This window comes from Chrysemys picta, chromosome 8 (genome assembly GCF_011386835.1).
Source record: "Chrysemys picta bellii isolate R12L10 chromosome 8, ASM1138683v2, whole genome shotgun sequence".
In the NCBI taxonomy this organism is placed as follows: domain Eukaryota; kingdom Metazoa; phylum Chordata; order Testudines; family Emydidae; genus Chrysemys; species Chrysemys picta.
In genome coordinates this window covers 5,039,608-5,100,555 of record NC_088798.1, presented here as the reverse complement: position 1 = coordinate 5,100,555, position 60,948 = coordinate 5,039,608, and the positions used below count along the sequence as shown (strand labels likewise).

Here is a 60,948-nt window from a genome sequence, read left to right as displayed (position 1 = left end):
TTGTACATGAAATGTATGTGTTCAGAACAAAGATAAGGGTGCACCATGACCTGGAATGCATGGATTTAGAACAAAAGATAAAGGGCTACACCATGATACCAGAAACAAACAAGGTAAGAAGCTGATCAGTTGAATCCAGTTGCAGGTGACATATACAGTACCTTTTGCTGGTAAACAAGTAAGGTATAAAAAGATGGCTTAAGGGATGCAACTTCGGGGAGCACACCTTCTACGTAAGGTGAATCTCATCGCAGGGGACTCCACTTCGCAGACTGGTAACGTATAGAACTGTTTTCCTGTACCCCCTGAATAAACCTGACTGACATTGGTTCCTTATGAAATATACACAAGACCAACTAACCACAGTGTAGTCAAGCAATTGACTATGCAATTGATCAACAACTGAGTTAGGGCTTGAGTCTCTTGTTTCTATATGGGGGGTTCTTATGGTGCAGAAGTTCTCTCAAGACTCCCTGCCCTCTCATTCATGGCACATCCTCTCCCATTCCTGACTGCTGACAATACCTGCAGCGGGGATTTTCAAAGGAGCCTAAGGGAGTTGCACCCCTAACTCCAATAGCATTTCAATAGCAGCAGAACCCCAATCTCCGTTAGGCCTTTTGAACACCCCACAACAACTGCTTCCATGGGGAAGTACAGGTAGAAGTTATTTCGTGCGGGTGTGGCTCTTGGCTACTCTTGTCTGCTAACAAAGGAGGGGACTGTAGGAGGTGATGTAATAGACAGCTGCTCACTGCAAATCAACTGAAACCACGATAGGACCTGGGACCTCCGCTCTGCTATTAGCTCATTGGCAGCTTGGCAGCTCTCCCACCCATCAGACCTCATTCTCCCTATCTAGAAAAGGGGATAGTGGTACTTACCTGCCTTTAAAAAACACTTGGTGATCTCCTGCTGGGAAAGCGCTACACAAGAGCTAATACATCACGTATATAGTCCTATCCGGATCTGACTGCAGGGGCGTATGTAATAGCATGCGTGTCTATAGAGCCTTTCGTCTGAGGACCTGAGGCTGCACTTCCAAACGCCAGCAGAGGTGAGGGAGGAAGATATCACTGCAATGTTACAGATGAGGAAATGTAACACAGGAAGTGACTTGCTTAAGGCCAAGTGGCTGCAGAACCAAAAGCAAACTCCAGAGTGCTCAACCTCTGCTCTGAGCACTAATTCCCTCTGTGGTTATTTTACAAATAAGCAGAGGAGGTTGGAGAAGAAAAACAATCAAGTTGCAAACCAATTTTAGCTAGATCCTGGGAAGTCCTGTTTCCAGAAACAGAGAAGACACATTACACTCGGATCATGTCTGCATCATTTATTCTCGGTGTTTGTGGCACAAAAGCAGACGTCCCTCCAGGTGTTTTCAAAGAATCACAAAGCAGTTCTCTCTCTGGAACCTCTGGGTATTTCATTACAGCCTGGAAAAGAGTGAGATCACTTCAGTTCAGAATGTCACAACAGAGATGCAGCTGGATGAAGACGAACTGCCCAGTCTCACCTCCACCAGAGATAGGGGGTCAAAAAGCAAACACCCCTACTGTTCCCGGCGTAATTTGCAGAAGTACATGGGTCCAAAGTTTGCCGTGAGGTGGGGAAGGACAAGCTCCCCCAGCCTGCAGTCTGCAAAGAAAGAAAATGTGTCCTGGAAGAGTCTCCTGAAGCAGCTTAAGTCTTCAACGTGGACATTGATGTTGTATTCGGTTTCTGCTACCTCAACAGCTCTCTCCACTACATACTCGTTCTGCAGCTGAGACAGGGAGCACGTGGAGTACACCACTTCCCCTCCCGGTCTGGCAGCGAGGAGTCCAGCGCTAGATGGGAGGGGAACAAAAGGATGATTATGGGATGTAAAGGAGTAAGGCCCTGCTGTGACTGTGTGTGTTATTAGCACAGATTGTCTGCTGAAAAGGGGAAGCCAACCTCCTGGCTAGTGAGAGATGGACAGGGCTTCTGGATGCCGCAGTCTAGCCGGCTCCACACTATCACTGCAGTTGCAGGAGAATTTAGCACTGCAATGATAATAAGCATTTGTCCCACAGAGAGGCAAATAGTAAACAGAAGCAGGATGGGTCATTCTGCTGGAAAGGAGACCATAAGCAGTAGACTTAAGAGTTCATTCAGCCACATGCTTCAGGGACACAGAACAGGCTGAGAAAGGATGCAGGGGAGGAATAGTCTTGTGGTTAAGGGACTAGGTTGGGATTTTAAAGATTGGCTTCAATATTTGTTTTTTTTGCCATAGAATCCCTGGGTGCCACCTCTGTGCCTCAGTTTCCCATCTGTAAAATGGTGATGCTAAAGTTTCCTGTCTCGCGGAGGTATTGTGAGGATACACGTTTATTAACGTCCGTGAGGCACTCAGATGCTGCAGTTAAAGGAAGCTACAGGTATCATTTGACTCCAATCTCTCCCACACGACATGCCCTGAGGGATGGTTTTCTATACTCAGCCCAGCAGCCAGTATGAGAACTTGGGTGGACAGACAGATCGCCTGCCTCAGATAGGGTTAAGCTCACTCACAGAAGCAGCTGCAACTGCAGCATTGGCAACGTCTGACGCTCCTTCAATCTCATTCGACTGAAAATGTTGTTGTTCTCGTCCATGACGGAATGTCTATCAGTCGTGCACGGCACATCCACAAGCACCTGCGTGATAGAGGACTGGGATCTCAGCTCAGTTCTTCACCTGATTAAAGCTTAGAAATTTGTTCAGAGTCCTTTTCCTTTGCCCAATTCCTCCACTATTCCTGCACACATTCTAATCTAGTCAGCTGTTTAGATAGTGCCCATCACCATGGTATCAGAGCCCAGGTACACACACTGGATTGTCATTGGTAGGTTGCTCATGAATCTGGGGGATAGGCAGATTGAGAGCTAGATTTTAAAAGGGCTGATAATTTCATGCTATCGCATTTGTAGCTATGTCAGCTAAGAGAAGGGAAATTAAACAGCAGGTTCTCTCTTGCAGATCAACAGTTAAGGGGAGAATTCCCCCCTTCTCCACCATTGCATAGTTGGATAAATAAATTATTGCCTTCCTCAGAAGCATCCAGCATTTTCCTCTACCAATGCCAGGAAACTCGGATAGACAGATCTGCCTTTTCCATATTTTCAGTCACTTACCCGATTGTAAGTGTCCCCCTCCAGTTTCCCCCAATTCCTTCCATCCCAGGATGTGATGCGCACATCAGTGCTGATGTCTTTGGGAATGTAGCTACAGAGAACTCTGCGCAGCCTGTTACTACGGGAAACAGAGGTATCGTTGGCGGCCAGGTGCCCTGTCATGAGAGAGACAACAGAACACACACTTAGAAAGAACGTGAAGAAAACCAACACACAGAGACAAACTGACATCCCAATTGCCCAGCATCTATAATCACAGGAGAGTGATCAGATGGGAAAATCCACCTGACATTAACAGATGGGCTTTTGCAGAACACTCCATGCCAATATAACTTGGGGAGAGGGAACAGAAAGTCAAATTGGGGTCCGTAAGGAATTTATCATTTCAACCCTGTCAAAGTGAGCAAAGATCACCTGCTAACCATCTAACCCCATCTATACCCTGAAGCACCTTTGTGGACAGGCGAAGGGTGGGATTGCCAACTTTACTTACGGCAACATCCTGTCTGCAGAAGAGCCAGTGTCTTGCCACCAGGTGCTGCACAGAGGTCAAGGACTAGGTCACCAGGCTGCACATTGAGAGCCAAGACAGGTAAGAGCGATGCTGCATCCAGCAGATAATAGCCAAGGATTCCTGAAGCGTCTGGTCTAGAAATCCCAAGAGATAATTGAAAACCAAGTGTGTTATGAAAATCTGAAGAAAAGTCAAGATCTAGAGCTTGAAAAGCTCAGGTTAAAACACATGAATGCCATGTTCCCAGAGATAGTTACCCATCCGGTATGTCTGATGAAGGAACAGAAAAACACAATCCCAGAAAAATACAATGTTCCAGAGGGAAGACACCAATTCGATGATGACCTAGGTCATCTCCAGGACACCAAAGAACAATTACTCAAAGCACATTGCTTAGTGCTTTGTCTGCTTTAAATATCCCTATATTGTGCGTATTTTACAAAACCCTAATACGCTGCTTCAGCTCACTCCAGCACAACGTTTTCACAAGCTCTGTTAAAGCTGTGTAGAGCCAGCAGCTGAGCCACAGAAGAAACATGTCGAAATTAAGTTCAATGCAGCTAAATACAATGCTGTAGGTGATGAACTGGGGAGGGGAGGGGGCGAATGGCTTTTATTTCTGTTACTCAACAAGTCCTAGCTTTGAAGACGATTCCTACAAGGTAGCCTCAAACCCAGAGACTGAACATCCGCTTTCGAGGAGGGGTTGGGGGAAAAGAATTCTAACAAGTACACACACAGCACAACCACCTCAAACTTTCGTCAGTGTTACAAAATAGTTGCTAATAATAATGCCTAGCTCTTATACAGCAGTTTTCATCAGTAGATCTCAAAGTGCTTTACAAAGGAACGCAGTATAATTATCTCTATTTTATAGACGGGGAAACTGAGGCACGGAGTGATTAAAGCGATTTCCCCAAGCCCACCCAGCAAGCCAGTGACAGATCCAGGAACAGAACCCAGATCTCCTGAGTTCCAGGCCACAATGCTTCCGAGCGCCATACCTTGCCGGAGGAAACCGACTGACATCTCCTTTGGAGAATGTGTAACACTTGATGTTGGGGCTGATGGACGCAGAAAGCGATGATGGCGTCTGTGTTTGTTCCACAGACAACTGTTCACTGTGGGCTTTTTGGGACGCTGTTTCCTCACCCCTCACTCGTTCTACAGGCGAATCCCACTGCACGTGCCGAGCTGCTTTCTGAGATTCAGAAACAAAATCCACAGCGTTTAGAAGTTCCAGCTCTCGGCTGACCCTGTCGGCATCAGAGAAGTTGTTGACGAGGGCGCTGTATTTCTGTTCCGAGAGGAGGCTGACACGGATCGAGGGCCACACGCTGCCAAACTGCACACTGTAGTTCATGTCGAAGTTCTGCAGAGCCAGCCGGATGCCCGAGATCTTGGGAGCAGTGACAGCCTTCAGAGGAATTAAAACGTTAGGCACGTGAAAGAACCAAACACTTTTATACTGTGACCTTTCACCACTTCCGTGATTGGAATGATCAAGAGCGAGGCTCTGCTTTACCACAGTTACACTTGGCACTTCTGCCACCGCCTGTCCCGGGAGGAGCGTTAACTGAGTCCCAAACAATCCAGCCACAAAACACAGAAAAGCTGGGTTAATTTGCACTCAGTCTGAAAATAGCAAGACTGGGTGTGCAGAGTGGAAAGGGAAGATGGCCTCACTTCAGCATGTTTTTACAGCTCCATTAAAGCCGTGTGGAACCAGTAGTTGCTTCTGTGGCTCAACACGTGGAAAGGAGGCCTTGGGACTGGTAGTGGTGGGGTGTTACTGGTAGGGAAGGGACAGAACCGCTGGGGCTGGAGAAAGGAGATATTAGACAAGGGGCTTTGGGAGCTGGGGATGTATGGATGGGAAGGAGAATGAGGGGGGTCAGCCATTAGCTGGGAGGATTCAGGTTTTGGGGGGTATCAGGGTTGGAAGGAACCCTCAGGAGGTCATCTAGTCTGACCCCCCTGCAGACTTTCACCCCAGATCCCTAAATGGCCCCCTCAAGGACTGAACTCACAACCCTGGGTTTAGCAGACCAATGCTCAAACCACTGAGCTAACCCTCCCTGGAGTGAAAGGGAAGGGATGAGGGGAGGGGAGAGAAGAGAATTTGGGGCTGGTGGAATTAGCAGAGGGGTGGAGACATGACTAAGGGGGGGATTTTGGGGGGATTAGTGGAGGATATGGGGGAAAGTGGACTGATTTTAGGGGTGTGACGGGAGGATTTTAGGGGATTAACAGGGGGCTTGTGGAGGGAAGAAAACGATTTTGAGGGCAGGAGAGGATTTGGGGGGATTAGTGAGAAGGATAGAGGGGGAGCGGAATGATTTTTAGATGCAGACTGGGTTAGTGGGGACGGGGGGGAAGGGAAACATTTCAGGGGGTTAGTAGGGAGTGCAGGGGACGGATTTTGGGAAGTCGGTGGGGCATGGGGGGCAGGAGGCTGGGTCAGTAGCGGGGCTCTGATACTGGGGGGCCCGAGTCGAAGGGTGTGTGGGGAGAATTTCGACGAGGCATTAGCGAGGGGCTGGAGCATCTTTTGGGGTATCAGTAGGGTGTGGGGGAGGGAGAGAATTTCAGGGAAATGGTGGGGGTGGGGGATGGGGAAGGGAAACATTTCAGGGGCAGGGGAGGATTTCGGGGTGTGAGTAGCGAATGCAGGAGGTGGCTCTGGGGGTGGGGGGGCTAGTGGGGCTGAGGGCAGGAGGCAGCCGTGGGGCTGGGCTCTGGCGGGCTGAGTCCCAGGGTGTGGGGCGAGAATTCCGTGGGGGGATGAGTGGGGGGGGGCAGTGGGGGAAGGAGGATTTCGGGGGGAGGGTTATGGGGGGAGGGGGATTATTTCGATGGGGCGGGGAGGATTGCGGGGAGTCCCTTGGGGGGGGGTAGGAGGGGAACAATGGGGGGAGGGCAGTTTTGGGGGGAAGGAGGATTTCGGGGGGAGGGTTAGTGGGCGGAGGGGGATTATTTCGATGGGGGCGGGGAGGATTGCGGGGAGTCCCTCGGGGAGGTGGGGGGGCAGCGCGGGGCTCTCACCCATTTCTCCTTGTACCGGTACCGGCGGGGGGGCAGCCCCAGGCCCGCCAGGCCCCCCGGCAGCAGCCGCCGCGCCGAGCCCCTGAGCGCCGCCATGGTGCGCGCCGCTAGGCCGGGGCCGGCCGGGAACCGGGGCCGCCGCTGCAGGTTCCGGCCTGTCCCCCCCCCCCCCCCCCGGGAGTCAATTCCCGCCAGCCGGGGGCGGGGCAGCCTGTGACCCCCACACACCCCTCCAGAGCCCCCCACAGCTTGGGGACCCCCCCGGCTGTGTGCTAGGGGACCCTCTACCCCCTCCAGAGCCCCCACAGCTTGGGGACCCCCCCGGCTCTGTGCTAGGGGACCCTCTACCCCCTCCAGAGCCCCCACAGCTTGGGGACCCCCCCGGCTGTGTGCTAGGGGACCCTCCAGAGCCCCCCACAGCTTGGGGGGGTCCCCAGCTCTGTGCTAGGGGACCCTCTAACCCCTCCAGAGCCCCCCACAGCTTGGGGACACCCCCCCCCGGCTCCGTGCTAGGGGACCCTCTAACCCCTCCAGAGCCCCCCCAGCTTGGGGACACCCCCCCCCGCTCCGTGCTAGGGGACCCTCTAACCCCTCCAGAGCCCCCACAGCTTGGGGACCTCTCACTCCTCTTAGAATCTTGATTTTTAATAAGCTTCTGATCGGTTTCACCATAAACATAACTCAGTACCGTGGTATTGTAAGAGGAGCTGATCCTGTGTTGAATTATTCAACTTGTTGTGTACACTGTTCCCTTGGGCACAGCATAAGAACATAAGAACGGCCATACCGGGTCAGACCAAAGGTCCATCTAGCCCAGTATCCTGTCTACCGACAAAAAGCAACAGAGGGTCCTGTGGCACCTTTGAGACTAACTAACCTTTGAGACTAAGGTGCCACAGGACCCTCTGTTGCTTTTTACAGATTCAGACTAACACAGCTACCCCTCTGATACTGTCTACCGACAGTGGCCAATGCCAGGTGCCCCAGAGGGAGTGAACCTAACAGGCAATGATCAAGTGATCTCTTTCCTGCCATCCATCTCCACCCTCTGACAGACAGAGGCTAGGGACACCATTCCTTACCCATCCTGGCTAATAGCCATTAATGGACTTAACCACCATGAATTTATCCAGTTCTCTTTTAAACCCTGTTATAGTTCTAGCCTTCACAACCTCCTCAGGTAAGGAGTTCCACAAGTTGACTGTGCACTGTGTTAAGAACAACTTCCTTGTATTTGTTTTAAACCTGCTGCCTATTATTTTCATTTAGTGACCCCTAGTTCTTGTATTAGCTGGTATTACTGGGAGTGTTCAGTGGGTAAGGGCTGAATGCAAAAGGTAGATCTTCACAGGGGCTCACGGTGCACCTGTTGTTAATCTGCAAAGCAAAGGTGTAGGCGAATGTTTGGGTGACTGACACCCACTTAAGCACAAGCAATCCTCCCTCTCACTGGAGGGGATGGAAAGAAGGTGACTCTCAGTCTTGGGCACCCTGAGAAATATCACAGCATCTCAAAGCAATTTACGGTATGCTTCCCAACAGACCCCAGGCATAATAAACCCAAAAGGAAGATCTTCCAGTTCAGCATTGAGGTAGATTGATAGGGAACCACCTCGGGCCAAATTACACTGTCACCACTAGTGCTATGCCTGCTGTGTGCATTCACCAGTGAATTTGGTCTCCATGGGTGACAAGCCAACACACCTTTCACAAGCATAACATTCACTATACCTGTAACCCTTGGTGCAGAGACAGCTGCTTAGAATACCTTGTGTGACAGGTTTCTAGTCAAAACCCAGCCATCCAGTTTCCAGTCTTGCAATTTTTCCAAAAGAATTTTTTTTTTTAAGGCATACGATGATCAGAGCAGTTCTTCAAAGAGTTTTTATGCACAGTATGTTTAATACTTCAAAGCACTTTATGAGCTAGAAATTATTCTCCCATAGTATTTTAAAATAGAGTAATTTTCAGTTTCTGTGGACCACAAAATATTTTCTTTAACGTAAAGCTCATATACCCATGCCAGGGTTGTGAGAAGGATGCTCCATTTAATCCATTACTGATCGATTTACAGAACATTATGGTAGCAAGAAAGACTGCTGCTTTTAAATCCAAGAACTGTTATTTTACATTTTGTGCTTTGAAGCTCCAGGCACGAGGGGAAAATATTCAAGTTACTTGTGAAGTGTCACAATGCACTTGTGGCAGCATCAGTATGAAGAATTATTAGATGCTAAAGATGCTCCCTTAAATCTTAATTCAGCACAAGTCCCATTTGTACTACAAAGAGCTACATTTTGAGTCAGTCCTGGAGCTGACCCCACAAAACATGGGCCCACACTTGCAGAAATGACTAGTGGTTTTGGGTGTCCCACTTGAAACCTTAAAGCAGCCTGATTTTCCAAGAGTGCTAAGCACCAAGCCTCAAGTCCAATCCCCATTAAGGTGTGTGAAGTGGGGCACCCAAAGTCACTAGGAGCATTTAACCATGATGGGTGTATAGTGTTTTAACCCTGTTCCCAAGCAGGGCTCTAGCACGATCGTTGAACTGTAACTCCATTTTGGCTCTTCGAGGGGGGGAGGACTTGCCTAACCACATCTGTGATTATACCACCTTGCCCTCTTAGGTCACGCTGTATGACAAGATTGTAAAGTATATTGCAGCATATAAAAGACACCCACAGCCCTGGCATTAGCAGCTGAGCCAGTAAGGGCTAGATACCAAGATTTTCCTCACTCTGCACTTGATGGGTGTGCATCAAGACAGCTTTGTAGAAGCCAATAAGGCCATGATAAGTTACAGTCACTATGGATTTGTCAAGAACAAATTGTGTCAAATCAACCTGATAGCTTTTTTTGACAGGGTAACAAGCCTTGTGGATGGTGGGGGAAGCAGTAGATGTGGTATGTCTTGACTTTAGTAAAGCTTTTGATACTTTCTTGCATGACATTCTCAAACCAACTAGAGAAATGCAACCTAGAGGGAGTTACTGTAAGGTGAGTGCATAACTGGTTGGAAAACTGTTCCTAGAGGGTAGTTATCAGTGGTTCAGTCATGCTGGAAGGGCATGAGCGGAGTCCCACATGGATCAGTTCTGGGTCCCGTTCTGTTCAATATCTTAATCAACAATTTAGATACTGGCATAGAGAGTACACTTATAAAGTTTTCAGACGATACCAACATGGAGGGGTTGCAAGTGCCTTGGAAGCTAGGATTAAAATTCAAAATGATCTGGACAAACTGGAGAATTGGTCTGAAGTAAATAGGATAAAATTCAATAAGGACAAATGGAAAGTACTCCACTTAGGAAGGAACAATCAGTTGCACACATACAGAATGGGAAATGACTGCCTAGGAAGGAGTACTGAGGAAAGGGATCTGGGGGTCATAGTGGATCACAAGCTAAATATGAGTCAACGGTGTAACGCTGTTGCAAAAAAAGCAAACGTCATTCTGGGATGTATTAGCAGGAGTATTGTAAGCAAGACCCAAGAAGTAATTCTTCCGCTCTACTCCGCGCTGATTAGGCCTCAACTGGAATATTGTGTTCAGTTTTGGGCGCCACATTTCATGAAAGATGTGGACAAATTGGAGAAAGTCCAGCGAAGAGCAACAAAAATGATTTAAGGTCTAGAAAACATGACCTATGAGGGAAGATTGAAAAAAATTGGGTTTGTTTAGTCTGGAAAAGAGAAATCTGAGAAGGGACATGATAACAGTTTTCAAGTACATAAAAGGTTGTTACAAGGAAGAGGGAGAAAAAATTGTTCTTCTTAACTGCTGAGGATAGGGACAAGAAGCAATGGGCTTAAATTGCAGCAAGGGCGGTTTAGGTTGGACATTAGGAAAAACTTCCTAGCTATCAGGGTGGTTGAGCACTGGAATAAATTGCCTGGGGAGGTTGTGGAGTCTCCATGACTGGAGATTTTTAAGAGTAGGTTGGACAAACCCCTGGCAGGGATGTTCTAGATAATACTTAGTCCTGCCATGAGTGCAGGGGAGTGGACTAGATGACCTCTTGAGGTCCCTTCCAGTCATGATTCTGGTGAAAAAGCTGCTGTATCAATGTATTGGATATGCCTGTCTGACATGATTGCTAACGTGGTTCGAGTCCGCATACACTGTAATTCTAGCTGTAGTGGAGATACCAGGGAGGGTGTCAAAGTCAGAGGGGTGTTTAAAACAATGGGGACCTTTTGTATTGCATAAACATGATTCTACTCCTTTTCTTAAGTATAGTCTGGAGGTAGCACATCCATCCCCTGTACAAGGGGCATAAATACCTTTGTGCCTTCCTGCTGATTGAGATACTGACAGATTTATGAGTAGCTCTATCGTCTCCACATACCATAAGAAAAGGGCCCAGAAATCATCTATTCACAGTTCCAACTTTGTGCTTGTTGGATCTGTGCTTGTCCTTGATCCTCATGCTGCCAGTAATGGTTGTGCACAAGGGAATTCCTACAACAGGGAGGAAACCTCCCCTCCCCACTGTCTAGTTATTAATATTAACAGTCTTCATTAAGCAGTCATAGAATGAAGCCATTTCCACAGGAACTTTGAATATGTTTAATATGGAAAACCACAGAAGATGGTTTTGTTACAGCTGCACGTTTTTCACGGAAGATAGATGCGATGACACGGTGGCACCTGGATCACCGCAGCACAGGCAGGAAGCTGCTCACTTATACTGTACATTCACAAGAACGGGCAGCAAGCAGCACTTGGAATCCAAAAAGAAACTGCACCGTGTTCCAGCTGAACGATGGAGGCAGATGGTGGGACTTGCTCCAACATTTACTTCAAATTCTTAAAGAGTTTGTGAGCCACCTAAAAAGGCATGATGAAGAAAGCTTTCAGTAACTGACAGGTTCTCTCAACACAGACATTGTATTCTCTCTCTCTCTCCTCTCTTCCCTATCTTTATGTCCCTATCTTCTGTAGCTCAGATTCATTAAAACTGCAGCAACATAATTAGAGGATTGATCACAGAGAAGATTGTCTCCATTGACCACCAATAATTTTCTAATTGTCTATATGGTCCCACCTTTGCCTTTCTTCAAACAAACTTACGAAGGCTACAAAAGTGTAGCTCAAACCAATTACTAGAGGTTGACAAACAAGCAATACTGAATTGTTTTTTAAAGCCAAGTATTCTTACAAACTCCAATATTTCAAATTAATCCATCTGCTTCAGAGATGAGCTGTATTTAGTAGTAGTACTACAGTGCATACTGATCAGCACAGGGCCCTCTAAAAAAAACCCCAAACCAAACCACTCCCCCGAGTGTTCTCTCTCATTATAACCATTACATTTACTGGACTCTATGGGATAAGAATTTCAATTCAAAAGCAGGAACCAATAAGTATTTAAGAGAAAAAAATCACCTCACAGGATCAAGGTTCAGAGTTCTTCAAAATTAAAAACCACATTGATTCAGTAGATGCTTGTTCTTATTTACCCTATATTGCAATCAAAGCTTTTTAGGGCATAGATGCAGTCTGGGCTGATGGTCAGGGCACTGGACTGGGAAGTAAGAGACCTGGTTCTATTCCTGCCTCTCACCCAGCAAGCCAGTGGTACTTTCACCTCTGAGCCTCAGTTTCCCAAATCTGTAGAATGGGGATAATGATACTGACCTCCTTTGTAAAGTACTTTGAGATCTACTGAGGAAGAGTGTGATGTAACAGCTAGGTATTACAGAAATAAGGTACTGATTCAGTCACGTCCTATTAGAGATCGCAAACCAACACAAATGACTAGGTATCAGCCTCCGTTGGACTTACACAGTGGTCCCTGGCATGCAGGAAGTCAAAAAGCTCTTCCGTACATTCCTCCTGTGTGTGGGACCTTGCGGACACTCGTGCATCACACAGCTCCAGCTTCTCCCGTGCCTTCACGCACTTCTCAGTCTGCTCACAGTGCTCCCTTATTGTGGTTAAAGGATCCTGAGGGTCAAGTTAAAAGATATCAGACTTTTCGTTCTCACAGTTGGTAGAGTTACTTATTCTACGTGGTCAGATGCAAATCATATGCAAAGAATAGGCTTTGAGAGTTCAGACAATAGTTCCAAACCAAATTTCCTTGTATGCTAACAGCTAACATTTACATAAAATGCTACACATGCACAGCCAAGCCCTAAGCTGGGGGGCATGTCCTCAGCTGGGTAAATTCCCCCGCTTTGTACCTCTTTTAAAAAGAGATGAGCAAAAATCACCACCACCACCACTTGTGGTGCTAGAAGCCTCTATGGCTCTCAAAATGAAAGCATTATCACCATATAAACTACACATCATATCTAGGGCCAGATAATCAGCAAGCCCATAGAAACACACAGATAAAAACCCCACACATTTGCACATGTACAAACAAGCACTTTATTTTGCATACACTACCAGATATGCCTGAGCACATGGTAACCATGATACAAAATTACACACACAAGTGTACACCTACAAGTTCACTGGACCAGGTCTTTAGACATTAGTTCATTCTATTCCCTGTATGCTGCAAAGTAAAATGTTCATTTCATCAGCCCCTTGTTTGGAGTAAGTTTGGTTAATAAAATAAAATACAAGCATAGTTCACATCCATTATAAAAGATTTATGCTTCTTGCACAGTTTTTCCTTGGTGGAAAAGGTTTCAAAGTTTCAGTAGTTCTTACCACTAGCTCTGCCTCCTCCTCCTCTTCCTCTTCCTGGGAGAAAGAGATACCAGATAAAAGTCAGTTATATTATGCCATAGAGAAAGCCTTTATGCCATTATACACACTTAAGAGTCTATTGAGTATAAAAGCTATTTCCACAAGTGACACGCGGATTGTAGGAATTTCTCTTTCAGCTCTCTCTATTTTATATGGCTTGATTAATTCCAGAAACTGAACAAATGGGAGGTTAAATGATTTATGTCTGATTTAAATACACTGTTTTCACCTCAAAAGCTTAATCTTCAAGCCGGTTCTTTCATGAAGAGATTAGACAGACGAATTTGCACAGATCCTTTACGTCTCCAGCATAATGGAGTCTGTACAGACTCTCCCCTGTGCGCCATTAGAGAGCAGTTTTGTTCTGTTTCCTACAAACGTTTCCACTCTTGCAGTTGAAACTGAATTGCCAAGTCCTGTCCCCCACGCTGATCAGTGCAGTCTCGTTACTTCCTTGTGCTCCCCCATCGTCTCCACCTGCTCTCTCCTGTCTTAGTGTGTCAGCGCTTTGGTCCGAGTCTGTACAGCGCCTAGCACCAGGGCTCCAGACCTGGGGGTGCTGCACCGGGGGTGAGGCCCCCCCCAAGAGTTGCGATGGCCCGGGAGGGGTGCATGGGAACAACTCGGTGCCGAGCGGCTCCCCACACTCCCCGGGCCTGCAGCGGGAGGCTCCGCAGCGCAAGCCCAGCCAGCCTCGCGGGGCTCCAAGCAGGCAATAGACGCTCCCCGCCCTAGATCCTGGGGCCCATCCCCCCAGGACGAGCGGGTTACGGGGGCCGGCAGGGGACACGGCTGGTCGGGGGGGGGGTAGAAGCTGTGCCGCGGGGAGGGATGAGCAGGGTACGGGGGCCGACAGGGGACACAGCTGAGGGGGTAGAAGCTGTGCCGCGGGGAGGGATGAGCAGGGTACGGGGGCCGACAGGGGACACAGCTGAGGGGGTAGAAGCTGTGCCGCGGGGAGGGATGAGCAGGGTACGGGGGCCGGCAGGGGACATGGCTGGGGGGGGGGGTAGAAGCTGTGCCGCGGGGAGGGATGAGCAGGGTACGGGGGCCGTCAGGGGACACAGCTGAGGGGGTAGAAGCTGTGCCGCGGGGAGGGATGAGCAGGGTACGGGGGCCGGCAGGGGACATGGCTGGGGGGGGGGGGGGGTAGAAGCTGTGCCGCGGGGAGGGATGAGCAGGGTACGGGGGCCGACAGGGGACACAGCTGAGGGGGTAGAAGCTGTGCCGCGGGGAGGGATGGGCAGGGTACGGGGGCCGACAGGGGACACAGCTGAGGGGGTAGAAGCTGTGCCGCGGGGAGGGATGGGCAGGGTACGGGGGCCGACAGGGGACATGGCTGGGGGGGGGGGGGTAGAAGCTGTGCCGCGGGGAGGGATGAGCAGGGTACGGGGGCCGACAGGGGACACAGCTGAGGGGGTAGAAGCTGTGCCGCGGGGAGGGATGGGCAGGGTACGGGGGCCGACAGGGGACACAGCTGAGGGGGTAGAAGCTGTGCCGCGGGGAGGGACGGGCAGGGTACGGGGGCCGGCAGGGGACACGGCTGGGGGGGGGTAGAAGCTATGCCGCGGAGCGGGTCCCGAAGGCGGGTAAGGGATGAGCGGGGCGGCCCCCGGCCTTGCAGCCCGCCGTGCTCGGGGCGGGCTACGTCTGCCTCACCTCGGGTTCCCCGCTGCGGCTCCCCAGCATCTCCTCGTCCCGCAGTCCCATCGCCGCTCAGCTCCAGGCTCTACCGCCGCGCAGAAGGACTCGCCAGGGTCACCCGCCGGAAACCCCGCCCCTCCGGTTCCCCCTCTCACCCGGAAGCGGAAGCTAGGCCCTCATGACCCTCCCAAGATGGCGGCGCCGCCCGGAGCTGTTTTTCTCTGTGCGGCGGGCCCGCCCCTAGGGTGCTCGTCGGAGTGAGGGCGGTGGGGGCTGCCATGGAGGCCCGGGCGGAGGGAGAGGCCGCTGCTGGGAGCCCCCCCAGCCTCTTCGAGCTGAGTGGGGTGGTGGTGAGCTCCGCCATGGGGACCCTGGAGAGAGAGGTTTGGGGTAAGGGGGGCGCGGGGGTCCCAGGCCTGTCCCCGGGGGGGGGGGGCGCTCAGGCCTGCGCCAGTGCGGAGGGGGAGGGGGGTCGGACTCCTAGGCCTGTCCCAGTGCAATGGGGGTGTTTCACGTCTGTCCTAATGCAGTTTCGGGAGTCTGAGTCCTGCGGGATGGGGGGGGGTCTTAGCCCTGTGTGTGTGTGTGTATATGTGTGTATGTTTGTATGTGTGTGTTTGGGGGCGGGTCCCAACTTAGGGGGATGACAAGTGTTTCGGGGAGAGGCGGGGGTCCCAGGCCTGTTCCAATGCAGCGTGTGTGGTGGGACCTGAGTTAGGTATGAGACATCTGTGATAGCAGCACATTGAGCGCTGAGTGCCCCAGAGTTACCAGGACAGCCCCATGCCCAGGGTCTTTGTGAGGAAGGTTTGATGCCTATAAGGCATCCCTGTGGAACCTGACTGGACCAACTTGTGCATGGGTGCAATGGTGATGGGTTCTTGTCTCTGCTTTAAGTGCAAGTGCCAAAATGCATATTTATGTGAACATAGTCCATGCACCAGAGTGTTACCCTATTGGGAACTTCAGTCTCCATTTTATTTTGTTGTCTTTGAAAACCTTTTCCACCTCTCAGACTTATAAAGCATTCTGCATCTGTTCTCTTCCCCCATCCCAAAGCACTCCCTGGACAGATACTCCAAGGCATCCTGCCTTTACTTAATATCTATTACCTGGAAAGGATTGAGGAAACTGCTGTGAAAAAAGGTCAGTTTTATTCATAGAAATTTCTTCTCTAAAGTTGAAGGGTTGTTTGGTCTCCACGGACAATTTGGTTCTTGGCCTCTCTGCTGAAACTATCAACAAGGAATAGCAATTACTATCTGCTACAAGAAGTGTTTTGGTGTGGACGCTTTCCCTAAATGGAACTGGATTTAGAATGTCAAATACATTTCTTATAGAGCACTGAACAGCATTAAAGATAATGATTTTCAGTGACTGCTGACCATGGCTGATGAATAACAATGAGATTAATAATAATATTAAAAGGGGCTGATGGTATCTGATACATCCAATCTGTTTAAATAGATGAGAATTCAGTGAAAATCCCTAATGTATAGTTTTTAAAAGACACCATCAAGTCAAATTTCATCCCAAACTTTGGCTTTCTAAAAAATGACATTTTCAGTTCCTAAGACAAGAAATACTTAGTATATTTGATTGTTTAAATTCCACTGGAAATAGTTTTGTAAATAATAACACTGCCTGCAATATTTGCAATCCAAACATTGCTGCTTTTTGCTTCTATGTAAGTATTCAACAGTGAAAATTATTATTTAGTGTCCAAAATGAGGAATACTAAAAGTACATAGGCAGGATTAGTACAGAAAAGTTGTAATTAATTTATAATAATTAATTAGATTACCAAAACTAAAAGAATAACAATCTGATATGTAATAGGTAACTGGGGAAAAGATGATTTTTGTACGAAATGTCTTTTAAAATATTATTTTAACCTCATAGTGCCTCTTTAGCAAACATAAAATGTGTCATTTCTTTTAAATCAGTATTGATCTAGTGCCCTAAATGTTTTCCAAAAATAGTATTTGATGACTCATGTTTCTAATCTTATTTGTTTTAAATTAACATCATTGTGAAACCCGAGAAGGGAAAATTGAGTAAACCTTTTCAGATAGAGGATTCGGTGTAAAATTGTTTGTTTTTCAGGACTCTCAACCCAGCCCATATGGCACAAACTCTGGAATGATGTGATGAAAATCAGACCACCCAAGTCAGAGGTGAGTTGGAAAGCTGCTGATGGACCAATTTAGAAAGGACACAAAGTTTACACCTCAATTTTGCAAACACTTATCTATATTTTTCACTTTGAACATGTGAATAATTCCATTGATTTGAGTGAGACTACTGAAATGTCTAAAGTTAAACATGTGTAAATATTTACAGGATCAGGGATTAGGATGTCACCCTGGTATTCAAAACTTTCCATAAAACACCTTATCTTGTACTTATAGAGAACTTTTCATCCAGAAGGATGCTATAGCACTTTGTGGGCTTAATATATCAGGATGAAGCCCACTACTGGAGTGTATGCATGTGTGCTGTACATTTTGGGCCTCTCAAAGAAGGTGCATGGAATTGGGATGAAAATAAATTTTATTTTATTCTGATTTTATTATACTCTAGGAAGGTCTTACATTTAAGAACCAAGAATGTAGGTCATACTTATAGGATGAGGGACTGTATTTTGGAAAGCATAATTCAGTAAGGGACTTGGGGGCCATGGTGGATAGCCAACTAAACATGTGCTCACAGTGTAACTGGGTGGCTAATGGAACAAATGTAATCCTTGGATATATAAGTAGGGGAATGTTGAGTAGAAATAGAGAGGTGTTGTATATGGTGTTACTGTGTCCAGTTGTGATATCCATACTTTAAAAAGGTTGTTGACAAATTGGAAAGTGATCAGAAAAGAACTACAAGAATGATGTGAGGTCTGGAAAACTTCCCTTTGAGCCTCTTTGTTAAACTAAACAGATAGATTGAGAGAATAAAGAGAGGATTAAGAGGTGATTTGATCCTGGTCTAGAAGTACCTGCTTGGGGAGAAGATTTCTGATAGTAGAGTGCTCTTTAATCCAGCAGACAAAGGCGTAGCAAGATCAAACAGCTGGACGCTGAACAAATTCAGAGTAGAAATAAGATGCAATTTTTTTTTTACCAGTGATTGTAACTCTCCATTGGAACCAGTTTACTAAGGGACAGGGTGAAGTCTCCATCATTTTGTCTGTAAATCAGTATTGGATGTCTGTCTAAAGAGATGTTCTAGCTCAACTAGAAATAATGGGCTTTTGATCCTGGAGCCACTTGGTGCAATTCTGTGTCTTGCGTTATATAGGTGGTCAGACTAGACGATCATAAAGGTCCCTTCTGGCCTTTAAATTCTTGCCCCTATTTCTGTTATTGCTGTGTGGGTGCTACCCTCAGTTGTAAAGCCTCTGCTATGCAGATGCTGGAGTAAAGACGCATGGGGAATAAGCTGTTGAATTAGAACCCTGAATGATTAGGGAGTACAGTATGTCGGTAAGCCTGATTCTGATACCCTGAGCCCTCCCACTGATTTTAATTAAGACCTTCAATGCTAGTTGACGGACTACAGTACTTTTCAGGATCAGAACCTTAGCTGGTGTCAAATGCTGCCTTGCAACATGGAATCCATGTGGCACAGGCTGTGGCAGTATAAGCTTGTTTACCACCAATATCCCCCCAAACTTTCTTGAAGGGACTGCCTGTTGGGATGAGAGGGTATTTCAGTCTCCATGGCACATCCTTGACCTCTAGAGACTGATGACCACTGGGAAACTAGTGGAAGTGGTGGTTTCTGTGATACTGACTGAAGCCACTAAACACTTGTCAGATGATAACAGCTTATGGTCACTGTTGACCTGGATAGAATCTGAATTAGCATCCTAGGGTGAAAGTCCACTCTCTCTTTCCCAAGTATCAGAGGGGTAGCCGTGTTAGTCTGAATCTGTAAAAAGCAACAGAGGGTCCTGTGGCACCTTTAAGACTAACAGAAGTATTGGGAGCATAAGCTTTCGTGGGTAAGAACCTCACTTGCATCTGAAGAAGTGAAGTTCTTACCCACGAAAGCTTATGCTCCCAATACTTCTGTTAGTCTTAAAGGTGCCACACGACCCTCTGTCTCTCTTTCCCAGTGTGTTCTTGTTTAAATGAGGATAAAATCCATTAATTCTGGGATTTTATTACAGAACATAACAAGTTGGAGGAAGAAGTTCCTTGAAACTTTCTTCTCAAATGTCCTGCATGGAGTTTTGGATGTTTCTTCAGATCAGCGCCTGAGTGACCATCGTTTTTCACCCCTACTCCACAGCTCACAGCATGTTACGCAGCTCACCATCTGTAACATGCTGCAGGGGGTAGCAGAGCTCACTGCTGAGCCCAACCAAAGAGTGCTAGAAAACCTAGCTGGCTCATTGAGAACCTTGAAGTTCCATCTGCTGACCTCTGATCTGTCCATTAGACATTCACTAAGTTTGCTGCTTCATCATCTGATCCACCATGGAGCTGTCAGCCAGGTGTCCATGTGTTCCTGGCCAGTTCCTGACAAAGTACTTTTAGTCCTCATTCTGAGTATGAGTGCTGGGTTTTGGCACCCAGGTAAGACACTTCTGCACCAGGGCAGCCCTTGCAGTCTTTGCAGAGAGGAGTCTGATGCCCAAAGCCTGCTAACTCAAGAGGATGGTGCCCTGCTAGGGTCAAATCAGCTGTGCTGCGGGTCTACTGAGCAATCAGAGACTGGCCAGTGGGGTGATAGTGAGTCAAGAAGCAAGAAGGTCCAAACTGCTTCAGCCAAAGTGCTTCAAGAAGCTGATGCAGATTCTCAAGCGTCTATAGAACTGTCCAGGAGCAGTAGTGGCACTGTTAAAACTCCAATGCTCTGTGGATTAAGGAGCCACCCTTTGCAAAACCTAGCATGTCAAGATGTAAGCTGCAAGGTGCCCCCTGAGTATTACAACATTAAAGGAGAGTCTTCTCCTTCTCTACCAAAAAGGTCTTCTGTTGGCCCCGCTTTCCGAAAGCCCTGTAGACGGTTTAAGACTGCAGTGGGGAGGAAGCGCCGCAGCCCCAGGAGAAACCGCAGAGCTCATGCAGACCCGGAAGATCTTTACGATTTTGTCTTCGCCGTTGCTAGGGAGGAGGAGGAGACGACAGAGTCGCTCTATGAAAGCAATGCCCAGGAGGGGGAAAGCGTTGATGGCTGGGCCTCTTCCCCAGCAGACACTCCTAGCTTTGAGGGTGTGGGCTGTACGGAAGGAGGCTCTGTCGGAATCCTTCCTCTGAAAGCGGCTTGCCGCTTCCGAAGTGTCTCCACGCTGGAATTGTTCTCCATCCCTCTGACTGGGGACACCTGCCGGGCTTTGGGGAACCTGCTGAGCTCTTGGGTATCTTTAGAGAAGCTGGTTCTGTCTTACAATGGTTAGTAGTAATAACAGAGCTTTTAATTTCAGGTGTATTTGACAATCTGGTTTCTGAGTGTAGCCAAATTCTAAAAACTGCTAAGATCTGCACTGAAATTTTGGTTGGGTGGAACAGACATTATTGGACACTCTTCAACTCACCCTGAAAATATAGGTAGCAAGGACGCTTCAAACCATGCCAGGCTTTCTTTAAGTAGGGAAAAAAGCAAGGGAAAGCTGGTCAGCAGCAACTGGGCTTAAAATCTGAGGGGTGTGTCTGTGTTAGAGGAAAAGGTGCCAAGATGCAAGTAGAGAATAATGAAGATGATACAAGCTGTGAGAGAAGGGAAAGGAAGAAATGGACAGAGACCTTCTACTGTGTACAGCACAATGGGGCCCTATTCTTGGCTGGCCCTTAGTATTAATGATGGATAATATAGTGGTCCCTAAGAGTTTAATATTTTAATGGGGTCCAGAGGGGATTCTTCACCGCAGAGTAAAAACATTTGTTTGTTCCTGTAACTTTACTTTGGAGAAGGAACTGGGATGTAAACCCATCAGATTAAAGGGACAAATGAATCTAACCAAGAGTAGTGGGGGTGAGACAGAGCAAAAGGATCACTTCCTAATGGTGAAGTTTGATAGACCCTGATCCTCCAGACTTTTGCATGCAGGCAGATTCCTGCACCCACGCTGAGCTCTACAGAAATCAGTGGAGTTCCGGGTGGGGGCAGGTTACTGGATAAGAGCCTTAGATTATAGAATAGTTCCCGAAAGGAATTGTCGGAACCCCATCACTCAGAACATTGCACTGGGCTGGATACAGCTCTGCTGCTAAGAGTTCTGCTCTGGCTAGTGGAAATGGACAAAGCGACCTAGTCAGTCTTTTATATCTAACATTGTCAATATGTATGAAAGACGCTGGAGTTCTTAAGATATTGCCTAGAGTTAATCACATATTTTACTAATCAGAGGCCATCTAATCCATCCCTGAAGTGCAGGATTGTTCCCTGTAATTTATTGTCTAGTGCATTGTCCAGTTTTAAATTACTAAAGTGATGGCTTCTACCTCTTCCCTGAGGAGACCGGTCCACAGTCCAACACTGGGATCTGTTAGAAAGGTGTAGATGATATAGGCTGTGTCTTTGTTCCAGCCTTGCTGAATTATTTGCTCTCTCTATGTGTGTAACACCCATCTTGCTTGCTATTGAAATGTTGGTTTCAGGCCTGGGCGCTAATATCTTCCGCATCCTGTCTGGGCTCCGGGCCCTCTCTCACCGTAGAGACTGCAGCCTCCACGTGGTGCGTGTGAGTGACGTGTTCGCACACATCCCCTCAGTGGAGCTTGTTCGGTCCATCCTGACTGCCTTCCCCCGCCTTCACACACTCTCGGTCAGCTTTGATCTCAAAAACCAGCTGGAGGGGAACAGGCCAGAAAGGCATTCGAGCTCGGAGGCAGAAATTCCAGGTAGATTGTAGATGTTGACTAGTAAATGAGATCTTACTGTTTGTTTAAAGCAATAAGTTCAACCTCCTTTGCACACAGGGTAAGAATTCAATCCTTGAGGGGGCCATTTAACTATCTGGGGCAAAAATCTTTCTGGGGATTGGTCCTGCTTTGAGCAGGGGGTTGGACTAGATGACCTCCTCAGGTCCCTTCCAACCCTGATATTTTATGATTCTATGCTTAAGTCCTGGTCCAGTTTGCACTTAGCTAGGTGATCTTGACCATTCCTTTGTGAGTCAGACCTTGCCACAATTTTCTACCGCCAGATTGATTGTGACCTCCAGTCTGTTGTATGCTCTGACATGGCACAACTTTTGAGGGCTCCCGGACACAACGCCTTTAATTGTCACATAAAATACCAAACACAATGTCAGCCCTAACAAGGCCAGGCAGAACCTGTAGTCAGTGCAGAAAGTGGCTGTTGGCTTGCTTACCTGTGTGGTCCAGATCTGCTGTGCTGGCTTCCTGTTCACTTGTGTGTGCAATTCATGCGATTGACTAGGATATATAAGGCCTTATAGAGAGAGGTTGGCTGATGTCAGTCAGAAAAAAAAAAAAACCTGTTCACCATCATGATAGCTGAGATCAAGTGCAAAGCTATTGCTAAGCCCCGGGATTTCCATGTCTGAGTGCCGTAGCAGGGCAGGGACCCACTGCCTCCCTTCTTTCAACAGATTTGTTGGTCTTCAGGGCATGGCACAAGGCCCGTTATGTCTACACGATACAGCCTCTGCTGCCATAGTCCCCTAGTGTAGACACAGCCTTTGCTGACAGAAGTTCTTGTTCTGTCAATGTAAGAATTTCACCTCCCTGAATGATGTTAGCTAAGCACTCTTCTGTCAACACAGCTGCCTCTATGCTGGGGGTTTGGTCAGTGTAGCTGTCAGTCAAGGGTGTGGTTTTTTCACACTCCTGTCAACACAGCTATGCTGGTATAACTTTGAAGTGTAGACCAAGCTGCAGGCTTTTGGCTTTGAATGAGATCTGTGAAGAACTGTGTCCTGGAATGAAAGTCTGATTCAGCTATTTGTGGATAAGGGGGTAAAATTTTCAAATGTGACTTAAGTGTTTAGGAGCATAAGTCCTACTGAAAATTAATAAGACTGAGGCGCCTAAGTCACATAGGAAAATTTTACCCAAAGTCTGTATATTCATTACTGATCCATGCACCCAGACACTGGTGATGGGTACATTCTACAAATCTAAAATGACAAGTAATTACGATGGATAACTTAGTTCCTCTGGGAACCAAATGCATTTATCAAACATTTTTGAGAGAAAGTGTTTGCAGACAAACCTCTTTTCCCTCCTCCCTTTAGAGAGCTGCCTGGAACAGTTAGAGATCCGATTCCCCAGAGAACCTCTGCAGACCAGTCTCCTTTTGCCTGTGTTGAAAGCCTCAAGGTCTCTCCAGCAATTATCCCTGGACAGTGCTACCATTTCCTGTCCCCTGGAGTTTGGGCTCCTTCTGCAGGCACTCAAAGGTAACACAATAAAACTGCGTAGTGAGCTTCTTGGACAAAACATATCTTGGTCTCCTGTGAGCAGCTTGTCTAGGGGCCTCCCTGTTCCTCTCCCACCTGTATTGTCTAGGGGGACAGGTGTACACTACAAAGTTTTGTGGGCATAGCTGTCTCACTCAGGTGTGTGGAAAAATTCTATACCCCTGACTGAAATAGCAACGCTGGTCAAAACCCCGTGTAGACACAGCTATGCCTGCAAAACTGTTCAGGCAGGTGTTTATCTATAGAGCTCCTTATGCCGGTATAAGTTGTATCTCCAGTAGGGGGCTCCACCAGCATAGCTGTCTCAGCAAAGCCTTTCTAGGGTGGAGCAGCCTCTAACCATTTGCTTTTCTGTTGCTTTGGACTAAGCGCTAGGTAACATTTTCAAAAGTGCCTAACATACTCAAGTGCCATTTTCAAAAGTGAATTAGGCACCTAAGGGCTTTTGAAAATGTTACTTTTTTGTCTCTATGATGCACACACCTGGCGCGATACACAGATACAGAAAAATGGAAAAGGCAGTAGGGATTTTCTTCCCATTTTTGTTTTAGTGAAAATTACCGTGGAGAGTTATTGTATCACATAAATCTGAAGGCAGAATTTGGCCCTAAATTTGTAAGTTTAAGTACTGTGAATGGTGAGCTGTTACTTATCCAGGACAACCAGCTGAGTTGTTGGGATTTCATTAGCAGGTAGCCCGTCTCTTTTGACACACAGGCACACGATACCTCACCAGTAAGGTTTTGTCCGTCTTGCAGAGTGTAATCCAGGCCTGAAGAGACTGAGCTTCCATGATGTGAACCTTGCTGACTACCAGAAGGAAGTTCTCCTCCTGCTGCAGGACCCTGTCCTTCAAGGTACAGCGAACACCCACCCACCCACAAGGGCTGCACCACAGACTGCTGGTGGGGCCGAGGTTGGAGTCAATGTGTGATCCCAGGGAGTACAGGATTTGTCCAACAGTTTCATTCTCTCAGGAGTGGGAAGGAGATGTGTGAATTGGGGGGAATGAGAACGCACCTGGGTTGTGGCTAAGGAGCGGTAGAGCTCTGAAGCCAGTCTGCAGTACAAAACAACCGAGTTACGGTCTTGGCTGTTAGACATAACATGCATGGTGCTATAACCTTATAATCAGGTCACATATGATCAGGGTTTTCCCCAGGTAACAGAACACCATTAAGGGTCCTGCCTACACTATTCATTTTAAGCATGTTGTAACTAGATACCTAGTAATAGTGGTTTCAGTTCTTGCACCTTAAACAGGCCCCCAAAGCGATCTGCAATATGTAATTAAATAATTTACTGACTGGTGAGAGAGACCAAAGATGCATCTATCACTGTGTGTATTTTTTTGGTAGAAATTACATTTTCCTTTTGTCGGCTGTTTGAAAGCTGCACCACTGAATTTCTATCCGACATAATCCAAATAGTGAAGAGAAATTCAACTCTGAAGAGCCTCAAATTGCCTGGAAACAGACTTGGTATGTACTGTCAATGCAACTATGTGGGCATCCCCTTACACTAGCTCCCTGACAGCTAACTATCAGGAGAGTAGTCAGAGCCATTGCGGACCAACTTCTACCACTGAGTTAAACACAGCAAGTATTAGTGGAATGAATATTTTTTCGTGGAGGTAGATAGGGCATTCCAGCCATGTGCTGCATTGTACAGTTATCCAGATTCCCCCCCCTTTCTCTGAAGCACTAGATTTTGGCCACTGCCAGAGATGGGATTCCAGATGTGGAAGATTAATGGCCTGATTCTAGAATAGCTAGAAATAAAGCGGATAGCACTCGCTCTAGCCAGGTGTACTATGCAGACACTCTGCCTCTGAAACCGACTGCATCGGCTTACTCAATGCAACTTCGATCTTTCTAAAGTTACAGGTTTCTTTAATGATTTCCTACACAACCTTGTTGCTTTAGTAATGTTCGGGTAACAGTTAAAGGTGTAAAAGCAGCAAAGAGTCCTGGGGCACCTTCTAAACTAACAGGTGTATTGGAGCATGAGCTTTCGTGGGTGAATACCCACTTCTTCGGATGCATGTAGTGGAAATTTCCGAAGAAGTGGGTATTCACCCACGAAAGCTCATGCTCCAATACGTCTATTAGTCTAGAAAGTGCCACAGGACTCTGCTGCTTTTACAGATCCAGACTAACACGGCTACCCCTTTTGATAGTTAAAGGTGTAGTGAGGATGAGGAATTGAACGGCTCAGTGGACTTGTAATGGACCCATCAAACCTCTCACTGCTAGGCCCCCCCCTAGTCTGAATGAGCCCAACATTCATAGTGACTTTCACGCTTTGCTGTTCGGTGGTAGTTGGTGGCAGCCCAGTTTCTAGTAGTAATGGGCCAGCACTGAAGCTGCTTGAGTCCCTTGGTGCTGCGCCTCCCTCCCTCCTTTGACACTTTGTGTGGTTGCAGCTTCACATGTCATTTGTGTTTTCCCATCATTAGGGAATCACAGGTTGGTTGCCTTGGCTGACATTTTCTCTGAAGATTCATCCTCTTCCATCTGCCAGTTGGACGTCAGGTATGCTGCTGCCTCCCCATAGTACTCTCCAGTCACGTCCCTTCTTAAACTTCAGTGCTCCAGGCAGCAGGGTAAATCCTGAGCAGAGTTCTGCTCACTAGCTGAGCGGATACCACTTCAACTAAGATTGTTTTAGGGAACACCTTGCTGCCACTACCCAGGATTTGAGCATTCTCAAAGGTAGGTATCCCTGCATACACCGTAAGGGAAGAAAAAGAAATACAAACTTCTTTCATTGTGGAGCATCTAAGCCCCAGTTTTAAAGGGCTAGGAATGAGTTTAATAACAAAAGCACCAATGCTTGTTCAGTTGCTTGCCAGCTGGTGGGAGAATGGATGGAACAGCTCAGCCCTTTATAGAGGCAGAATATAACCAGCTCTTACGCATGACCTGTCTCCATCTGATACAATCAAGCTGTTCGGTATCTACTGCCTACCATCATTACGGTGATGCTTGAGAATAAGCACACCCTTCCCCCTCAAATGGATCTTAACTGCATTTTACTCTGTTTTACCCCCTTAAAGCTCAAACTGCATCAAGCCGGACGGGCTCCTGGAGTTTGCGAAGAAGCTGGAGAGCCACATCCTGCAGAGAGGCGGGCAGATCAAGTTTACCCACCTCCGCCTCTTTCAGAACTGGTTGGACCAAGATGCTGCAACAGCTCAAGAGGCGCTTCGGCGGCTCAGAGCTGTGTGCAGCGTGGTCAGCAACACATGGGACTCTTCGCAGGCCTTTGCTGACTACATTAGCGTGATGTAAAGAGCGCCCAGGAACTGCTGTAACATCGATAGCGATAGCTTGAAATAAAGTTGTACAGAACAGTGCTCCCCCGGACTCTCTGCCATTGCTGTTCACACTGTGTGCGGGAACAGGCCCAGCTGGGATAAGAAACTAGTGTACAGTACTAACAAATCAGAGGCTCTTACACCCCTCGCCCCCAAGCAAGGTAGAATTGATCATGCCACTTTCATAGTGCAAATGGGTTAGGGAAACCAACTCAGCAACAGTGAGGTGATATACGAAAGGGATAAAGAAGGGGGAGGGAGGAGTATCTTACCTGATTCTAGCCCACTGAACAGGACACATTTAAAACATTCTTGTTCACCTTACAGACTCTGAGGACTTTAAGCTGCAGTTGAATGGTTATTAATGTCTGCTGGAATCTTGCAGTTACTGAGCATTCGAGGAGCAGCTCTGGGTCAATCTTTCGTTTTGTGCTTGGAACACAAACTACCCTGAACACACTCAACCTCTCACCCTGGTGACTAGAAAATAAAAAGCACTGGCCCGTCTTATTTATGGCAAATAGAGCTCCCCCTTGCAAGAGACACTTCAGTACAACAAAAAACTTTTGCTTGCAACCATTTTACCCTTGGGGAGAAGTCCTGCCTTAGGCCCTGCTTTCCTTAACTTGTATTTATTTCATACGTACACTTATTTTATAAAAATGTTTTAAACAGAACAGTTTGCTTCTCCTTCAGCAACTTTATTTTATAAAATGTAGTTGAGTAGAAATTTTGGTACATTAGGGACTATTCTTTTACTGCATTGGCGAAGGATGATCTTGCTAAAAATGATACAACACACATTAGAGAGTCGTTTCCGCCAAGATTTTCAAAGTGAAGAGTGATTTTAATAGGGCCTGACTGATGCACTTTCTGAAAATCAGGCCCTTTGGAGGTGTCTCAGATTGGGCCACCCAGAAGCACAAGTCATTTAGACCAAGATTTTCAAAAATGGCTTAAGTTGGATTGATCTGGAGATGAATGATTATATTTCCCAGAGCTGTCTACTAAAGGTCAACCCTGCCAGCCGATTCCAGATCTCATCAGTGCCTGTGCATTCAGTATCTAGCCTGTAAATTGTGACTCCGAGAAAAAATCTTGAGTGGGTGGTAGCTGCACATGGAAAACCAGATCTGCAGCCAGGAATTAACCTACACCTGAAGATGGAGCTAGCTTGTTTGTAATGGGACTTAGGTAAATAAAAAGACGATACAAATTGCGAACTGGATCTTGCATGTGCTCTCACAGATGCACAACTGGTTATGTCCTGATGCTATTACAACAGATCCTAGGTTAGACTGAAGCACATCACTACACAAACCAAACGGCTGTTTCTCCAGTACATATTATAGACACAAGAGTGGCACAGCTAATACCTTGTGCTTGCTGCTGTCCCAAGCACAGTTTAACAATTTTCAAGACCTACCAATTTCTTGGTGGAAGAAAACAGAACAACGTTGTCCTGCTGTTCTGGATCCAGATAACAGCACAGGCTGCATTGTTATCAGACCTCCGCTTTGAAAGTGATTGAAGTGGGCTCGACTGACCTCCATAGGAGCCTTCCCTCATCCTCACCATCAGAGACGCATTGTCAGGGAATCCCTCGCTGCTCCTCATGGGAATGGTGATGGAACGTGAAGGTGACAGCAGCATCCCACGTGGCCTTCAGCACAGAGTCCTGAAGCCCACGCTTGTCAGCACAGTGGTTCCACTGGGAGAGGTCAGAGGTGCAGTCAGAACCTTCAGGAGGCGGCTTTACCTGGTGGCCATTCACACAGCGGCGACACTTAATCCTATAACACAAAGATGTTCTACAAGTGAGGACCAGGGCACGTTCTACACCTGCTGGGCTAGGTACAGAATCCTAGCGTTTCAGATTTGGGTGAAAGGGTGTACAATTAATGGAGATTGCATCAACAAAGAATGCACTTCATCAACACTGGGGTTAGCCTGCTCCCATTCGTCTAACGATTGGTGCAACAAAAAGCCCATGCCAAATCAAGTGTCTAATCTGTGCGCACGTGTACTAGAACAGCGTGTGCAAATAACCGGAGACGTGTAACTGGTCATTTAGAATTTTTGGTTACTGTGATTCCATTTGGAAAATCCGGGTTTTTATTTCCAAAGCACCCTAGGCTCCACACGTGAACGTTTATACCTACAATGAAAGCGTTATAACAAAATCCATCCAAATTCAAAGTCGGGCAAATCGTGGGAAAAGAGGTGAACTACATGGAGCCAGCAGTGGCTCCAAAGGGAGTTGAGAAAGTGCTTCATTTAGAAGGTGAACAATATTCTCTTTACTCAGAGCAGTAAGACCTCAAACCTAATGACCCGTAAAATCCTAGTTCAGAAACAGAGCATGTGTGTAGACTTGAATTACAAGTCAGTTTAGAAAAGCCTCGTTTTCCCTTCCAGGACCTAAATACTTTGGTAATTCCCTTGCATCACCTAAGGACATCACTATCTCTCTCAGCCCAGCACAGCTGTTTTAAGTGGTTATGGTGCAGTGGGTTTTAAATAAGGAATCCTGAACTCAGGACTCGGCAGGACACAGGAAGGATCTAATTTTCATACATTTACATGGGGTTAATTGTCAGTTTGCATATAAAGCATCACTACCTATGGCAATGAACATCTACCGGCCTCCCAAGGGAAGTGGTGGAGGCCCCACTGTGCATTTAAAACCAGACAAGCCATTCGTTAAATGCACAGTGGGGAACAATCTTGCAGTGCTGGGGGGGGGGGAGGGAGAAGGAGCAGATGATCCAATAGGGATTGTCCATCGTTGGACTTTCTGTGCTTGAAAAGCTTTGGGAAATTAAAAATAACTTTCCCTTCCCTGCGATATCTTACAGCCTCTTGCCCTCCCGAGGATGTAGGTGGATGCATCAGCAGGGGTGGTTTGAGTACTTGTCTGAGAATAGAAACTTCCATAATGAAATGAGAGGGTGAGTAGGAAGTGTCAGTTTCCTTATGAATAATGAAGTGTTGGAAATAGAAGTCCACCCTAGACATTCACCTCTTCTACCTCCCCATCAACAGAGAGGAAGATAGTCACGTGCTTAGGGCACTAGCCTAGGATGTGAGTGCCCCAGGTTTAATTCCCTGCTCTGACACAGATTTCCCCTGGGACCTTCAGTTAGTCATTTAGCTTCTTTGTGCCTCAGTTTCCCCACTGTACAGCGAAGATAATAGCCCGGCCCTGCCTCACAGGGGTGTTGTGAGGATAAATCCATTCAAGATCATGAAGTGCTTGGAAATCTACTAATGAGCCACTCTGTGTAATATAATTATCTTCCTGCTGCACCAGCAACTTCTGAATCAGCAGATCAATAACTTCACGAGGCTGAATGATTCACAAAGTGGTTCTCAGCCAACCAGAGCGCTTGTGTCTCCACCTACAGCCTCTGTGTCAATCACAAAGTCAGCCACTGTTTATGCCATGGTCACTGGCTACCCTAACCCCTCACTGTGTTTCTAAACATACTTGTCATGGGTATCACTGGCTGTGGTCTCATTCAATGTGAACAGCTCCTTCAGCTCCCCTAGCGAGAAGTGCCTCTCCACATCCTGCTCCTCATCCACCACGCAGCTGCTGAGTGCCTTCTTGTGGGTCTGACGCTGGAAAATCTTCTCCTCGATCGTCCCTGTCTACGAGAGAGAACGGCCAATGGGATTAAGCCTTTATCTGTCTAAAAAGTACCATAGGGGTCTTTACTGGCCATAAGTGGTCAGAGCCTCAATTCCCCCTTCTTCCCGAAGGTAACTCCTCCAGCTGCCCAGAGCCACAGAATCCAAGGGACGCATCATCACCACTACTTCATGCAGTGCCCTCAATGCTCCAAGCACTGACCCAGCCCAATCCCGCTTATCTGGCAACATGTGACATGCTCACAGCATGAGCTGATGCAGCCACAGGCTGTAGTAAAGAGGCGACATGCAGGAAAACCAGAGTACACAACTGCTACACCATGACAACAGTGTTTGAATTCCTGCTAGAGAGATTCCCCTTCAGGGAACTTTCCCCAACAGCGGCATGGCCCCAAGGCCCCTGCTGGGGGAACACAGTGGCTGAGGAGGGCAACGCTGCGTCACGGGGCAGCCGACGGAGGGGAGGGAGTGGTTAAAGCCTCGTGGGCTGCGGCGTCAGAGCGGCACACATACCCCTGACGACAGGCACGTAGGAATTCCAACACCCTTTCAACGGGAGCGAGGGGGGCTCGCTCATAACCACCAATGGGAGCACCTCTACAGGAGCAGCTGTAGGGTTCTGCAACAATTATGGGAACATGGTGCCCTGCCGACAGCCACGTCTCTACCCCGCCACAACAGATTAATGTCCTATTTCTAAAGCTTCAGTCACTTCTATTTCCCCATAAGCCAGCCACCATTAAAGAGCCAGGGCCCAAAAGCAATCCCATTGAAATCAGTGGCTACGTTCTCATTGGCTGCACTGGCAGACGATTTGAAGCCTGATGGCATCGAGTGCGATCCACGCCACATGGCCACGGACACTAAAGGGTTCTAAGCCACAGCGTCTCTTTCCAGTTGCAAGGTCAATTATTCTGCAGCATAATCAACTGCAGACTGGGCTATCCCCCACGTCCCGACACGGTTAAAAGGAGGTAACGCCGGACTCACTGAGAGCAACCTGTAGATGTAGCAGGTCTTCTTCTGGCCGTCTCGCCACACGCGAGCCATGGCTTGTTCGTCATTGGCCGGATTCCAATCCGGGTCGAACATGATGAGTCTGTTTGCCCCAATCAAGTTCAAGCCGCAGCCACCTGCTTTGCTGCTCAACATGAAGACAAACTCAGGGCTCTGTGGGGCAAGACGTACTTAGATTAAATCCCTGCCAGCTATCACATGATCACACCTGCTACACCTGGCAGGACCAATGATGTGGGTCTGGGAAGCTCTACTTACTGAGAGGCTGTTAAACCGCTCTACGATCTTTGCTCTCTTTTTAATGGACATGGTGCCATCCAGTCGGACATATAAATACCTGGCACAAGACAACACAATGGTTAATGGGATCAGATCATCATAGCCTTTTAATAGCCCTGGTTTTACAATGATAAAACCCAAGATGAACAGAAACAGTTCTGCAAATGGCCTTGTGTTTGAGTGCCAGGCTGTAGGCCCCTATAGAAATGGACAGAGCTGTTCTGCTGACTCACCCTGGAAGCCAGACCAGATGGGTCACATTAGTTCCATTTCCAGGGCCTCCCTTTGAGGCTAGAATTCAGAACAGGAGGTCCTGCAGGGAGAAACCTCGAGAACAGCCACCTCAAGCTAAGGTTTATATTGCAAGTATAAAGAACAAGGAGTCTGGTGGCACCTTAAAGACTAACAGATTTATTTGGGCATAAGCTTTCATGGGTAAAAAACCTCACTTATCAGTTAAATCAACGACAAACCTCCTAGTCCTGCAGAGCTTCTCAAAGAGGTCCAGTGTTTGGGTGTAATTGGAGACCAGGACTACCTTGTCGCTGCTAGTGCTTCTAGTCACAGCCAGGATGTAGTCCAACACCAGCATCTTTCCTGGAAGGAAGAAAAGTTAACGTGTTAAAAACATCCCATTGCCAATATGTAGGGAGGCAGCACAGTCCAGTGGACAGGGCATTGGACTATGAGTCAGGAGACCTGGGCTCTATTCCTAGCTTTGCCTGTGTGTGACCTTGGGCAAGCTACTTAATCGCTCCGTGCCTCGGTTTCCCTATCTGAATAATGGAGATAATATTTACCGACCTCTCTAAAATGCTTTGAGCTCTACAGATGACGTGAGTATTAACAGGGTTGGAGAGGACACATGCAGAGATGTACACGAGATCAGCTTCTTCCTAAGAGGTCACCCCAAAGTATCCCTGGTCATTGCATAAGATTCCACATGCTCCCTGTCGCAGGGGGCCACCCTCTCTCAAGCAATCGATTCACATAGCAGAGTTACAGTGTGGTTACCTGACAGCTGGGACTCCAGGGACTTGGGACTGTAGCCAGCAGGGAACAATTCCAGTGCTCCTGCAAACCCTTCCTCCTCCTCCACACACTTCTCGTAGATCAGGGCAGGATCTGAAGAACAAACAAAACCTGGAAACCACTGTGGCTTTGTGAAGTTTGCAGGGCTCCCCCCTGAGGAGGGAAGCAGGACTGCGATGACACCAAGATGACTGCGTCCTCCATCGTACTGACTGTATAATTACATATAAATGCAGCGTAAGCGTCACCCACCCTGGCCTGTCTGTCTGGCTCCCAGATCTGCTGCTGCTGCAACTTCCTCCTTCCCCAATCTTACCTCATATCCTACTGCCAGGATCACTCCTTCAAACACCCAGCAGCCAGGGCATTGCATGCTGACCGTGCTCCCCAGGCTGGGGGAGTGACGACAACCCCAAGGCACAAGGAAGGAGAGTTTGGCATTGCTAAATGACCACCTCTCAGGTCAGCTGGGGAGCAGCACTGATGGGCTCTGTAAGGAGCACACGCATTCCAATCTGGCCACAAGGATGGAGGTTACAGCTGGGGGACATCAGGGGAAAACCCAAGAGCTCTAATAGAATCACGTATCACGTGCTGGAAAAAGTAACCAGCTTAAAGCATTGTCTGGGGGTGGGCCTCATGAAGACCCACAGCAGGTAGCTCCATTTACAAAGGACTTTCTGTTGCACCTTGCAGCAGTAGTAATGCATGGTTCTCTTGCCAGACCCTTGTATTACACTAACTGGTCACCATAACAGGTTGGTAAAATAACTATACGGCACCGATATTGCTTCGGTCACAGAATTTGGAGGTATCTCATATGGAGTCCATTACCCTTGAAGGCCAGAAGAGTCTCCAGATGCAGGAAGTTCAAGATACTGATCGAATACTACAACGGCTCTTAGCCAAGAGGCTGCGGAGCAGCAGTACACTGGTCTCCGTGCATTACGTCTTTCTCTAGAAGTCCAATCCAGTTATGGGAACAAAAATCACCTGCATGTCTCGGAGCAGCTTGCTGTCTCCATAAAAGCAAGCTGACAACCTCCTGGGTCTTCTCCACCCCAGGGAAAGGGTCAAGTGTGTGAAAGTGCAGCACCAGGGAAGGAAGAAGCTGCCTCCAGAGGGCGCCACAGAAGAGCATGGCAATGGTGATCAGGGCTCTAACCTTGCATCCACTGGAGTTTGCGCACAGATTTCAATGGAAGCAGGACTGGGCTCTGAATCACCCTGGTTGGCTTCCCCTCTTCCTCTGCATCAAGTTCAAGTTCCTCATCCTCACTTCAATGGCATCACAACTCTTCCCTGTCTACCGTTGTGTCCTTGTCTCGCCCAGCACCCCCTCTCACCTCTGCTCCACCTAGATGGCTCTGGCTTCCTTCTCCCACCTGTAGTTTTGCTCCTCTCTGGTATGCCACCCCTTCTGCTGAGAACTATCTCCCATTCGCCTGCCATCAAATCCTCTCCTTCCTGTCCCAACTCAGCACCTACTTCTGCAGGATCTCCTCCGACAGTGTCTGAGTACCTGGGGCTGATGTGCCTGCTGTGTAGGGCTGGGCGGGAAACGGTTTTTCTGTCTAGCAAATATTCTTGAGAGTTTAAAAATTCTTCCCACCCAAAAGGGGGAAGAAAAATCAAAATCTCAAAATTCTTTTGAGAACCAAAGAAGGTTTCGGTTCAACTCCATCGAAATGTTTCCTTTCGATTTTGACCTTTTCTAGTAACCTTTTTTCATTAATCAAAGTTTCAAAAGAAAAAGTCGTTTTGAACCAGAAAAACAGAATATTTGGTTTAGACAATTTCAAAAAAATTTTCCCCAAAACATTCCGGGTCAGGAGAGTCATCAGAACCGACCGTGCTTCACAAACAGTTTCTGTTTCAACGAATTGGCATTTTTCAACGATAAAATGTTTAGTCAAAAAATTCCCCACCACCTTACTGCTGGCGGTATTTGAGCGAAGTGATGTTGCCCAGAGTGGCTGGACCTTAGCACGCCTAGCCACAGGAAATCTCCTTTGGGTCAAGTGACAGCGGCCTGTGTGAGTCAGGAGGCTCCAGGGTCTAGTTCCAGCTCTCCAGATGTTAGGGTGATTTATACAGGGAGTGTATCACACAGAGTCATTACATTACACGCTCTTTGGAGCAGAGCGCTGGGCTTAAGTGTTTCGTGAAGCTCTGCATTCAATGCTCTGTAGATAATGCAGTAATAGCATTAAACCAACCCCTCACTTACGGTTACAGAGCTTCTTCAGGGACGTGATGGAGGAGAGAGACGACACGCTGATCTTCCCCTCCTTCAGCTCTTCGGCTGGCTTCGCTTGCTTCAGGAAGTGTTTGTACAGCTCAGTCTGCAAAGGTGTCAGCCTGCAACAGAACAGTGCAGCAGCGTTATACAGCTGGGGGCAGGTCCGCCAGCTGATCTCAATCTTCCTCCTCCATCTCTGCTATAATTTTTTTGGGCCACAGAAACACACCCCTAACTGGGAAGAGCCTTAGTTCTACACAGATTCCATCATGAGACACCACTAAAATCCAAGCCCCTAAAGTCAAGACTATTTTTTGTGAGTTTAACCCAGGGGTAGGCAACCTATGGCATGCGTGCCGAAGGCGGCACGCGAGCTGATTTTCAGTGGCACGCACACTGCCACCGGTCCGGGGGGCTCTGCATTTTAATTTAATTTTAAATGAAGCTTCTTAAACATTTTGAAACCTTATTTACTTTACATACAACAATAGTTTAGTTATGAAAAGGGACCTTCTAAAAAGGTTAAAATGTATGACTGGCACGTGAAACCTTAGAGTGAATAAATGAAGACTTGGCGCCCCACTTCTGAAAGGTTGCCGACCCCTGCTCTAACCTTTACTTTTGTTCTCTTTTCTGTCCTTGACTTGGGCAGATTGTCCCGTACCTGCAGCAAACCACCTGCTCGATTTTCACAGGTAGGTATTTGGACAGGATATCTGAAGTTCTCCTGATCAAACATCTGCAATGAAGGAAACAGGGATTAGAAACACAGATGACATGAAAATCAAAAAGCCAGTGGTGAACTGCAATATTGTCCGATTAATATGACTGTACAGGTTTCATAGAATCTAGGCCCGAAGTGCCTGAGAAAATGCCTCACCCCATGTTGGCAGGTGTGATGAGCCAGGATGGGTGTATTCTTGGTTCCTACCTGCAGGCATGAGGCAGGTGTTTCTAGGCTGAGGGTTCTCTGCTGTGGAAGTGCTACACAGTGTATTTCTACCAGTCTCTCTCATGTGCTGCCTTGACTACAGGCACCACTGATTTCAATTGACCAACCTTTGACCTTCTCTGTGTGCCTGGCTTTTGTAGGATTCCCGGATGAGCGAGTTACTGAAACCTGGGCGTGCGCACTGCATGGGGGATAGTCGGGAACTCCCCAAGCAGGAGAGACTGAACAGAGGCCAGAGCAGCAGCTTCAAATCCGCTTCTCCATGAACAAAAGCAGCGGCCCAGCAGGATCAGAAGGAGTACGTTCTACCCTCCCGGCCACATGTTTCACTGAGCCTTTTTACTGCCAGGCTGTGTCAAGGTCATGGCCAATTTTGCAGAGCGGCCGTACGGTGTGAAATTAAATTTACCGTGAAAATAAACTGCTCTAGGGCATTTGCAGTGGTTGCAAAAGCTTATCTAGAACCAAGACTCCAGCAACATTGTGAATGCAAAGGAGACTCTAGTGAGGGCTCTTGTGCTGTCAGTCAGTTACCTGTCAAAGATTTCGTTAGCGTGGTTACTTACGATTCGTAATCAGAAAAGTAACTGTGTAAAAAAATGAAACCATCTTACAGTGTGACCTAGTGGACAGAACACTGACTGGGACTTAGGAGTCCTGAGTTCTATTCCTAGCGCTGCTACTGGCCTGCTGGGTGACCGGGGAGAAGACAGTTTCCTTCTCCATGCCTCAGTTTCCCCATCAGTAAAATGGGGATAATGATACTGACCTCCTTTGTAAAACGCGTTGAGATCAGCTGACAAAACATGCTAGATAAGAGCTAAGTATTAATAATACTCAACAGATTTGCTCCTAGTACCACCACTTCTTAGCTAACTGGCACGAATATGGTTTATTCTTGTTATCCCCACAGAGCCAACACAGCTATGGGAGCGTGAGCTGGGTTCTATTCTGCCTTATGTATCATCATGAAAGTTGACAGCTGTCTTCGTTGTCGAATCTTTATCATAAAGGTTGACGCAACAAGGAGAAGGAAAACAGTGGGATGCTAAGGCACCAGATGGAGTTTGAAACATGCGACAACTAGAAAAATCTTCATTTGACCTGTAATCTGAATACACGTGATGAACTGGGGATTAGTGGGAGCCGTGAGTGTCATTCTGACAGTCCCTTTGCAGAGTATAACTGCACATTAAGTATATTCCTTATGTCTTAGTGTTAACAGGGCTTTATTGACTCATCAGCTAGTCAATGTGCAAAACTCACAACAGAACTTGTTCCGACACCAGACTGTAATCTTCAAAAATGGCTGTATGTGGGAGAGGGTTTATGCTTAGCTTTCCGGGGAGAGGATGTTAGAACTCACCTGTTCACAATGCTGATCAGCTCTTTGAGTCGCTCCTCCCCTTTATGTCTCTCCACTTCACTTGCATCTGCATCCCTGCCTTTTAGGATTGGGATTTCAAAATGCTTTTTAAACTCCTGCGCTGTCCCTGTCCAAAACAGAGGGGAAAGGACAAATGTTACAACAGCATCTCATCTGCAGGCATGTGGGCCTTTGATAGAAAAGTGGATTTACCCTCCACCCCTGGCACTGCCACAGGGTATGGGCCCTGGATGGAAACACTTAAACACTAGCTTGTCGCATCAGAAATGATTCAGGCAATGCCGGTGAATGTGAGCAACAGAATAACACTTAACGTTTATACAGCATTTCCATCCCCAAAGGACTTTACAAGTATAATTAACCGTAACCCCCAGAAGCTATTAGCTTCCCAATCTATAATATGGTGCTGAGGCACAAATAGGTTCCATGAGTTGCTGAAGACATGGGACAATCGATCACGTTGCCTCCCTATACTAAGTCCCCAAGCCAAATCAAAACTCATGGAGAAAAAGAGGAGGAAATAAAAACATCTTCTATCCCCATCCTCATCCCATCCTCCCTCTGATGAAATTCTGGGGGCAGAATCAGACACAGCCCACATATTACTCTTGGACTGGGGAGAGAGTTCTGTGTGCGAGGAAGGGCTAGATTTAATGCGGTTAAACCATTACGGTTCACCACAAAAAGACCAGGGCCTTCAGAGGAGCAACGAAACATAAAAGACTGATTTATGGATTGCTGTATTTATTCTTGCCCTTAAATAGAACGTGGCCCTTCTGGGACAAGCCTTCGCCCTCCCCGCCAGACAGCATCAGAGCCAATCTGAACCTGTTGATGCAGAGGAGAACATAAAGCACCAACAGGTTACCAAGGGCAATGGACACAAGATGGAGCCCAGAGACGGAATATTTTAATCTGCATTAGATCTGCCAGCAAGGAGGAAATAGAAACAAATCAAACCATGCCTCTGTTCAAACACATTTCTCCTTTCCCCTGTAAATGGGGTGACGAGGTGAACCCCAGATTCACAAGCTTCCTCATCTTTGGAGGAAACAGTCCCAAATCAAAACCCTGGATGTGACCATCACTGGACGAAGAAATCAAAAGGAAGGGTGGTCTTGTGGTTAAGGCAGTAGGCTGGGACTCCAGATCAGTGTTCAGTTCCCAGCTCGGACACACAATCCCCGTGTGACCCAGGGGCAAGTCCCTTCATCTCTCTGTGCCTCAATTCCCCATCTGTGAAATGGGCATAATTAATCCTTCCTTTGTCTGCCTACTCTATTTAGCTTGTAAGTTCTTTGGGGGCGAGGACTGTTTCTTACTATGAATGTGTATAGCACCTAGCACACTGGGGCCCAATCTGGTTGGTGACTAGACACTACTGGAATACACGTACTATAAACGAGGATAATGCTCAGATTTGCATTTGAACTTTGCAATTCAGGCCCATCACGAAGACCAGTGCTGCTGACTCCTCCAGCACTGGTGGCTGGGGGAGGTCCCTGCCAGCTAGGCCACCTGCCTCTTGATTCGCAGTTTAATCATGAGAAAAGAAGACTGAGGGGGGTCTTGATAACAGTCTTCAAACATGTTAAGAACTATTATAATGAGGACGATGATGATCACTTGTTCTCCATGTTCACTGAAGGCAGGACAAGAAGTAATGGGCTTAATTTGCAACAAGGGAGATTTAGGTGAGATATTAGGAAAAATGTTCTAACTTGAAGGGTAATTAAGCTCTGGAACAGGCTTCCAAGGAAAGTTGTGGAATCTCCCTCTTCGAAGGTTTTTAAGAGCAGGGTGGATAAACACCTGCCAAGGATGGTCTAGGTTTACTTGGTCCTACCTCAGCGTAGAGGCCTGGACTTGATGATCTCTCCAGGTCCCTTCAAGCCCTACATTTTTATGGTTCTAGACGCTGCACAGGGGTTAACAACTTCACGCTCCTTACCGAGGATGCCCGAGTTAACGAAGTGCACCAAGCTGAAGTATTCGAGCAAGTCATTCTGAATGGGGGTCCCTGAGATGAGAACTCGCCGTGGGGTGTTTAAGCCGTCCAGAGCCTGGTATGTTTGGTTTTCAGAGTTCTTCAGTCTATGGCCCTAAAAAGAAAAAAAAGCAAACAGGAAATCCCATGGCACTTGATGAGAGGAAACAGGTCTGAGAGATCTCTGTCAACACTGATTTATTTGAACTGTAAGGACTACGATTGTCTTTGTTCTGGGTATATACAGGACCTGGCACTGTGAGGTCCTGCTCTATGACTAGTGCTACTCCCAGGTGCTCCCCTAATAATTATTATATGGCCCAAATTAAGAAAACATTTCGTTTCTTAAAATGGGGACAACATCCCCTAGCTCCCAGCGATAGCCGGGATGGGTCATATATCGCTATTTGTAAAGTGCTGCAAGATCCTTGGATGAAAGTTGCTACTCATGGGCAAAACATTAAGGTGCCCAGATACCACGGGGAGGGGCCCAGTATAAACACAGAGAGAGAAAAGAATGTGCTCCATTTTCAGGATCATCTCAGTCTGCATTATAGCGGATACAGAAGCAAGCCACTGAGTGTCACTAGCATTCAATGAAACTCCTCTAGGGGAGGCAGAGGAAGTATTAAGTGCGTGGGCAGAGTGCTGTACAGCTCTTCATTGGTCTGGGGCTGGGCACGGCTTGCTTTCCCTTTAGGGAAATGAAGCTCTAGCACAGATGTGAACCTGGATACCGATACGCAGCATCGGAGAACAAAAAGGGGAAAAGGTCTGAATGGAACTACATTTTACTCATGTGAAGGCAGCTCCCGAAAATCCAGCCCTGGCAGAGTAGAATCCAGCGCCGGGAGAGTACGAACTCGTTAGCCTAAGCAAGGATCACTCACCTTGCCCGTTCACACGTTCTCCCCCTGTATCGCCAGCCCACCCCCAGCAGTGCCAGGAGACCACTCAGGGGCTCCCCTTCAGGCACGCATTCGCACTTACAGCTCCACAGATAGGGCTCCTCCTGCTAGCCCAGCGCTCAGGAAAGCGATCCTTTCTCACGCACAAGAGTCCAATGCTCCTGTAGGTCCTGATCCAACTTCCATGGATGTCAATGGACACTGGAGCTGGCCCTTTGTTCCCTAAACTGTACTGTGTTGTCTTCAGCATAGTCAACACTTGACCTTCTACTGTTGGGGGGACACAGATCCAGCCTGACAACACACGCCATGTATACAACATATGGGAGGCAGCGTGATCTAGTGGTCAGAGCAAAGGATTGGGGGTCATGAGACCTGACTTGCAGCATGAACCCAGGCAAGTCATTTAGCCAATCTTTAACTCAGCTTCCCCATCTGTGAAGTGAGGGCAGTGCTACTGACCGCCATTCGTACAGCGCCCGGGGAGCTCTGGCTGAAAGGGGCTGGATATTATCACACATTCCATTTGTGGGCTAGCCACCAAGAGCACTTCCAACACAGGGATGCAAATGCTGCCAGGCCTTTCTGATGATTTCTCCATATGAAAGCAGAAAAAACTCAGCACGGGACTAGGGAAACACCAGCTGCCTTCTCTGTACCTCGTCACATATGACCAGCCCGACGCTCCCCTTCTGGAGAACTTCAGCGTGAAGGCGGAACGTCTCGTAGGAGATGATCAGGATGGGGGAAGGCACTCGCAGGCCACGCTGGTTCATAAAGCCAGCTACGGGAAGGAAGAGGAAGACGTGAGTGGCACAGAGAAGGGAAAAATATTTGACAGCCAGGCAGAAGATAGCAACTGAGCCTGATTCCTCGCCCTCTGAAGTCCAGGGGAGTCTTTCCATTTATTCCAACTGCTTTTGAGCAGGCTTTAAACCAGGGGCTGGCAAACTTTTTGGCCTGAGGGCCACATCTTGGTATGAAAATTGTATGGCGGGCCATGAATGCTCATGAAATTTGGGTTGGGGTGCAGGAGTCGGTGAGGGCTCTGGCTGGGGTGCGGGCTCTGGGGTGGAGCCAGAAATGAGGAGTTCAGGGTGTGGGAGGGGGCTCCAGGCTGGGGACAGAGGGTTGGGGCATAGGGGAGGGGGTCAGGGTGCAGGCTCTGGGCGGCGCTTACCTCAAGCAGCTCCTGGAAGCAGCGGCATGTCCCCCCTCCGGCTCCTATGTGGAGGTGTGGCCAGGCGGCTCTGCCCCGTACACAGGCACCGCCCCTGCAGTTGCCATTAGCCACAGTTCCCGCCCAATGGGAGCTGCGGGGGTGGTGCTTGGGGCGGGGGCAGCGTACAGAGCCCCATGGCTGCCCCTAAGCGTAGGAGCCGGAGCGGGGACATGCTGCTGGGAGCCTCGGCTTACGCACGCAGAGCGGCCTCCAACCCCGCTGCCTGGCTGGAGCATGGGAGCAGGGCAAGCCCCAAACCCCGCTCCCCAGCAGGAGCTCGAGGACCAGTTTAAACCGGCTGTAGCTTGCCCACCCCTGCCCTAAACAAACCCATCTGAGACACTTTCCCTTTAGCATTCTGAGACACTTCTCTCCATTGGCTCCCTTCCCTGCGGGTCTTCTGCTTCCTCCCCTCACATCTTCCTCCTTTTCCGCTAACCTCCGCGTCCCGTCCCTTCCCTTTACCTCCCACTCAATGCCCTTTGGTCCCTCCCTCAGCCTCCCATCCCCTGCCCTTTCCTGTGCTGGCTGCTCTCCAGCAGAGGAAGGCTCAGAAACTGCCCTAACCATACACACCCATGTGAATCCCATTGGGGGTTCACACAGGAGATCATCCATTGAATGAACACAGAGGTGTAGGGGCCTGAGCCAAAGGCCACTGAAGTCAATGAAAAGACCCCCAGGGAATTCAGTAGGCTTTGGCTCTGGCCCTAAATCTTTACATCAGCTGTTGAAGTGTCTTTTCCTTCTGCTAGAAGACACCCCTCCAGACCGAGGGGCAGACAAGCCACCTGCATGCAGTTGCCTCCATACCTAGTTTTCGGTCTATCTCGTCTTTGGAGCCTCCATCGATGGCCAGCGGCTGAATCCTTCCTCCGAGCCATTTGCCGACTTCATTGTACCAGTTTTTAACCAGGCTGGAAGGAGAGACCACCATTGCCTTGTCGATTTCAGGCTTGCCGTCGGGGCTCTGACGCAGCAGCGTCCACATCAGAGTGATGCACTGGAGGGTCTTGCCCAGACCCATCTCGTCAGCCATTATGCAGCCGTGGCTCCCAGGGATCCTCCGGCTCGTGACACATTCCCAAAGAAACTTCACCCCCTGCATGAAAAGCGGTGCTTGTTGATTAGAATGGACTTGTGGATGCAGAACGAAAGCCGTGTGCAGTAACACAGTCTTCCTACATTGTGGGACTGAGCTTATCATACACAGTATCTCAGACTTACACAGCACATCTCAAAGGGACTCGAAGCGCTATACTAACTATATAGAGGAATCCCCAGAGATGCTGCTGAAATGCAGCTACCTCTGGGGCAGAACAAGCAATACAACTGGTTAACAACGCATAGCGATGCTACACACCAGTTTGAGACAGGAAGTGAAGAAGTGTCCAACTGAAATTACAAGAGAGATATTAAGGCAGGGAGAATCTGATTGCTCAGACTAGCACCTACATACTGCACTGACAGGTAAATGAGGAACACCTAAGATGGCAATGGTATGCAGCTGTAGACAAGCACAACTGACCGGTCCAGTATCGACTCAGAAAGGAAAACACAAGCTACTGAGCTGCCTAAACCAACCCCAGCAGGTCTCCCATCTGGGCACAAAGCTAACTTGACCCTGCTTAGCTTGGAAGGTCATGAGAACTCACAGGTTGCACCCAGACAGCCTCTGGTTATAAGTCTACCGCTGACAATGTCCTGTATCCATTATGATCCTCAACAGCTTAGTAGGCACCTAGCCTGTTGTGTGGCGGTTTTTTGTTTTATTTTAACACATGAGCCTTGGGTTTTGCTGTTTCTGGTATTTAGGACTGGAGATGTTTTTCACTGAAAGGCATACATGCAGCTACACTGGCTGACCCAGGATCCAAATATATTACTGCCAGGTGACATTTAGGAACAGAGATTTCGGAGCAAAGCTTTTCAGATAATTTATGGTTAGAGAGTCAAACAAGTTAACATGCAATGATAAAAGGTCTTGAGATGTGGTTCTATCCTGAACAATGACTGTTGCACTGGGCACAGGGGGATTTGTAAGCCAAGGTGGGCTCTTCCTGACTAGTACACCACACTATTAACACAAACCCTACCGAGGTGTGTTGCAGGTGAACACCTCTGTATAAATACTGTATAAATAGGCCCCAAGCCTCAAGGAGCTCTGTGTAGTGCTCTACGCTGAGTTCCTTGCAGGATCTGTCTGTTCCTTAAAGTTCTACTGATGATGCACAAGCCAGTGCAGAATCCACCTCATTTGGCTCTGCGGGGCTAGACCAAAGTAATGAAAACATCGGTCACTAAAGTGAGCAGATCGGACACCAGAAGCAGATCTGTGGAGCGAGATGGTGTCATTTTTAGACAGTAACTTTTCTGATGTAACAGATAATTTGGGGGACTATTACCATCAGGAAGCAGGTAGAGTCACAGATTTTTAAGGCCAGAAGTATGATCGTCTAGTCTGACCTCCTGCATAACACAGGCCAGAGATTCAACCAAGTGATTCCTGCATCAAGCCCGTAACTCGTGGTTGAGCGAGAACGTATCTTGACTTAAAGACAGATAGATACTGTGTAAGTCTACTGTAAACATATACGCATCAGATGTGTGTATAGCAGGCCAGAATAACAGATAATATTAATTATTACTTGGAAATTACAATAATAAATTGATCTCCTATAGTGATTTTTGGCTAAGGTCTAGAGTAGTATCAGTTTAACATCCAACTGACCCTGAACCTCTCTGAATGTTTCTTACAGGGCCCCACACCACAATATCTCAGCACTTTTATATGGGGAATGGAATGTGCCACAGCAGAGGAACGATCTCTGTGGTGTAATAGGTCTTTGGCATATTTAAGGATGATCTTAAATCCATTCAGCTGCAGTTACCATTACTGTAGTTAGAAACAGATCTTCCTAGTGAAGGTAGCGGTGTGCCTTTGTACATCCTCCCTCCACCCATCTGCCCAGAATTCTCTAAAGTTTAAGCACTTGAGGTGGAGATTAAGGAACTCCTGATGGACAAGTTCAAAGTAGTTTCCCACAAAACTCACTTCTCTCTGATGAGGCCGTAAAACGCGACTGAGAACGGGGTCCACCACAACATGGATTGGCACTTTGTCCCTGCAGGAGGCAAACAAGAAAGGAGACAGAGAAGAATTAATGCACTGATCCAGGCTTTTTTTTTTGCTCACCACTGTTCTGAGGACTCCTGGTAAGTGGCACAAGGAAGGAAACTGCCAGCAATCCTATCTGCTCTGCAAAAATCAACCACGTTAGGACTTGGTACATGGTTGCCCTGACAGTTAAATACCACAGTTCCATTTTGCAGTGTAGGTGGAACCATGTTGTAACAGTGTCCCTGAATGCAAAGCTGGAACACAATTCAGATACAGAGCCCGCACCCACCACATTACAGGAATGGGTGGTGACCATGTCACGGGGCAGCCACATTATGACTAGATGCTGTGACTTGAGTACTTTTGTAACACAGATAATTAGTGCTAACCTGAAATATCCTGCAACTCCTAGATGAAGGTTACAGGATATATCTAGCCTAGGTACTTATTACCATAGGATCTGAGCACCTCACAATCTTTAATGTAGTTATCCTCACAACACTCCTGTGAGACAGGTAATGCTGTTATTCCCATTGTACAGAGGGGGAATAAGTGACTTGTCCAAGATCACAAATGCAGTCTGTGGCAGAGCAGGGACTTGAATCCAGGTCTCCCCAATGTTAGGCTAGTGCTCTAACCATTGGACCATCCTACCTCTCTGACATACTGTTATTGGAAGTGAAGCAATGGTTAACAAAGATAGCCTCGCCCCTGCAATGGGAGCATCAGTGACCACTATAGGTAAGGTTGCCTGACTGTTCCCATTCTAATGCCCAGTTTTCAGTTCCTCATTTTGGTTGGCTTGTACCTTAATGTTGACATATCCTGACAGAGCACTGAAATGTTCAACTGACAGGGAATAAAGCCCTCTTAGGAATGGACTGAATTGTACAAAGGGCCTTGGGCTTACCCAGGAGTCAACCCTGTGGGTAGAACACCACAAATGATTTAAGATGGATATGCGCCTTCCTTTGGTTACTATTGCTACAAGCTAGAGACATTCCAGAGCCACAAGGCTAGGAACCAAATTTAACTCCAAAGTTCTGATCCAAATTTGGTTCAGAGCCTTTTGGGAATAGAAGACTAGCCAATGAGGCTGGAGGTGCAATACCTGCTTTGTGGGTAACTCACTTGTCTATTTTCAGCTGGTCGTGTGCACTCAGCGGCGGGGGCTCATAAAGAACCAGAGCCCCTTCTTCAAAAGGGTCATGGAGAGCGCTCCTTACCCCTGTCCGTTTGATGCCCAGGGCCCTCAAGCCCAGCGACCCTGAAAACAATCACAGGCACGACTCAAAGGATTGCCAGTTGCTTCCTCCCAGAAAAAACTGAGCCGTGCAAAATTCAGATACAATCCACTGCCCTGAAGGAGGAAGCTCCACATGCTGTTTAGAGTGTGGGTGTGCTGCCGGCAGAATACAGATTCAAGAAGAAGCCAACGCTGCATGCACCAGCAGCTTCGATGTGCTCTACGAGCCAGCTGACGGATGGCTCTCTATGGGTGCGTTGAGAGGGAGGGCAGGGAGCCCTGTCCCCCACTGCACTCACACAGAGGCAGCAATAATCTGTGTGCCAAGTGTGGGGGAGCACTGGTGGGGCAGGTACACAGTCACAACCCAACCCCCTCTGCACACTGGGTAACACTGATTGAGCTGGCTATGGGGGTGCTGACTACATTCTCCTGCCAGTCCTGCAGATGCATTACGTCTAATACAGGCACTTCCACAGCAGTTGAGTGCTGAAGATGTCCCTAGGCTCTTCAAGGCCGTAATTTAGCCTTGTATAATGACAAACAGGGCCAAAGGCTGTATGTTCTAGGAGTACAGTAAATATACAACTAGGCATCTCACAAACCACTGGCCCAAATCCTCCTCTCAGATACCAATTCAGAGCTCAGTGGGAGTTGCATGCATTTATCCCAGGGCAGGATGTGACCATTAGCAGCTACCTTTACAGCACTACATTTAACAGTGGGCTGCCATATCTTGTAATGATATCACATAATCTACTGTACTGTCACCCTCCTCTGCCGTGCGGTAGCAGATGTTGTGGCCTTGCAGGTGAGCTTCCCTTTAAGAATAGAAATTAGTGACTTGGAACCTGGGCATTTTCGTAGTGTAATTTATTTATACAGATACACCAGTGATTGAACAGAAGTGGGCATAAACAGCACACGGGGAAACCTCTCCCTCAGAAATCTTTGCCCAAACATCAATGCCTGGTTCCCAGGAAGCAATTCTGCTCCAAGGATTGACTCTAGTTTGTTAGATTAAAATGAAGCATAATCTCCTGCTGCTTGCAACACCTTCCCCAAAAGAGCATTGAGCACAAAACAACAATCCAGCTTCTCTTAAAAGACTGCACATTGCTCACCTGCAAAGAAAAGATGACTCTGTGTAACAGTGCCATCTAGTGATTCCCACCATAAATATATGCTGTGCAGGCATGCACTACGTCCTCTACAAATAAGGCTTAATTCCAACATGCTTTGAAACCTGCTTTTTCAGCTGCTCAGCATTGTACCAAATAAATTCCTTTTGGGTTGATAATTACCATTCTTGGTCTCAGTCCAAATGTGGGTTTTTTATTAAATAATGTTTGAGTGAAACTGGTTGACCTGTTATTGAATCAAGGGGGGAAAAAATGGTCCCATTTGTTCCAGTCAGAAATTTGTGCTCCAAATATTTAAGAACAGCTGAAGCTATCATACACAGCTTATTAAAAAGATCACCTTGAGACTTAATGTATCAAGCCAAGTATAAAGAAAACTGGTGCAAGTTTATTGGTTTCACATACATTGTTCCTCCAGTTAGTGATATTGGGGGTATTATTTAGACTGTAAACTCTTTGGGCCAGAAACCTGTCTCACAGTTTTGTTCAGTAACATGGCATATAAGCCTATGGTACTTTGTAAAATATGTAACCGTCGTAATACAGAATCCATGAAATGTAGGATTATCCAAACTAAATACTAATAAGAAATAAGACTGCTTCACTAATGGGGCTATATTTTTCTGTTCAAACTAACAAACACATACAAAAGGAGGAAAATATCACTGTCTGACAAACCAAAATGCCAACTTTTTCATGGGAGGCAGATTTGATACAGATCTGTTAAACCCCCTTCATTTTACCTTGATAATTTGGAATGGGTACTTTGAAGGGTTTTGACAAAATGCTGCGGATAAATGCCTCCTAGGAATGGAGAAAGAAAAATATACATTTTATCAGAGATGGCTACATAACAGACAAAGAAGCCATTTGCTAAGGCCCCAATCCTACAAAATGCTGAGCGCTCCCAATTCCCACTGATGTTTCAATCCAAGATATTTTAAAGTCATATTTAATAGGTTTTCTCTTTGGACTCTCCAAAACATGAAACTGACTAATACTGCTTCATCTGATTAAACATCTTAGCATCATACACTTCTTGCTTAAATACGTGACTACTACTTGACTGCATCCCGGAATATTTCCATAGGTAAGTTGTATGAACTTCATTATGAATAAAGTGCCTGGCCTAGTGGGACCCTGAATTCAGGTGAGGCCTCTAGGTGCTACTTTAACATAAATAACGGTGCAAGCCCTCATTACGTGGAATTCCCATTGACTCAATGCAAGTTTTCATAAATGCAACGTGTACAGATCATGCCCAAGGTGTATAACCTAATAGAAGTGTGTGAGCCCTTCTGATTACAGATGTACAGTGCACAACTACTCATTGGCATGTGCTAATAATATGCCCTCGAGTGATCCACTTACATGTTTGCTGCTATCAAGGCAGTGAGGTCGATTGGTCAACTGGGCCAAGGGTTTCCGGAAAGGTGACAAGTAACATTCCCAGCTCTGGCTCTCACTGCCAGGTTTCCGCTTCTTCGGAGTCTAAGAAAGAAAATCAGGACAGGCTGAGGATGATTCGAAGAGACCAACACAGGATAAATGTATCATCGTCATTCCCTATAAGCATCTAACCACCCAGACAATGAAGCCAGCCAGCTGAGTACATTTGAAAACAGAACATAATTACTCACTGCCATCGTAAGGGCACTGCCAAGGTCGATGGGCCCAAAATTTTACCTACTGAGAATTGCAAGTGTTTAAAACACTCCTCTAATTCTGAATATATCCATCAGCCCTTCCCAAACTAGTGCTGTCACGTTGCTAAGCCATGCAGTATTTGGGTGCACTTAGCAGAAATATGGGTCAGCAAAAATGCATTTGTTTTGTTTTCAGTTAGCAAACTTCCTTCATGAAAAAAGTTAGCACCCCATGCTGGCTAGCACACTGATTATAGTGTTTTTAGCATCCCCATTGGCTCCTGATGAGAGTTCTTATTGGGGAAGCGAAAGGGGTGCAAATTTCAACTGAATGTTAGACACTCAGGAAAGTGACAAGACAAATACATACATACATAGAGGGGTCAATGATTTATAATGATCCCATTCAAACCATCTCTCCCTCCAGAGAGGGTATCTTTCTAAACAATATGCTCTGTAGCTCAAATAGAAGTTATGGGTTTGATGCAGAAATCACGGGGTGAGGTTCTCTGACCTATGGTATACAGGGGGTCAGATTAGATGATCACAATGACCCCTTCTGACTTTAAAATCTATGAATCTTTATTTCTGGTAATTTAGCCTCCCCCAGCACATCCAGTGGTTCTCCTGGAGGGCGAGGGTTTGTTTCTATCCGAGAAGAGAGACCAACTCTACTGAGATACACATACTTTGACTTTTAAATTATGGTCCACACCCAAACATCCCCAAACTCTAGTGAAGTCTGGGATCTAAACTTTGGACCGGACCCTAGAGAGCCACTGAATTCCATGGGACTTTATAACTGCTTTCTTAAAATGATGACCAGGTGCCAACGGCTAAATGCCCAGAGTCAGTGTGTTTGGGGTCTCCCTGGTTGTCTAGAGAAACACCTGCCTAAACAACTGGGACTTGTACCTTGGTCTAACAGTGGAGCGCCTTAGGCTCAGCCCGATTTCCAATGGACGTGAATTCCATAATCCCAGCCCTCCAGAGTGGGAATGCCCTGCCCTGCCCATCACGCATTGGGACCTGTGCTCTGTCGGCCAAAGTGTCACCGCTGAGCGTCCCGAGAGGTGGTGGCTACTGAGAAAACTGGGCCTGCTCATGGGAGAGGGCAGACATGCCGGTCCTATGCACTTCTCAGCCCAGCCAAAGGAGGGCGCTACCCTGACAGCCCAGCCCAGGAGCAGGATGGGCAGCAGCACTGGAAACAGATCTCCACCCAGCCAGATGAGAGAGGGGAAGGGGGGGCTGGGTGCGGAGCTCACCGCCTCGGGGTGCCAGTCCTCCTCATCCTCTGAGCCATCGCCCCCCGGCTTCCTCTTGGCCAGCTGGCTGGGGGCCAGGCTTCTCCTCTGCAGGAAGGAAGGAGAGAGAGATGGCGATGAAGGAGTGCGGCAACCCCATGGGAGTGGGGGGGGGGGGGGTTGCCAGTGATTGCATGGGGGTACTGCCCCCCCCTTACCATCGTAGGGGGCTACAGCACCATCCAGCCCCACGCAGGGTGCAGCTCGAGGGGAGGGGGCGCTCAGGCCAGGGGAGGGAGTCGGCCAGCTGGGGGCTGGAGGCTGTAGGGGGGAGGGGAGCACCCCGGGAGTCTGTATGGGGGAGGGGTCTGGCAGGGGGGGGCTGTGTGGGGGGCAGGCAGGTGTATGGGGGGGTCACCCCTGGTTCGGGAGTTCGGGCGCCGGGAGGCTGGCGGGGGGAGGGGCTGTAGGGGGGGTCACCCCTGGTTCGCGCGCCGGGGGGCTGGCGGGGGGAGGGGCTGTAGGGGGGTCACCCCTGGTTCAGGGGTTCGCGCGCCGGGGGGGCTGGCGGGGGGAGGGGCTGTAGGGGGGTCACCCCTGGTTCGGGCGCCGGGAGGCTGGCGGGGGGAGGGGCTGTAGGGGGGGTTACCCCTGGTTCGCGCGCCGGGGGGAGGGGCTGGCGGGGGGGTCGCCCCTGGTTCGCGCGCCGGGAGGGGGCTGGCGAGGTGGGGGGCTGTAGGGGGGGGTCACCCTGGTTCGGGGGGGGGTGCTGGCGGGGGGGTCACCCCTGGTTCGCGCGCCGGAGGGGCGGGCTGGCGGGGGGGGGCTGGCTGGGTCGGGTCCGGCCCGTCCCCGGCTGCTCTCGGCGGTGCGGGGGGGGAGGGGCGGGGCCCTGGTTCCCGGGCTCCTCGCTCTATCCCGAGCGGCCCCGCTCGCCGCCAGGCACGGCCAATCGAGCGCCGATACCTGCCCGGCTTCGCCCCATCGATCCGCTCCGGGCTCCTGCACAGCCTGCCAGGGCGGCGGAGGGTGAACAGACAGACAGACAATGGGGAGGGGGACGGACAGGTGGAGAGGAGGGGGACAGACAGACAGAGGGGAGGGGGACGGACAGGTGGAGAGGAGGGGGACAGACAGACAGAGGGGAGGGGGACGGACAGGTAGAGATGGGTGGGGGACGGACAGGTGGAGAGGAGGGGGACAGACAGACAGAGGGGAGGGGGACGGACAGGTAGAGATGGGTGGGGGACGGACAGGTGGAGAGGAGGGGGACAGACAGACAGAGGGGAGGGGGACGGACAGGTAGAGATGGGTGGGGGACGGACAGGTGGAGAGGAGGGGGACAGACAGACAGAGGGGAGGGGGACGGACAGGTAGAGATGGGTGGGGGACAGACAGACAGAGGGGAGGGGGACGGACAGGTAGAGAGGAGTGGGACAGACAGACATGGGTGGGGGACAGACAGACAGAGGGGAGGGGGACGGACAGGTGGAGAGGAGGGGGACAGACAGACATGGGTGGGGGACAGACAGACAGAGGGGTGAGGGATGGACAGGTAGAGAGGTGGGGGACAGACAGACATGGGTGGGGGGCAGACAGACAGAGGGTTGGGGGATGGACAGGTAGATAGGAGGGGGACAGACAGACATGGGTGGGGGACAGACAGACAGAGGGGAGGGGGACGGACAGGTAGAGAGGAGGGGGACAGACAGACAAATAAAGCAGGCAAAGCAAGCCGACAGGGCGGATAAAAATGAGCGAAGTGCCCAGGCAGCGAGAGCCCACTGGAGCGATGGAAAATCAGAGAGGACCAGAGAGAAACACTCAGCAAAGGGACTAAACTAGAGGGCGAGGGGCAAGTGAGGATGGGTGGAGAACAAATACTACGGGATGGGGAGAGCAAAGGGGCGCTGACATTCCCCAAGCCCTTCCTAGGGGCAGATTAGAGAATGAACCCTGCGTCCAATTCAAACCGGCGGCAAGACCCCTCCCTTGGCTTCCATGGCTGCATGATGGAGCCTGTTATTCCAAGGCCTCTAAAAGTCTGTACCTGTTAGCAGCAGATTGACACACCCACGTGCCCCGGCCACGTGCTGTTCTGAGTTGTGCCCATTTCCCTGGTCACTCGCAGTGCAGAGACGTGGCCTGTCGGAGAAGCAGAGCTGTTAAAGTTGCTCTGAAAGCTCTGTTCCAACAAGGGACTCACTGCAGTACGGCAAAGGCACTCCTGTAGCACTGACAACAGAGCAGCCTGCAGGAAGGATGGCCTGTGGTTAAGGCACTGGTCTGAGACTCCCTGATCTGTCTCCATATTACCTGGCTATGTTACTTCAGGGCCTAGCAGTCTTGCCAGGGGTCTGTACTAGAGTGAAGCCTGGTATTTTACACTGTCAGGGATTCTGGGTCAGTGATCAGTGCCTGCCCGGCTGCCTCAACCTTCCTCAGGAGCTTCACCCCATCTAGCCTGTTATTTTCATACACCCCAAATCAGTTCACCCTGGTGTTTGCAAGCAGTTGACAGGGACACTCACTCAGCCAGGGCTCCAGGCAGATTTACTGCACACACACTAAGAAACCCCTCTGCAGAGATGTCTGCGGAAGAGCCTCTTCCATCTAAACAGCAACCATAATGTGCCGTGTCATATATAATTACACACGGCTAAGGAAGCGCCAGTGAATCTCTGTCAATACCGAGAATCAGGTGCTAGCAGGAAAAGAAACGTGACACGTCCAACGCTCCAGCCTTGAACGCAAGCTCCTCAAAACTGCTGCCTGCTGGAACTCGGGACGAGTTAAATTAGTTTGGAGGGGCTGTGGCTCTTGTCCTGTTCACTGCATCTGTGTCTCAGGCACTCAGGCAGGGTACACCACAGCCTGGTATCCCTTTGACTTTGATGGAGCTACTAAGAAATGTACAACGGGTAAGTGGGGAGCGTAGGGGGCTCCGGGAGAATTTCTGATGCGTCCCCAGAATGATGCCACGGCAGGATGAGGATGGGGATTATAGTTTCAAAATCAGAGCAGCGGACGTTCCTGCTGAATCCAGATCCCCTCCTCTGTCCTGGCTCTGCAGTGTTAACAGGAGTTGAAATACTGGCTTTTGTCATGAAAGCAAGCAGATCTGACTCTAAATACATAGGGAGGCCATATGTGGAGTGAAGAGAGGCCCTTTCAGAGCACAAAACACTGCGCACTAAAGACAAAGAGATACTGTTTATTTATTTGTATTGTGGTAGCACCTAGGAGCCCGCCCCTCCCTCCCCCAGTCATGGACCATGACCCATTGTGCTAGGCACTGTACAAATACAGAACAAAAAGCCAGCCCCTCTGGTACGTTGTCAAGGGCATTTCTGGTCTCTTGGGTGAAAAACAAACCAATAGCGCTAATGATTTGGGAGCAGATACATTACACTTGTAAGTGGAGGCCAGGCTACTTTTCAGAACAGAATGAGGGCGTGTTACTTGTTCCACGGATCACAGGTGGCAAATGATAAATTATGACTCTTTAATGCTACACTGAGCATTTGTAGGACAGGCTTTCTGTAAACTGCAAAATCTCTCCGTTTCTGAGATATTGGGCCAAATTCTGCTCTCAGTAACTGCCCAGTGACTCCACTGATGTCACTAGAGTTATTGTCTTTATTTATTTTTTTACCAGCATAACAGCAGAATTTGGCTGGTGCACGAATGGGTCGAGAAGTGCAGGCTTTTAGCTACAATTCTACAAGGCACTGGACAACTTTTGTCCAGTCGTTGCCTTGGAAGCTGAAGCCTTCCATCTCTTGTCAAGTCCTTATGGCTGTCATAATGTGTTTTTCTCTCTGATGTTTCACCATTAGTGGCACGTTGAAGTTTCTCATATTCTCATGTTCTGGTGCCACACAGTGCTCATTGGGAAGCATCGTTACAGTCCTTGCGAGCGCTGCACTGACACTTGTGATAAAGCCATGCAGCTTAGAATGCAGCCATCAACTGTGCAGCGGAAGGGGTGAAATGTTCATAGACACTCCAATGAGGCACCCTAGCAGGGGCGGCTCTATGTATTTTGCCGCCCCAAGCACGGCAGTCAGGCAGCCTTCGGCGGCACGCCTGCGGGCGATCCGCCGGTAACGCAGATTCGGCGGCACGCCTGCGGGAGGTCTGCCGGTGCCGCGCCTTCGGCATCCCCACCGCTGAATTGCCACCAAAACCGCGGGACCGACAGACCTCCCACAGGCATGCCGTCGAAGGCTGCCTGACTGCCGCCCTCGTGGCAACCGGCAGGCCGCCCCCTGTGGCTTGCCGCCCCAGGCATGCGCTTGGCGCGCTGGTGCCTGGAGCCGCCCCTGCTTACAGGAAAGTCATTTGTGCCTTTAAGAGGCAATATGCCTTCCTTTCTGAGAGTGTGAAGGAACAGAATATTTAGGTGTTTTTAAACCTATGAAATTAAGTAAAAAAAAATGTAGTTCAGGCCCCACCGAGGTTGCACGGTTGATATTTTGTAAATAGGAAACACAAAAAAGGAAGGGCCCTTCCGTAAAATTAACTTGGCCACCTTGCCTGTATGTTCTATCTTCCACTCATCTGTTTCTTCTTAAATATATGCATGAATATATGACTTTGTTCTTAAATATATCCCATCAAATATACAGGCTATACGATAACGCCAGGTCAGTTCCTAGAGTAGGAACTTTGTGGGTCTAGTGGAGCTAGGTTCACCAGCCGAGGGCCTAGCCCCTTGACTTTTACCTTTCCTTGACTTTTTATTTCATCTTCAACCTTTTTCAGTATTTAACTTTAGAAGTGCTTCCCATGCTCAGTGACTAATGTTGGACATGGCGATTACTGGCTCATGGGCAGAAAGTGGTTATGTATAAAGATAATTGGCCATTTTTCCTGGCTTGATAACATTGGTACTAAATTTTCCTCTCCCCAACATGGAGGGTAATTCTGTTTTTTGCTGCTTGGTTCTTCTTGGAATATACAAATTTTGTGGTCTAGCAAGAATAAGGGAAAGATCATGGAGGTAAAATGTGCTTCCTCTCATTGTATAACCCCGACTAGCACAGCAATACAGGGGCTGTCAGCCTCCAGACACCCCACAGTCACCCCATTCCCATTACATGCTGGTTTTCTGGGTGATTCAGAAGGGGCGTCATGGAAATCAGAACAGTGTGGTTTGTGAAAATCCATGAGTCACACGGCTCTGATCATAAGCCCCCAAGGCTCCACTGGCCCTTTACCAGACACAGCCATGGTCCACGCAGGAAGAGCTTGTGGAGCACAAAGAGCCGTAGGAGATCATGCCAGCTCCCACTGCTCTCCTTTGGAGCTGTGTAGTGCGTGTTTCCTCCGTCCATCCTGCAGCCTGCACTGGAGAGGGAGGAGTCATGACACAGCCCCGCCTCCTTCGAGGAGTCCAACATGACTGCTGCTGCTCATGCTTCCTTAGTCTGTGCGAAGAGGCTGCAAATGAAAGCTGGTTGGTCCTGTTCAGAGGGGAAAGAGGCCGCAGCCGTCCTCTGAAAAGTCACTCAATCCCGGCCGCACGCTCTTACCCACTGCTTGCAAAAAGTGTGCACTCAATGAATTCTACAATTAAGGGAACATGTTTTTTAGAAGAGCCCTGTGTAAAGAGGAAGGGTGGTCTCATGGTTAACACTCTGGTTTCAATTCCCTGCCCTGCCCTGAACTTCCTGGGTGAGCTCAGGCAAGTCTCTCTGTGCCTCGGTTCCCCATCTGTAAAGTGGGGATCTGAATCCTTCCTTTGCCCTGACTTCAGTCTCAGGCCTCCCGCTGCTATGGTAATACAAATGGCAATAATTCAAGATGACTATTTAAAGGGCGTTGCTCAGTCATTCGGTGGCGCCCTCTACAAAGGTTTTTTATTATTAAACCATAAAGACAACAGCCCCGGGTGTAGGGCCCCGCCATCAGCATGCACAATCTCACCCTGCTCGCAGGCACGCAAAAGGCATTTAATTAAACCCACATCAGAAACCTGTTTGTGATATCTCTCCAATTCTATGTGACGGGGTCACCAGGACAAAAGTTGGAGAACCACTGGATGAGGGAAAGTGTGGGCTTGGGAACTGAGGCAGACATCAAAGGAATTTGCCGCATGCTCCCGTTTGAGTGTCAGAGTAATTGCTACTCGTCTTCCAAGGTACAGGACAGCAGTGGGCACAGAGCGGTCTCCGTTTTACAGTGCGATTCCATCCCCTTACCTCTTTCCTAGTTTCTCCTTTTTTAATGCAATATCAATTGCCTAAGATAACCTGAACCCTGGTGGGCTCTTGCCCTTTAACATCAGCAAAACAATAACCCTGGGACATCCTTTGAGTCTTTCCCACCATCTTCCTCTCTCTTTGGTTTTTACAGAGCAGCAAACAATGCTGTGGCTGCAACGTGCCTTCAGCTGGAGTTGCAGCTCCTCGGCTGCTTCCTGGATCAGGCTAGGTTGCGGGCCAGATCTTCGGCTGGTGTAAATCAGTGCCGCGCCATTGATTTCACTGGCGTGTGGAGCGCTTTATACCAGCTGAGGATCTGCCAGTCTGGCCTTTCAGGATGCCAGACGGATCAGAAGTGAGCAGATGTGTCTCTCCAGCAGCCCTGGGGATTAGAGCATGACACATCCTTTGAACCAACTTATTATTATCGATGTAGCGATGGCTAAAGGTGTTGAATTGACAGCTCCAGGGATTGGAGTCTTTTATTGATCCACCAACGGGCTACAGCAAGGAAGACGTCCTTGAGGTGAACATTTAGAACAGGGGCTTTGCAGAAGTGGGTTCAGGTACCTGTTCAACCCCAGTCTCCCTGGGTGACCTTGGCCAAGCCGTTAAGGACAGATAACCTATATGGCGACACGCAGGAAGGTAAAGGCAAATCAACTCCAGGGGTGAAGCTAAAATGCATAAATCCCCTGTGTGGCTGCTTAAATTCAAGAGTAAAGAGGCCTGAGTTTGGTGTAAGTGTCCTGGAAAAAAAAAAGTGTGTTTTAAAACTTGGTTAAAGTAGCTGTGATGACCTGGTGAATCGAGTCAGCAGCTGGAGTTTAAGCCTATAGGGGGACCTGGGCTTGAACTTGAACTGCTAAGCAGAGTGGTCGTGTCTTCACGGCTAGTTTAATCTGAATTAAGAACACACTTTTTTTTCTGCCTGGCACTTAGGCCTTCCACTGCAATCAAAGTGAATAATGGACGGGAAGACGCATGGATCGTTTCCAATTTGGCTTCTGCCTGCTACCAAGATTGGAAGTTAGGGCTTGATCCAATGCCCACTACAGCTAATGGGAGTCTTTTCGTTGATGTCAGTTGGGAGGTAGACGGGGCCTTCTTGCTAGTTGTGGTGCTATGTTTTGGGATGTGTCTCAGATCGCCGGGGAGCTCCCTAATGGAAAGTGCTGCGGCTCAGTGTGATGCATGACTATGAGCTTTATGGATCATAGATCGTATCCTCAGCTGGCGCATGCTGGTGGACCATGACCTGGGTAGCCACACAGCACTGACAAACAGGGCTGCCGAGAGTGGGTACGGGCCCCGGTGGAAAAAAAATTTTTGGGCCCCCCAGCAAGGGCGGACTGGCTAAACAGGGCCGGCGAGAGGGGCGGGGAATCTGGGCTCCCTTCCAGACCGCCGGGCTCCGGTAATTTGTACCGGCTTCCCCCCCACTCTCGTCAGCCCTGCTGACAAAGGATCTGATCCTGCACTATTTAAATCAATGGGAGTTTTGACATTGACTTTAATGGGCACAGGAGCAAGCCCCAAAGTCCTGTCCCAGGATACACCAGGATCAGTGTAAAATCTGGGATGAATACCTGTCTTTGGATGTTCCCAAATCTGTGTAGGGTGTCCTCAGGATCTGAAAGCCACCCATATTTTTAACTTCCTTTTAAGCAGGAGTATATTTCTACTGGCACAGCGAATCCTCTGGGGGCAGGGCGGGGAGATAAGGATTTGGTTATTTGCAAATGATAAGCAGTAAAGTAGAAAATGGCACCACTTATTTGTAAGAGCGAGGGACGGGGACAAGCTGCTATGACAACAAGGCCCGAATGAATCCCTAAGGCACCCAAAGCACAATAGTGGTGCAATCACCTGTTCCGGTTTGTTCAAAGGAAAGTTTATGAGCATCGCTGGAAGTACGTTACAGAACAAAGCATACACCAGCCGCACGTTAATCAGAGCCCAGCTAATCAATGAGGGCATCCACCAGCCCCACTGATCTGTAGCTCGGGGGTTTACAGATGGTGGGACAGTTCTCAACAGCTAATGTTTGCACTTGAAAGGCCCAGACAATCGTTAGTCAGCCAGAGAGGATTTTTCACAGGAGACATCCAGCTGAGATGGCCTTGAATGCCTAAATCCCATCATCAGACACAGCAAGGCAGTCTGACTTCAAAGCAAGGATGGTTCTGTGATCAAGGCACTAGGCTAGAATTCAGAAGATCTCAGTTCCATTCCTGGTTCTTCCACAAACTCCCTGAGTGAATCTGGACAAGAGGGTCCTAAGTGGCTAGTGATTTGTATAGCCCCTAGCTAGGAATCATGAACCCCAAGCATTAAATTCTGTCCAGCTGGGCTCCTCTCCAGAACAGGGCTGTCTTCACCCACCCACCCACCCACCACCCTTATAGGGGCACACCAAACTGTTACAGTCCTGCTGCAGTTCCAATTGGATACAGCATTTCTCAGTTCTAGCGGGAAATCCCGGCCCTGGGAAAGTCAACGGCAAAACTCTCATTGCCAGATTTAAAGGCCAGAAGGGATCACTGGTCATCATCTAGTCTGATCTGCTTAACACAGGCTGTAGAGAGAAAGCTTGACAATGTGACCACTAAAGTCTCAAGTGCCGTAATGCAAATACAAAGCAGCCCAGTTGGTTTATTTTATATTTCATTATTTTTTTCAGCCAAGCTCACATTTTTTTGAGGGTGCCCAACTCATGATCTTTGAACAGCTGCGGTTGACAATTCGGGGCAGTATCTAATCCATTCTTCGCTTACTAGCCAGTGGTCTCTGCGTTTTGATCCCCTGGGCAACGGGATATGAAAGGCAGCCGGGCCGGCATTCCGTGGTGGCCTGTAATGAAATGCTGCTGGCTAATTAGCTCTGTTTGTGTCTGTCATCGTGCAATAATAATCTACCTTTGTGGGAAACCAGAAACCCAAAGTTTGCTCCCGAGCGTAGATCTGCCGTGCCACAGCAGGGTTGGCAAGATGTAAAATCCCGGCTATGAAAGCACAGGGATCCTTAGCAGCGATCTGCAGTCGTGTTTCTTTTTATTGGGTTAAACTAACCAAGTCTCTATTTTTCAAACTTTCAATGGCCCTGGAAAATTGTCTCGAAGTCTTGTCTTTGCAGACAGCAACTGTCAGGCCTCTGAGATGTGACTCAGAGAATCTTTAATCTTTGGACAGGAGCATTCTCCTTGTCTTTCATGCTATTCGAATCAATCTTCAGCAACATTACCAAATTAAGGGCGATTACTTTATAATCTCCTTGCACTTCTCTCCTCGTTCTTGTCAGCCTTGGCTCAAACGCATTCAGCGTGGCCTAGTTTGAAACAGCCTGAGCAATGCAATCACTTTAGGCTTAAGGAAGGATCGGCGCTCACAGTGGGAAGTGGGCCCATTTCATGCCAGCAGCCCCGTTTCTAAAGAGGCCAGTGAAACCTTTGCGAAGGGGCCCTGTGATTGCATCCCGGATGGAGCTTTATGCCGGAGGCAGGGGGAGCGAGGAGAGATACCAGTGACCTATATCCCGTGACCCCATGATAAGCATCTCTGCTCTCCCAAACTCCAGAATGGTCCAGGATCAGTGGGGTTGTACTGGGGATTGTAATGCTGAGAGGGGAATTGTGAAACACTGCCCCCTACTGGAGAGAATTAGAACTGCAATTTGTGCATCCATGGCCAAGTAATACAAACCTACCCGTAGCTTGTTGCTTAAGGTGCACTAGGTATGCTGGGGAGCTGCTCACCTAAGCGAGTGAATTATGTGTGATTTGATGCCCTTTATTTTAAAGCTCCGGAACGGTATTGCTCTTAATTACTTCCCCCCACCCCTCCTGGAAAGCACACGTTGCTTTGTGATTAGCTCCCTGCTGATCTCTTTGAACCCGTCTCTCTTTACTCACAGCATCACCATGCGTTTCATGAGATCAAACCAGTCGTGATTAAGGTAAAAGGCGAGCCAGATTTTTCTACGCAGAGAGTGTGCCTGCTTTGCTAATTAGCTTCCACGTCGCACAGTCTCCACCGTTAGGGCCAATGCTCCTTGAAAACGTGATTGTCAAGATATGCAAAACAGAAGGTGCGTTTTGGGAGCGGGGGGAAAGTGTTTTCTTCTAATGTGGTGGGCACACCTTGCAAAGACTGGTACTGGTGCCCCTGTAGCATTTGCACGCTCACCAGTGCTGGCCTCCTTGGGGCATCCTGCTCTGAACCTACCTCCATGCTGGAAATTGACTGTTTAGAAAAGTTGGGTATTGCTCAGTATAAGCCACAACACCCTGCCACAGCAGAGATGAAGACGTGTTTTCCTGGCTGCTCCCCTAGGCAGACGGACAGAGAGACTTTAAAAGGGGAATTCCAGCACCCTGCAGTGACAGCACCTGGGTTCTCTACACCAGACATGTTCTACTGGAACCCACGCTGGTCTCCTGCCAAGCGGTTTCATTCTTTATTGTGCTTAGAAGATGAAAGCTGAAAGCAGCAGTCCCAAAATGTTGAGAGACATGCCCCCTCCTTACCCTTGTCTGCGACCCCCCCGCCCCCCCAGAGCTGGGAGTGGGGCGAGATGCAGACAGGGGTAAGGGGACTGAGGCTGGGGCAGCAGCTGAGGTGGGTCTGGGGGCCAGGCCTGGGGCCGAGGACATGGCTGGGGGCAGGACCAGAGCAGAACTGGGGGCAGGGAGGGGCTGAATGCCACTCCCTCCCTGCCCCTGTGCAGGCTGGCCTGGGCCCTGCTCCATCATCCTCCCTTCAACGTTCCTCTACGTCTCCCTAGGGGGTTGCACCCCACAGTTTGGGGATCTCTGGCTTAAAGGGACCACACTGACAGCACACACTGTGCTGTTTGCAATGCAGGTGCTTTGGAATCTAATGGCCATGCAAATGCTCGCAGA

General features: G+C 48.5%; 4 protein-coding genes across 10 annotated transcripts; 1 reads left to right on the top strand and 3 right to left on the bottom strand.

The window, feature by feature from the left end:
* Nucleotides 1–1,318: 1,318 nt before the first annotated feature.
* On the bottom strand, nucleotides 1,319–6,857 carry NSUN4 (NOP2/Sun RNA methyltransferase 4). 2 transcript variants are annotated; one of them, XM_065553769.1, is made up of 7 exons: nucleotides 6,700–6,857; nucleotides 4,659–5,071; nucleotides 3,634–3,788; nucleotides 3,141–3,295; nucleotides 2,539–2,663; nucleotides 1,517–1,829; nucleotides 1,319–1,436 (listed from the first exon to the last, which is right to left on the bottom strand). In XM_065553769.1, exons 1-6 carry the CDS (start codon nucleotides 6,793–6,795, stop codon nucleotides 1,553–1,555), a joined length of 1,221 nt encoding a protein of 406 aa, XP_065409841.1. In that variant the 5' UTR covers nucleotides 6,796–6,857; the 3' UTR covers nucleotides 1,319–1,436; nucleotides 1,517–1,552. The 2 variants fall into 2 exon arrangements, with proteins under 2 accessions (XP_065409841.1, XP_065409840.1); XM_065553768.1 differs by having other exon boundaries at nucleotides 1,319–1,829.
* A 4,398-nt stretch (nucleotides 6,858–11,255) lies between these two features.
* LOC101932114 (cytochrome b-c1 complex subunit 6, mitochondrial) lies at nucleotides 11,256–15,182 on the bottom strand. Its single transcript, XM_005311739.4, has 4 exons — nucleotides 15,065–15,182; nucleotides 13,367–13,399; nucleotides 12,488–12,649; nucleotides 11,256–11,530 (listed from the first exon to the last, which is right to left on the bottom strand). The coding sequence occupies exons 1-4, from the start codon at nucleotides 15,113–15,115 to the stop codon at nucleotides 11,498–11,500; spliced, it is 279 nt and encodes a 92-aa protein (XP_005311796.1). The 5' UTR covers nucleotides 15,116–15,182; the 3' UTR covers nucleotides 11,256–11,497.
* A 10-nt stretch (nucleotides 15,183–15,192) lies between these two features.
* LRRC41 (leucine rich repeat containing 41) lies at nucleotides 15,193–26,796 on the top strand. 6 transcript variants are annotated; one of them, XR_010589583.1, is made up of 10 exons: nucleotides 15,193–15,399; nucleotides 16,109–16,195; nucleotides 17,156–17,226; nucleotides 19,218–20,445; nucleotides 21,652–21,894; nucleotides 23,253–23,417; nucleotides 24,197–24,295; nucleotides 24,797–24,919; nucleotides 25,897–26,152; nucleotides 26,497–26,796. XR_010589583.1 is itself a non-coding variant. In XM_065553760.1 (10 exons), exons 1-10 carry the CDS (start codon nucleotides 15,328–15,330, stop codon nucleotides 26,729–26,731), a joined length of 2,439 nt encoding a protein of 812 aa, XP_065409832.1. In that variant the 5' UTR covers nucleotides 15,201–15,327; the 3' UTR covers nucleotides 26,732–26,796. The 6 variants fall into 6 exon arrangements, 3 of the variants coding, with proteins under 3 accessions (XP_065409832.1, XP_065409833.1, XP_065409835.1); XR_010589582.1 differs by having other exon boundaries at nucleotides 15,201–15,439; XM_065553760.1 differs by having other exon boundaries at nucleotides 15,201–15,439; nucleotides 25,897–25,972.
* Nucleotides 26,797–27,437: 641 nt separating this feature from the next.
* Nucleotides 27,438–50,197, bottom strand: RAD54L (RAD54 like). The gene is made up of 18 exons (XM_005302992.4): nucleotides 50,058–50,197; nucleotides 49,861–49,947; nucleotides 48,318–48,437; nucleotides 47,690–47,750; nucleotides 45,690–45,825; nucleotides 44,493–44,562; nucleotides 42,251–42,539; nucleotides 40,875–40,999; nucleotides 39,272–39,422; nucleotides 37,300–37,426; nucleotides 35,646–35,720; nucleotides 34,970–35,100; nucleotides 32,722–32,832; nucleotides 32,181–32,304; nucleotides 31,687–31,765; nucleotides 31,402–31,581; nucleotides 30,248–30,411; nucleotides 27,438–28,550 (listed from the first exon to the last, which is right to left on the bottom strand). Exons 1-18 carry the CDS (start codon nucleotides 50,058–50,060, stop codon nucleotides 28,349–28,351), a joined length of 2,235 nt encoding a protein of 744 aa, XP_005303049.2. The 5' UTR covers nucleotides 50,061–50,197; the 3' UTR covers nucleotides 27,438–28,348.
* Nucleotides 50,198–60,948: the final 10,751 nt, after the last annotated feature.

Bases quoted from the DNA above. Each gene is read 5' to 3' on its own strand.
- NSUN4 (XM_065553768.1), bottom strand. From the start codon at position 6,795: ATGGCGGCGCTCAGGGGCTCGGCGCGGCGGCTGCTGCCGGGGGGCCTG. The intron at 2,664-3,140 runs GTAAGTGACTGA...TCTATCACGCAG, and splicing joins AGGGGGACACTTACAATCGG to GTGCTTGTGGATGTGCCGTG. The intron at 1,830-2,538 runs GTGAGTGAGCTT...CCTCCCATCTAG, and splicing joins CTGCAGTTGCAGCTGCTTCT to CGCTGGACTCCTCGCTGCCA.
- LOC101932114 (XM_005311739.4), bottom strand. From the start codon at position 15,115: ATGGGACTGCGGGACGAGGAGATGCTGGGGAGCCGCAGCGGGGAACCC. The intron at 13,400-15,064 runs GTGAGGCAGACG...TCTTTCTCCCAG, and splicing joins GCCGCAGCGGGGAACCCGAG to GAAGAGGAAGAGGAGGAGGA. The intron at 12,650-13,366 runs GTAAGAACTACT...CTTGACCCTCAG, and splicing joins AGGAGGAGGCAGAGCTAGTG to GATCCTTTAACCACAATAAG.
- RAD54L (XM_005302992.4), bottom strand. The intron at 47,751-48,317 runs GTAAGTGGATCA...CTCCATTCCTAG, and splicing joins GCCTTGATAGCAGCAAACAT to GAGGCATTTATCCGCAGCAT. The intron at 37,427-39,271 runs GTAAGGAGCGTG...TGTTTTGGACAG, and splicing joins CGTTAACTCGGGCATCCTCG to GGACAGCGCAGGAGTTTAAA.
- LRRC41 (XM_065553760.1), top strand. From the start codon at position 15,328: ATGGAGGCCCGGGCGGAGGGAGAGGCCGCTGCTGGGAGCCCCCCCAGC. The intron at 23,418-24,196 runs GTAACACAATAA...TCCGTCTTGCAG, and splicing joins CCTTCTGCAGGCACTCAAAG to AGTGTAATCCAGGCCTGAAG. The intron at 25,973-26,496 runs GTATGCTGCTGC...ACCCCCTTAAAG, and splicing joins ATCTGCCAGTTGGACGTCAG to CTCAAACTGCATCAAGCCGG.